This window comes from Lampetra fluviatilis, chromosome 48, assembly GCF_964198595.1.
Source record: "Lampetra fluviatilis chromosome 48, kcLamFluv1.1, whole genome shotgun sequence".
Taxonomy (NCBI): Eukaryota; Metazoa; Chordata; class Hyperoartia; order Petromyzontiformes; family Petromyzontidae; genus Lampetra; species Lampetra fluviatilis.
In genome coordinates, this window is record NC_136322.1 from 3,636,124 (window position 1) to 3,697,071 (window position 60,948).

Sequence of the window (60,948 nt, forward strand, 5' to 3'; positions counted from 1 at the left end):
ATATAAATGGCTATCAAAAAAAATTACTGGTTAAAAAAAGAGTGCCCATTAAAAAAAAGTGGCCGACCAAAAAAGGAATTGGGCCATAAAAAAGACCAGTCAAAACAAATTGGACATTAAAAAAGATAAGTGGCAATAAAAAAAAATACCGGTTAAAAAAGAATGGCCATTAAAAAAAGATTGACCACATCAAATTGGCCCCTAAGAAAAAAAAGACCAGTCAAAAAAAGATTGGTCAGTAAAAAATAGTTGGCTATCAAAAAAAATACCGGTTAAAAAAAAGGGGCCATTAAAAAAGATACGTGGCCATCAAAAAAAGTGACCGGTTCAAAAAGAGAGTGGCCATTAAAGAAAAAACTTGACTGGTAAAAAAAAAGTGGCCATAAAAAAAGTGAAAAAAATTGGCTGCTAAAAAAGATAATGGCCATCAAAAAAAATTACTGGTTTAAAAAGAGTGGCCATTAAAAATGAAGTGGCCGACCAAAAAAGAATTGGCCTATAAAAAGACCAGTCCAAAAAAATTGGCCAGTAAAAAAGATGTGGCCATTAAAAAAAGTGACCGGTTAAAAAAGAATGGCCATTAAAAAAAGAGTGACCACAAAAAATTGGCCCCTAAAAAAAGAAAGACCAGTCAAAAAAAATTGGTGCGTTAAAGAATGTGGCCATGAAAAAAAATTACTGGTTAAAAAAATGTGGCAATTATAAAATAAAAAAACAGTCCAAAAAAATTGGTCCGTAAAAAAATAATTGGCCATCACACAAAGTGAGGCGGAGGCAGCGTAGGCGGAGGAATCGGAGCAGAGGAGGCAGAGGAGGAGGTAAGTGGCCCGTAAAAAAAGAGAGACCAGTAAAAAATTAATTTGGGCAATAAAAATATAAGTGGACATCAAAAAGAGTGACTGGTTAAAAAAAGTGGCCATCAAAAAAAGTGACTGGTTAAAAAAGGGTGACCATTAAAGAAAAAATTGACTGCTAAAAAAAAGTTGTCTTAAAAAAAAAGTGAAAAAAATTGGCCGGTAAAAAAAGAAAGACCAGTCAAAAAAATGTGGTGAGTTAAAGAATGTGGCCATCAAAAAAAATTACCAATTAAAAAATGAGTGGCAATTAAAAAAGAAAAAAAGTAAAAAAAAATTGGTCAGTAAAAAAATAATTGGCCATCACAAAAAGTGAGGTGGTGGAGGATGCGGAGGAGGAGGCGGACGAGGAGACGGACGAGGAGACAGACGAGGAGACGGACGAGGAGGCGGACGAGGAGGCGGACGAGGAGGCGGACGAGGAGGCGGACGAGGAGGCGGACGAGGAGGCGGACGAGGAGGCGGACGAGGAGGCGGACGAGGAGGCGGACGAGGAGGCGGACGAGGAGGCGGACGAGGAGGCGGACGAGGAGGCGGATGAGGAGGCGGACGAGGAGGCGGATGAGGAGGCGGACGAGGAGGTAGGTGGCCCATAAAAAAAAAGAGACCAGTAAAAGAAAAATTGACTGGTAAAAAAAAAGTGGTCATAAAGAGAAGTTAAAAAATTGGCCGGTAAAAAAGATGAATGGCCATGAAAAAAAGTGACCGGTTAAAAAAGAATGGCCATTAAAAAAATATGGACCACAAAAAATTGGCCCGTAAAAAAAGAAAGACCAGGCCAAATAAATTGGTCAGTAAAAAAGATAAGTGGCCATGAAAAAACGTGACTGGTTAAAAAAGAGTGGCCATTAAAAAAAAGTGGCTGACCAAAAAAGAATTGGCCCATAAAAAAAGACCTGTCAAAAAAAATGGCCAGTAAAAAAGATGTGGCCATCAAAAAGAAGTGACCGGTTAAAAAAGAATGGCCATTAATAAAAGTTATCACAAGAAATTGGCCCGTAAAAAAAGAAAGACCAGTCAAAAAAAATTGGTCAATAAAAATATAATTGACCATCACACAAAGTGAGGCGGAGACGGCGGAGGCGGCGGCGGAGGAGGAGGTAGGTTGCCGGTAAAAAAAAAGAGACCAGTAAAAAAAATATTTACTTGTAAAAAAAAAAGTGGTCATAAAAAAATGTTTAAAAATTGGCCGGTAAAAAAGATAAATGGCCATCAAAAAAAATGACCGGTTAAAAAAGAGTGGCCATTAAAAAAAAGTGGCTGACCAAAAAAGGAATTGGGCCATAAAAAAGACCAGTCTAAAAAAATTGGTCAGTAAAAAAGATAAGATAAGAAAAAGTGACCGGTTAAAAAAGAATGGCCATTAAAAAAAGATTGACCACAAAAAATTGGCCCGTAAAAAAAGACCAGTCAAAAAAATTGGCCAGTAAAAGAATGTGGCCATCAAAAAAAATAACCGGTAAAAAAAAGTGGCCATTAAAGACGTGGCCATTAAAAAAAGTGACTGGTTAAAAAAGAGTGGCCATTAAAGAAAAATTGACTGGTAAAAAAATAAGTGGTCATAAAAAAAGTGAAACAAATTGGCCGGTAAAAAAGATAAATGGCCATCAAAAAAAGAATACCGGTTAAAAAAGAGTGGACATTAAAAAAGAAGTTGACCAAAAAAGAATTAGCTCATAAAAAAGACCTGTCAAAAAAAATTGGCCAGTAAAAAAGATGTGGCCATCAAAAAAAGTGACCGGTTAAAAAAGAATGGCCATTAAAGAAAAAATTGACTGGTAACAAAAGTGGTCATAAAAAAAGTGAAAAAAATTGGCCGCTAAAAAAGATAATGGCCATCAAAAAAAATTACTGGTTTAAAAAGAGTGGCCATTAAAAATGAAGTGGCCGACCAAAAAAGAATTGGCCTATAAAAAGACCAGTCCAAAAAAATTGGCCAGTAAAAAAGATGTGGCCATTAAAAAAAGTGACCGGTTAAAAAAGAATGGCCATTAAAAAAAGAGTGACCACAAAAAATTGGCCCCTAAAAAAAGAAAGACCAGTCAAAAAAAATTGGTGCGTTAAAGAATGTGGCCATGAAAAAAAATTACTGGTTAAAAAAATGTGGCAATTATAAAATAAAAAAACAATCCAAAAAAATTGGTCCGTAAAAAAATAATTGGCCATCACACAAAGTGAGGCGGAGGCAGCGTAGGCGGAGGAATCGGAGCAGAGGAGGCAGAGGAGGAGGAGGTAAGTGGCCCGTAAAAAAAGAGAGACCAGTAAAAAATTAATTTGGGCAATAAAAATATAAGTGGACATCAAAAAGAGTGACTGGTTAAAAAAAGTGGCCATCAAAAAAAGTGACTGGTTAAAAAAGGGTGACCATTAAAGAAAAAATTGACTGCTAAAAAAAAGTTGTCTTAAAAAAAAAGTGAAAAAAATTGGCCGGTAAAAAAAGAAAGACCAGTCAAAAAAATGTGGTGAGTTAAAGAATGTGGCCATCAAAAAAAATTACCAATTAAAAAATGAGTGGCAATTAAAAAAGAAAAAAAGTAAAAAAAAATTGGTCAGTAAAAAAATAATTGGCCATCACAAAAAGTGAGGTGGTGGAGGATGCGGAGGAGGAGGCGGACGAGGAGACGGACGAGGAGACAGACGAGGAGACGGACGAGGAGGCGGACGAGGAGGCGGACGAGGAGGCGGACGAGGAGGCGGACGAGGAGGCGGACGAGGAGGCGGACGAGGAGGCGGACGAGGAGGCGGACGAGGAGGCGGACGAGGAGGCGGACGAGGAGGCGGATGAGGAGGCGGACGAGGAGGCGGATGAGGAGGCGGACGAGGAGGTAGGTGGCCCATAAAAAAAAAGAGACCAGTAAAAGAAAAATTGACTGGTAAAAAAATAAGTGGTCATAAAAAAAGTGAAACAAATTGGCCGGTAAAAAAGATAAATGGCCATCAAAAAAAGAATACCGGTTAAAAAAGAGTGGACATTAAAAAAGAAGTTGACCAAAAAAGAATTAGCTCATAAAAAAGACCTGTCAAAAAAAATTGGCCATTAAAAAAGATGTGGCCATCAAAAAAAGTGACCGGTTAAAAAAGAATGGCCATTAAAGAAAAAATTGACTGGTAACAAAAGTGGTCATAAAAAAAGTGAAAAAAATTGGCCGCTAAAAAAGATAATGGCCATCAAAAAAAATTACTGGTTTAAAAAGAGTGGCCATTAAAAATGAAGTGGCCGACCAAAAAAGAATTGGCCTATAAAAAGACCAGTCCAAAAAAATTGGCCAGTAAAAAAGATGTGGCCATTAAAAAAAGTGACCGGTTAAAAAAGAATGGCCATTAAAAAAAGAGTGACCACAAAAAATTGGCCCCTAAAAAAAGAAAGACCAGTCAAAAAAAATTGGTGCGTTAAAGAATGTGGCCATGAAAAAAAATTACTGGTTAAAAAAATGTGGCAATTATAAAATAAAAAAACAATCCAAAAAAATTGGTCCGTAAAAAAATAATTGGCCATCACACAAAGTGAGGCGGAGGCAGCGTAGGCGGAGGAATCGGAGCAGAGGAGGCAGAGGAGGAGGAGGTAAGTGGCCCGTAAAAAAAGAGAGACCAGTAAAAAATTAATTTGGGCAATAAAAATATAAGTGGACATCAAAAAGAGTGACTGGTTAAAAAAAGTGGCCATCAAAAAAAGTGACTGGTTAAAAAAGGGTGACCATTAAAGAAAAAATTGACTGCTAAAAAAAAAGTTGTCTTAAAAAAAAAGTGAAAAAAATTGGCCGGTAAAAAAAGAAAGACCAGTCAAAAAAATGTGGTGAGTTAAAGAATGTGGCCATCAAAAAAAATTACCAGTTAAAAAATGAGTGGCAATTAAAAAAGAAAAAAAGTCAAAAAAAATTGGTCAGTAAAAAAATAATTGGCCATCACAAAAAGTGAGGTGGTGGAGGATGCGGAGGAGGAGGCGGACGAGGAGACGGACGAGGAGACAGACGAGGAGACGGACGAGGAGGCGGACGAGGAGGCGGACGAGGAGGCGGACGAGGAGGCGGACGAGGAGGCGGACGAGGAGGCGGACGAGGAGGCGGACGAGGAGGCGGACGAGGAGGCGGACGAGGAGGCGGACGAGGAGGCGGACGAGGAGGCGGACGAGGAGGCGGACGAGGAGGCGGACGAGGAGGCGGACGAGGAGGCGGACGAGGAGGCGGATGAGGAGGCGGACGAGGAGGTAGGTGGCCCATAAAAAAAAAGAGACCAGTAAAAGAAAAATTGACTGGTAAAAAAAAAGTGGTCATAAAGAGAAGTTAAAAAATTGGCCGGTAAAAAAGATGAATGGCCATGAAAAAAAGTGACCGGTTAAAAAAGAATGGCCATTAAAAAAAGATGGACCACAAAAAATTGGCCCGTAAAAAAAGAAAGACCAGGCCAAATAAATTGGTCAGTAAAAAAGATAAGTGGCCATGAAAAAACGTGACTGGTTAAAAAAGAGTGGCCATTAAAAAAAAGTGGCTGACCAAAAAAGAATTGGCCCATAAAAAAAGACCTGTCAAAAAAAATGGCCAGTAAAAAAGATGTGGCCATCAAAAAGAAGTGACCGGTTAAAAAAGAATGGCCATTAATAAAAGTTATCACAAGAAATTGGCCCGTAAAAAAAGAAAGACCAGTCAAAAAAAATTGGTCAATAAAAATATAATTGACCATCACACAAAGTGAGGCGGAGACGGCGGAGGCGGCGGCGGAGGAGGAGGTAGGTTGCCGGTAAAAAAAAAGAGACCAGTAAAAAAAATATTTACTTGTAAAAAAAAAAGTGGTCATAAAAAAATGTTTAAAAATTGGCCGGTAAAAAAGATAAATGGCCATGAAAAAAAAATGACCGGTTAAAAAAGAGTGGCCATTAAAAAAAAGTGGCTGACCAAAAAAGGAATTGGGCCATAAAAAAGACCAGTCTAAAAAAATTGGTCAGTAAAAAAGATAAGATAAGAAAAAGTGACCGGTTAAAAAAGAATGGCCATTAAAAAAAGATTGACCACAAAAAATTGGCCCGTAAAAAAAGACCAGTCAAAAAAATTGGCCAGTAAAAGAATGTGGCCATCAAAAAAAATAACCGGTAAAAAAAAGTGGCCATTAAAGACGTGGCCATTAAAAAAAGTGACTGGTTAAAAAAGAGTGGCCATTAAAGAAAAATTGACTGGTAAAAAAATAAGTGGTCATAAAAAAAGTGAAACAAATTGGCCGGTAAAAAAGATAAATGGCCATCAAAAAAAGAATACCGGTTAAAAAAGAGTGGACATTAAAAAAGAAGTTGACCAAAAAAGAATTAGCTCATAAAAAAGACCTGTCAAAAAAAATTGGCCAGTAAAAAAGATGTGGCCATCAAAAAAAGTGACCGGTTAAAAAAGAATGGCCATTAAAGAAAAAATTGACTGGTAACAAAAGTGGTCATAAAAAAAGTGAAAAAAATTGCCCGGTAAAAAAGATAAATTGCCATCAAAAAGAAGTGACCGGTTAAAAAAGAATGACCATTAAAAAAAGAGTGACCACAAAAAATTGGCGCGTAAAAAAGAAAGACCAGTCAAAAAAAAATGGTGAGTTAAAGAATGTGGCCATGAAAAATAATGACTAGTCAAAAAATGTGGCAATTAAAAAAGAAAAAAACTGTCAAAAAAAATTGGTCAGTAAAAAAATAACTGGCCATCACAAAAAGTGAGGTGGTGGAGGATGCGGAGGAGGAGGTGGACGAGGAGACGGACGAGGAGGCGGACGAGGAGCCGGACGAGGAGGCGGGCGAGGAGGCGGATGAGGAGGCGGACGAGGAGGCGGACGAGGAGGCGGACGAGGAGGCGGACGAGGAGGCGGACGAGGAGGCGGACGAGGAGGTAGGTGGCCCGTCAAAAAAAGAGACCAGTAAAAAAAAATTGACTGGTAAAAAAAAAGTGGCCATAAAAAGAAGTTTAAAAATTGGCTGGTAAAAAATATGAATGGCCATCAAAAAAAATTACCGGTTAAAAAAGAGTGCCCATTAAAAAAAAAGTGGCCGAGCAAAAAAGGAATTGGGCCATAAAAAAGACCAGTCAAAACAAATTGGACATTAAAAAAGATAAGTGGCAATAAAGAAAAAATACCGGTTAAAAAAGAATGGCCATTAAAAAAAGATTGACCACATCAAATTGGCCCCTAAAAAAAAAAGACCAGTCAAAAAAATATTGGTCAGTAAAGAATAGTTGGCTATCAAAAAAAATACCGGTTAAAAAAAAGGGGCCATTAAAAAAGATACGTGGCCATCAAAAAAAGTGACCGGTTCAAAAAGAGTGGCCATTAAAGAAAAAACTTGACTGGTAAAAAAAAAGTGGCCATAAAAAAAGTGAAAAAAATTGGCTGCTAAAAAATATAATGGCCATCAAAAAAAATGACAGGTTAAAAAAGAGTGGCCATTAAAAATGAAATGGCCGACCAAAAAAGAATTGGCCTATAAAAAGACCAGTCGAAAAAAATTGGCCAGTAAAAAAGATGTGGCCATTAAAAAAAGAGTGACCACAAAAAATTGGCCCCTAAAAAAAGAAAGACCAGTCAAAAAAAATTGGTGAGTTAAAGCATGTGGCCATGAAAAAAAATTACTAGTTAAAAAAATGTGGCAATTATAAAAAAAAAACAGTCCAAAAACATTGGTCAGTAAAAAAATAATTGGCCATCATACAAAGTGAGGCGGAGGCAGCGTTGGCGGAGGAGTCGGAGCAGAGGAGGCAGAGGAGGAGGAGGTAGGTGGTCCGTAAAAAAAAGAGACCAGTAAAAGAAAAATTGACTGGTAAAAAAAAGTGGCCATAAAAAGAAGTTTAAAAATTGGCTGGTAAAAAATATAAATGGCTATCAAAAAAAATTACTGGTTAAAAAAAGAGTGCCCATTAAAAAAAAGTGGCCGACCAAAAAAGGAATTGGGCCATAAAAAAGACCAGTCAAAACAAATTGGACATTAAAAAAGATAAGTGGCAATAAAAAAAAATACCGGTTAAAAAAGAATGGCCATTAAAAAAAGATTGACCACATCAAATTGGCCCCTAAGAAAAAAAAGACCAGTCAAAAAAAGATTGGTCAGTAAAAAATAGTTGGCTATCAAAAAAAATACCGGTTAAAAAAAAGGGGCCATTAAAAAAGATACGTGGCCATCAAAAAAAGTGACCGGTTCAAAAAGAGAGTGGCCATTAAAGAAAAAACTTGACTGGTAAAAAAAAAGTGGCCATAAAAAAAGTGAAAAAAATTGGCTGCTAAAAAAGATAATGGCCATCAAAAAAAATTACTGGTTTAAAAAGAGTGGCCATTAAAAATGAAGTGGCCGACCAAAAAAGAATTGGCCTATAAAAAGACCAGTCCAAAAAAATTGGCCAGTAAAAAAGATGTGGCCATTAAAAAAAGTGACCGGTTAAAAAAGAATGGCCATTAAAAAAAGAGTGACCACAAAAAATTGGCCCCTAAAAAAAGAAAGACCAGTCAAAAAAAATTGGTGCGTTAAAGAATGTGGCCATGAAAAAAAATTACTGGTTAAAAAAATGTGGCAATTATAAAATAAAAAAACAGTCCAAAAAAATTGGTCCGTAAAAAAATAATTGGCCATCACACAAAGTGAGGCGGAGGCAGCGTAGGCGGAGGAATCGGAGCAGAGGAGGTAGAGGAGGAGGTAAGTGGCCCGTAAAAAAAGAGAGACCAGTAAAAAATTAATTTGGGCAATAAAAATATAAGTGGACATCAAAAAGAGTGACTGGTTAAAAAAAGTGGCCATCAAAAAAAGTGACTGGTTAAAAAAGGGTGACCATTAAAGAAAAAATTGACTGCTAAAAAAAAGTTGTCTTAAAAAAAAGTGAAAAAATTGGCCGGTAAAAAAAGAAAGACCAGTCAAAAAAATGTGGTGAGTTAAAGAATGTGGCCATCAAAAAAAATTACCAATTAAAAAATGAGTGGCAATTAAAAAAGAAAAAAAGTAAAAAAAAATTGGTCAGTAAAAAAATAATTGGCCATCACAAAAAGTGAGGTGGTGGAGGATGCGGAGGAGGAGGCGGACGAGGAGACGGACGAGGAGACGGACGAGGAGGCGGACGAGGAGGCGGACGAGGAGGCGGACGAGGAGGCGGACGAGGAGGCGGACGAGGAGGCGGACGAGGAGGCGGACGAGGAGGCGGACGAGGAGGCGGACGAGGAGGCGGACGAGGAGGCGGACGAGGAGGCGGACGAGGAGGCGGACGAGGAGGCGGACGAGGAGGCGGACGAGGAGGCGGACGAGGAGGCGGACGAGGAGGCGGACGAGGAGGCGGACGAGGAGGCGGACGAGGAGGCGGACGAGGAGGCGGACGAGGAGGTAGGTGGCCCATAAAAAAAAAGAGACCAGTAAAAGAAAAATTGACTGGTAAAAAAAAAGTGGTCATAAAGAGAAGTTAAAAAATTGGCCGGTAAAAAAGATGAATGGCCATGAAAAAAAGTGACCGGTTAAAAAAGAATGGCCATTAAAAAAAGATGGACCACAAAAAATTGGCCCGTAAAAAAAGAAAGACCAGGCCAAATAAATTGGTCAGTAAAAAAGATAAGTGGCCATGAAAAAACGTGACTGGTTAAAAAAGAGTGGCCATTAAAAAAAAGTGGCTGACCAAAAAAGAATTGGCCCATAAAAAAAGACCTGTCAAAAAAAATGGCCAGTAAAAAAGATGTGGCCATCAAAAAGAAGTGACCGGTTAAAAAAGAATGGCCATTAATAAAAGTTATCACAAGAAATTGGCCCGTAAAAAAAGAAAGACCAGTCAAAAAAAATTGGTCAATAAAAATATAATTGACCATCACACAAAGTGAGGCGGAGACGGCGGAGGCGGCGGCGGAGGAGGAGGTAGGTTGCCGGTAAAAAAAAAGAGACCAGTAAAAAAAATATTTACTTGTAAAAAAAAAAGTGGTCATAAAAATTTTTTTAAAAATTGGCCGGTAAAAAAGATAAATGGCCATCAAAAAAAATGACCGGTTAAAAAAGAGTGGCCATTAAAAAAAAGTGGCTGACCAAAAAAGGAATTGGGCCATAAAAAAGACCAGTCTAAAAAAATTGGTCAGTAAAAAAGATAAGATAAGAAAAGTGACCGGTTAAAAAAGAATGGCCATTAAAAAAAGATTGACCACAAAAAATTGGCCCGTAAAAAAAGACCAGTCAAAAAAATTGGCCAGTAAAAGAATGTGGCCATCAAAAAAAATAACCGGTAAAAAAAAGTGGCCATTAAAGACGTGGCCATTAAAAAAAGTGACTGGTTAAAAAAGAGTGGCCATTAAAGAAAAATTGACTGGTAAAAAAATAAGTGGTCATAAAAAAAGTGAAAAAAATTGGCCGGTAAAAAAGATAAATGGCCATCAAAAAAAGAATACCGGTTAAAAAAGAGTGGACATTAAAAAAGAAGTTGACCAAAAAAGAATTAGCTCATAAAAAAGACCTGTCAAAAAAAATTGGCCAGTAAAAAAGATGTGGCCATCAAAAAAAGTGACCGGTTAAAAAAGAATGGCCATTAAAGAAAAAATTGACTGGTAACAAAAGTGGTCATAAAAAAAGTGAAAAAAATTGCCCGGTAAAAAAGATAAATGGCCATCAAAAAGAAGTGACCGGTTAAAAAAGAATGGCCATTAAAAAAAGAGTGACCACAAAAAATTGGCGCGTAAAAAAGAAAGACCAGTCAAAAAAAAATGGTGAGTTAAAGAATGTGGCCATGAAAAAAAATGACTAGTCAAAAAATGTGGCAATTAAAAAAGAAAAAAACTGTCAAAAAAAATTGGTCAGTAAAATAATAACTGGCCATCACAAAAAGTGAGGTGGTGGAGGATGCGGAGGAGGAGGCGGACGAGGAGACAGACGAGGAGGCGGACGAGGAGGCGGACGAGGAGGCGGACGAGGAGGCGGACGAGGAGGCGGGCGAGGAGGCGGACGAGGAGGCGGACGAGGAGGCGGACGAGGAGGCGGACGAGGAGGCGGACGAGGAGGCGGACGAGGAGGCGGACGAGGAGGCGGACGAGGAGGCGGACGAGGAGGTAGGTGGCCCGTCAAAAAAAGAGACCAGTAAAAAAAAATTGACTGGTAAAAAAAAGTGGCCATAAAAAGAAGTTTAAAAATTGGCTGGTAAAAAATATAAATGGCCATCAAAAAAAATTACCGGTTAAAAAAGAGTGCCCATTAAAAAAAAAGTGGCCGACCAAAAAGGAATTGGGCCATAAAAAAGACCAGTCAAAACAAATTGGACATTAAAAAAGATAAGTGGCAATAAAGAAAAAATACCGGTTAAAAAAGAATGGCCATTAAAAAAAGATTGACCACATCAAATTGGCCCCTAAAAAAAAAAGACCAGTCAAAAAAATATTGGTCAGTAAAGAATAGTTGGCTATCAAAAAAAATACCGGTTAAAAAAAAGGGGCCATTAAAAAAGATACGTGGCCATCAAAAAAAGTGACCGGTTCAAAAAGAGTGGCCATTAAAGAAAAAACTTGACTGGTAAAAAAAAAGTGGCCATAAAAAAAGTGAAAAAAATTGGCTGCTAAAAAAGATAATGGCCATCAAAAAAAATGACTGGTTAAAAAAGAGTGGCCATTAAAAATGAAATGGCCGACCAAAAAAGAATTGGCCTATAAAAAGACCAGTCGAAAAAAATTGGCCAGTAAAAAAGATGTGGCCATTAAAAAAAGTGACAGGTTAAAAAGAATGGCCATTAAAAAAAGAGTGACCACAAAAAATTGGCCCCTAAAAATAGAAAGACCAGTCAAAAAAAATTGGTGAGTTAAAGCATGTGGCCATGAAAAAAAATTACTAGTTAAAAAAATGTGGCAATTATAAAAAAAAAAAACAGTCCAAAAACATTGGTCAGTAAAAAAATAATTGGCCATCATACAAAGTGAGGCGGAGGCAGCGTAGGCGGAGGAGTCGGAGCAGAGGAGGCAGAGGAGGAGGAGGTAGGTGGTCCGTAAAAAAAAAGAGACCAGTAAAAGAAAAATTGACTGGTAAAAAAAAGTGGCCATAAAAAGAAGTTTAAAAATTGGCTGGTAAAAAATATAAATGGCTATCAAAAAAAATTACTGGTTAAAAAAAGAGTGCCCATTAAAAAAAAGTGGCCGACCAAAAAAGGAATTGGGCCATAAAAAAGACCAGTCAAAACAAATTGGACATTAAAAAAGATAAGTGGCAATAAAAAAAAATACCGGTTAAAAAAGAATGGCCATTAAAAAAAGATTGACCACATCAAATTGGCCCCTAAGAAAAAAAAGACCAGTCAAAAAAAGATTGGTCAGTAAAAAATAGTTGGCTATCAAAAAAAATACCGGTTAAAAAAAAGGGGCCATTAAAAAAGATACGTGGCCATCAAAAAAAGTGACCGGTTCAAAAAGAGAGTGGCCATTAAAGAAAAAACTTGACTGGTAAAAAAAAAGTGGCCATAAAAAAAGTGAAAAAAATTGGCTGCTATAAAAGATAATGGCCATCAAAAAAAATTACTGGTTTAAAAAGAGTGGCCATTAAAAATGAAGTGGCCGACCAAAAAAGAATTGGCCTATAAAAAGACCAGTCCAAAAAAATTGGCCAGTAAAAAAGATGTGGCCATTAAAAAAAGTGACCGGTTAAAAAAGAATGGCCATTAAAAAAAGAGTGACCACAAAAAATTGGCCCCTAAAAAAAGAAAGACCAGTCAAAAAAAATTGGTGCGTTAAAGAATGTGGCCATGAAAAAAAATTACTGGTTAAAAAAATGTGGCAATTATAAAATAAAAAAACAGTCCAAAAAAATTGGTCCGTAAAAAAATAATTGGCCATCACACAAAGTGAGGCGGAGGCAGCGTAGGCGGAGGAATCGGAGCAGAGGAGGCAGAGGAGGAGGTAAGTGGCCCGTAAAAAAAGAGAGACCAGTAAAAAATTAATTTGGGCAATAAAAATATAAGTGGACATCAAAAAGAGTGACTGGTTAAAAAAAGTGGCCATCAAAAAAAGTGACTGGTTAAAAAAGGGTGACCATTAAAGAAAAAATTGACTGCTAAAAAAAAGTTGTCTTAAAAAAAAAGTGAAAAAAATTGGCCGGTAAAAAAAGAAAGACCAGTCAAAAAAATGTGGTGAGTTAAAGAATGTGGCCATCAAAAAAAATTACCAATTAAAAAATGAGTGGCAATTAAAAAAGAAAAAAAGTAAAAAAAAATTGGTCAGTAAAAAAATAATTGGCCATCACAAAAAGTGAGGTGGTGGAGGATGCGGAGGAGGAGGCGGACGAGGAGACGGACGAGGAGACGGACGAGGAGACGGACGAGGAGGCGGACGAGGAGGCGGACGAGGAGGCGGACGAGGAGGCGGACGAGGAGGCGGACGAGGAGGCGGACGAGGAGGCGGACGAGGAGGCGGACGAGGAGGCGGACGAGGAGGCGGACGAGGAGGCGGACGAGGAGGCGGACGAGGAGGCGGACGAGGAGGCGGACGAGGAGGCGGACGAGGAGGCGGACGAGGAGGCGGACGAGGAGGCGGACGAGGAGGCGGACGAGGAGGCGGACGAGGAGGCGGACTAAGAGGTAGGTGGCCCATAAAAAAAAAGAGACCAGTAAAAGAAAAATTGACTGGTAAAAAAAAAGTGGTCATAAAGAGAAGTTAAAAAATTGGCCGGTAAAAAAGATGAATGGCCATGAAAAAAAGTGACCGGTTAAAAAAGAATGGCCATTAAAAAAAGATGGACCACAAAAAATTGGCCCGTAAAAAAAGAAAGACCAGGCCAAATAAATTGGTCAGTAAAAAAGATAAGTGGCCATGAAAAAACGTGACTGGTTAAAAAAGAGTGGCCATTAAAAAAAAAGTGGCTGACCAAAAAAGAATTGGCCCATAAAAAAAGACCTGTCAAAAAAAATGGCCAGTAAAAAAGATGTGGCCATCAAAAAGAAGTGACCGGTTAAAAAAGAATGGCCATTAATAAAAGTTATCACAAGAAATTGGCCCGTAAAAAAAGAAAGACCAGTCAAAAAAAATTGGTCAATAAAAATATAATTGACCATCACACAAAGTGAGGCGGAGACGGCGGAGGCGGCGGCGGAGGAGGAGGTAGGTTGCCGGTAAAAAAAAAGAGACCAGTAAAAAAAATATTTACTTGTAAAAAAAAAAGTGGTCATAAAAAAATGTTTAAAAATTGGCCGGTAAAAAAGATAAATGGCCATCAAAAAAAATGACCGGTTAAAAAAGAGTGGCCATTAAAAAAAAGTGGCTGACCAAAAAAGGAATTGGGCCATAAAAAAGACCAGTCTAAAAAAATTGGTCAGTAAAAAAGATAAGATAAGAAAAAGTGACCGGTTAAAAAAGAATGGCCATTAAAAAAAGATTGACCACAAAAAATTGGCCCGTAAAAAAAGACCAGTCAAAAAAATTGGCCAGTAAAAGAATGTGGCCATCAAAAAAAATAACCGGTAAAAAAAAGTGGCCATTAAAGACGTGGCCATTAAAAAAAGTGACTGGTTAAAAAAGAGTGGCCATTAAAGAAAAATTGACTGGTAAAAAAATAAGTGGTCATAAAAAAAGTGAAAAAAATTGGCCGGTAAAAAAGATAAATGGCCATCAAAAAAAGAATACCGGTTAAAAAAGAGTGGACATTAAAAAAGAAGTTGACCAAAAAAGAATTAGCTCATAAAAAAGACCTGTCAAAAAAAATTGGCCAGTAAAAAAGATGTGGCCATCAAAAAAAGTGACCGGTTAAAAAAGAATGGCCATTAAAGAAAAAATTGACTGGTAACAAAAGTGGTCATAAAAAAAGTGAAAAAAATTGCCCGGTAAAAAAGATAAATGGCCATCAAAAAGAAGTGACCGGTTAAAAAAGAATGGCCATTAAAAAAAGAGTGACCACAAAAAATTGGCGCGTAAAAAAGAAAGACCAGTCAAAAAAAAATGGTGAGTTAAAGAATGTGGCCATGAAAAAAAATGACTAGTCAAAAAATGTGGCAATTAAAAAAGAAAAAAACTGTCAAAAAAAATTGGTCAGTAAAATAATAACTGGCCATCACAAAAAGTGAGGTGGTGGAGGATGCGGAGGAGGAGGCGGACGAGGAGACAGACGAGGAGGCGGACGAGGAGGCGGACGAGGAGGCGGACGAGGAGGCGGACGAGGAGGCGGGCGAGGAGGCGGACGAGGAGGCGGACGAGGAGGCGGACGAGGAGGCGGACGAGGAGGCGGACGAGGAGGCGGACGAGGAGGCGGACGAGGAGGCGGACGAGGAGGCGGACGAGGAGGTAGGTGGCCCGTCAAAAAAAGAGACCAGTAAAAAAAAATTGACTGGTAAAAAAAAAGTGGCCATAAAAAGAAGTTTAAAAATTGGCTGGTAAAAAATATAAATGGCCATCAAAAAAAATTACCGGTTAAAAAAGAGTGCCCATTAAAAAAAAAGTGGCCGAGCAAAAAAGGAATTGGGCCATAAAAAAGACCAGTCAAAACAAATTGGACATTAAAAAAGATAAGTGGCAATAAAGAAAAAATACCGGTTAAAAAAGAATGGCCATTAAAAAAAGATTGACCACATCAAATTGGCCCCTAAAAAAAAAAGACCAGTCAAAAAAATATTGGTCAGTAAAGAATAGTTGGCTATCAAAAAAAATACCGGTTAAAAAAAAGGGGCCATTAAAAAAGATACGTGGCCATCAAAAAAAGTGACCGGTTCAAAAAGAGTGGCCATTAAAGAAAAAACTTGACTGGTAAAAAAAAAGTGGCCATAAAAAAAGTGAAAAAAATTGGCTGCTAAAAAAGATAATGGCCATCAAAAAAAATGACTGGTTAAAAAAGAGTGGCCATTAAAAATGAAATGGCCGACCAAAAAAGAATTGGCCTATAAAAAGACCAGTCGAAAAAAATTGGCCAGTAAAAAAGATGTGGCCATTAAAAAAAGTGACAGGTTAAAAAGAATGGCCATTAAAAAAAGAGTGACCACAAAAAATTGGCCCCTAAAAATAGAAAGACCAGTCAAAAAAAATTGGTGAGTTAAAGCATGTGGCCATGAAAAAAAATTACTAGTTAAAAAAATGTGGCAATTATAAAAAAAAAACAGTCCAAAAACATTGGTCAGTAAAAAAATAATTGGCCATCATACAAAGTGAGGCGGAGGCAGCGTAGGCGGAGGAGTCGGAGCAGAGGAGGCAGAGGAGGAGGAGGTAGGTGGTCCGTAAAAAAAAGAGACCAGTAAAAGAAAAATTGACTGGTAAAAAAAAGTGGCCATAAAAAGAAGTTTAAAAATTGGCTGGTAAAAAATATAAATGGCTATCAAAAAAAATTACTGGTTAAAAAAAGAGTGCCCATTAAAAAAAAGTGGCCGACCAAAAAAGGAATTGGGCCATAAAAAAGACCAGTCAAAACAAATTGGACATTAAAAAAGATAAGTGGCAATAAAAAAAAATACCGGTTAAAAAAGAATGGCCATTAAAAAAAGATTGACCACATCAAATTGGCCCCTAAGAAAAAAAAGACCAGTCAAAAAAAGATTGGTCAGTAAAAAATAGTTGGCTATCAAAAAAAATACCGGTTAAAAAAAAGGGGCCATTAAAAAAGATACGTGGCCATCAAAAAAAGTGACCGGTTCAAAAAGAGAGTGGCCATTAAAGAAAAAACTTGACTGGTAAAAAAAAAGTGGCCATAAAAAAAGTGAAAAAAATTGGCTGCTATAAAAGATAATGGCCATCAAAAAAAATTACTGGTTTAAAAAGAGTGGCCATTAAAAATGAAGTGGCCGACCAAAAAAGAATTGGCCTATAAAAAGACCAGTCGAAAAAAATTGGCCAGTAAAAAAGATGTGGCCATTAAAAAAAGTGACCGGTTAAAAAAGAATGGCCATTAAAAAAAATTACTGGTTAAAAAAATGTGGCAATTATAAAATAAAAAAACAGTCCAAAAAAATTGGTCCGTAAAAAAATAATTGGCCATCACACAAAGTGAGGCGGAGGCAGCGTAGGCGGAGGAATCGGAGCAGAGGAGGCAGAGGAGGAGGAGGTAAGTGGCCCGTAAAAAAAGAGAGACCAGTAAAAAATTAATTTGGGCAATAAAAATATAAGTGGACATCAAAAAGAGTGACTGGTTAAAAAAAGTGGCCATCAAAAAAAGTGACTGGTTAAAAAAGGGTGACCATTAAAGAAAAAATTGACTGCTAAAAAAAAGTTGTCTTAAAAAAAAAGTGAAAAAAATTGGCCGGTAAAAAAAGAAAGACCAGTCAAAAAAATGTGGTGAGTTAAAGAATGTGGCCATCAAAAAAAATTACCAATTAAAAAATGAGTGGCAATTAAAAAAGAAAAAAAGTAAAAAAAAATTGGTCAGTAAAAAAATAATTGGCCATCACAAAAAGTGAGGTGGTGGAGGATGCGGAGGAGGAGGCGGACGAGGAGACGGACGAGGAGACAGACGAGGAGACGGACGAGGAGGCGGACGAGGAGGCGGACGAGGAGGCGGACGAGGAGGCGGACGAGGAGGCGGACGAGGAGGCGGACGAGGAGGCGGACGAGGAGGCGGACGAGGAGGCGGACGAGGAGGCGGATGAGGAGGCGGACGAGGAGGCGGATGAGGAGGCGGACGAGGAGGTAGGTGGCCCATAAAAAAAAAGAGACCAGTAAAAGAAAAATTGACTGGTAAAAAAATAAGTGGTCATAAAAAAAGTGAAACAAATTGGCCGGTAAAAAAGATAAATGGCCATCAAAAAAAGAATACCGGTTAAAAAAGAGTGGACATTAAAAAAGAAGTTGACCAAAAAAGAATTAGCTCATAAAAAAGACCTGTCAAAAAAAATTGGCCATTAAAAAAGATGTGGCCATCAAAAAAAGTGACCGGTTAAAAAAGAATGGCCATTAAAGAAAAAATTGACTGGTAACAAAAGTGGTCATAAAAAAAGTGAAAAAAATTGGCCGCTAAAAAAGATAATGGCCATCAAAAAAAATTACTGGTTTAAAAAGAGTGGCCATTAAAAATGAAGTGGCCGACCAAAAAAGAATTGGCCTATAAAAAGACCAGTCCAAAAAAATTGGCCAGTAAAAAAGATGTGGCCATTAAAAAAAGTGACCGGTTAAAAAAGAATGGCCATTAAAAAAAGAGTGACCACAAAAAATTGGCCCCTAAAAAAAGAAAGACCAGTCAAAAAAAATTGGTGCGTTAAAGAATGTGGCCATGAAAAAAAATTACTGGTTAAAAAAATGTGGCAATTATAAAATAAAAAAACAATCCAAAAAAATTGGTCCGTAAAAAAATAATTGGCCATCACACAAAGTGAGGCGGAGGCAGCGTAGGCGGAGGAATCGGAGCAGAGGAGGCAGAGGAGGAGGAGGTAAGTGGCCCGTAAAAAAAGAGAGACCAGTAAAAAATTAATTTGGGCAATAAAAATATAAGTGGACATCAAAAAGAGTGACTGGTTAAAAAAAGTGGCCATCAAAAAAAGTGACTGGTTAAAAAAGGGTGACCATTAAAGAAAAAATTGACTGCTAAAAAAAAAGTTGTCTTAAAAAAAAAGTGAAAAAAATTGGCCGGTAAAAAAAGAAAGACCAGTCAAAAAAATGTGGTGAGTTAAAGAATGTGGCCATCAAAAAAAATTACCAGTTAAAAAATGAGTGGCAATTAAAAAAGAAAAAAAGTCAAAAAAAATTGGTCAGTAAAAAAATAATTGGCCATCACAAAAAGTGAGGTGGTGGAGGATGCGGAGGAGGAGGCGGACGAGGAGACGGACGAGGAGACAGACGAGGAGACGGACGAGGAGGCGGACGAGGAGGCGGACGAGGAGGCGGACGAGGAGGCGGACGAGGAGGCGGACGAGGAGGCGGACGAGGAGGCGGACGAGGAGGCGGACGAGGAGGCGGACGAGGAGGCGGACGAGGAGGCGGACGAGGAGGCGGACGAGGAGGCGGACGAGGAGGCGGACGAGGAGGCGGACGAGGAGGCGGATGAGGAGGCGGACGAGGAGGTAGGTGGCCCATAAAAAAAAAGAGACCAGTAAAAGAAAAATTGACTGGTAAAAAAAAAGTGGTCATAAAGAGAAGTTAAAAAATTGGCCGGTAAAAAAGATGAATGGCCATGAAAAAAAGTGACCGGTTAAAAAAGAATGGCCATTAAAAAAAGATGGACCACAAAAAATTGGCCCGTAAAAAAAGAAAGACCAGGCCAAATAAATTGGTCAGTAAAAAAGATAAGTGGCCATGAAAAAACGTGACTGGTTAAAAAAGAGTGGCCATTAAAAAAAAGTGGCTGACCAAAAAAGAATTGGCCCATAAAAAAAGACCTGTCAAAAAAAATGGCCAGTAAAAAAGATGTGGCCATCAAAAAGAAGTGACCGGTTAAAAAAGAATGGCCATTAATAAAAGTTATCACAAGAAATTGGCCCGTAAAAAAAGAAAGACCAGTCAAAAAAAATTGGTCAATAAAAATATAATTGACCATCACACAAAGTGAGGCGGAGACGGCGGAGGCGGCGGCGGAGGAGGAGGTAGGTTGCCGGTAAAAAAAAAGAGACCAGTAAAAAAAATATTTACTTGTAAAAAAAAAAGTGGTCATAAAAAAATGTTTAAAAATTGGCCGGTAAAAAAGATAAATGGCCATGAAAAAAAAATGACCGGTTAAAAAAGAGTGGCCATTAAAAAAAAGTGGCTGACCAAAAAAGGAATTGGGCCATAAAAAAGACCAGTCTAAAAAAATTGGTCAGTAAAAAAGATAAGATAAGAAAAAGTGACCGGTTAAAAAAGAATGGCCATTAAAAAAAGATTGACCACAAAAAATTGGCCCGTAAAAAAAGACCAGTCAAAAAAATTGGCCAGTAAAAGAATGTGGCCATCAAAAAAAATAACCGGTAAAAAAAAGTGGCCATTAAAGACGTGGCCATTAAAAAAAGTGACCGGTTAAAAAAGAATGGCCATTAAAAAAAATTACTGGTTAAAAAAATGTGGCAATTATAAAATAAAAAAACAGTCCAAAAAAATTGGTCCGTAAAAAAATAATTGGCCATCACACAAAGTGAGGCGGAGGCAGCGTAGGCGGAGGAATCGGAGCAGAGGAGGTAGAGGAGGAGGTAAGTGGCCCGTAAAAAAAGAGAGACCAGTAAAAAATTAATTTGGGCAATAAAAATATAAGTGGACATCAAAAAGAGTGACTGGTTAAAAAAAGTGGCCATCAAAAAAAGTGACTGGTTAAAAAAGGGTGACCATTAAAGAAAAAATTGACTGCTAAAAAAAAGTTGTCTTAAAAAAAAAGTGAAAAAATTGGCCGGTAAAAAAAGAAAGACCAGTCAAAAAAATGTGGTGAGTTAAAGAATGTGGCCATCAAAAAAAATTACCAATTAAAAAATGAGTGGCAATTAAAAAAGAAAAAAAGTAAAAAAAAATTGGTCAGTAAAAAAATAATTGGCCATCACAAAAAGTGAGGTGGTGGAGGATGCGGAGGAGGAGGCGGACGAGGAGACGGACGAGGAGACGGACGAGGAGGCGGACGAGGAGGCGGACGAGGAGGCGGACGAGGAGGCGGACGAGGAGGCGGACGAGGAGGCGGACGAGGAGGCGGACGAGGAGGCGGACGAGGAGGCGGACGAGGAGGCGGACGAGGAGGCGGACGAGGAGGCGGACGAGGAGGCGGACGAGGAGGCGGACGAGGAGGCGGACGAGGAGGCGGACGAGGAGGCGGACGAGGAGGCGGACGAGGAGGCGGACGAGGAGGCGGACGAGGAGGCGGACGAGGAGGCGGACGAGGAGGCGGACGAGGAGGTAGGTGGCCCATAAAAAAAAAGAGACCAGTAAAAGAAAAATTGACTGGTAAAAAAAAAGTGGTCATAAAGAGAAGTTAAAAAATTGGCCGGTAAAAAAGATGAATGGCCATGAAAAAAAGTGACCGGTTAAAAAAGAATGGCCATTAAAAAAAGATGGACCACAAAAAATTGGCCCGTAAAAAAAGAAAGACCAGGCCAAATAAATTGGTCAGTAAAAAAGATAAGTGGCCATGAAAAAACGTGACTGGTTAAAAAAGAGTGGCCATTAAAAAAAAGTGGCTGACCAAAAAAGAATTGGCCCATAAAAAAAGACCTGTCAAAAAAAATGGCCAGTAAAAAAGATGTGGCCATCAAAAAGAAGTGACCGGTTAAAAAAGAATGGCCATTAATAAAAGTTATCACAAGAAATTGGCCCGTAAAAAAAGAAAGACCAGTCAAAAAAAATTGGTCAATAAAAATATAATTGACCATCACACAAAGTGAGGCGGAGACGGCGGAGGCGGCGGCGGAGGAGGAGGTAGGTTGCCGGTAAAAAAAAAGAGACCAGTAAAAAAAATATTTACTTGTAAAAAAAAAAGTGGTCATAAAAATTTTTTTAAAAATTGGCCGGTAAAAAAGATAAATGGCCATCAAAAAAAATGACCGGTTAAAAAAGAGTGGCCATTAAAAAAAAGTGGCTGACCAAAAAAGGAATTGGGCCATAAAAAAGACCAGTCTAAAAAAATTGGTCAGTAAAAAAGATAAGATAAGAAAAGTGACCGGTTAAAAAAGAATGGCCATTAAAAAAAGATTGACCACAAAAAATTGGCCCGTAAAAAAAGACCAGTCAAAAAAATTGGCCAGTAAAAGAATGTGGCCATCAAAAAAAATAACCGGTAAAAAAAAGTGGCCATTAAAGACGTGGCCATTAAAAAAAGTGACTGGTTAAAAAAGAGTGGCCATTAAAGAAAAATTGACTGGTAAAAAAATAAGTGGTCATAAAAAAAGTGAAAAAAATTGGCCGGTAAAAAAGATAAATGGCCATCAAAAAAAGAATACCGGTTAAAAAAGAGTGGACATTAAAAAAGAAGTTGACCAAAAAAGAATTAGCTCATAAAAAAGACCTGTCAAAAAAAATTGGCCAGTAAAAAAGATGTGGCCATCAAAAAAAGTGACCGGTTAAAAAAGAATGGCCATTAAAGAAAAAATTGACTGGTAACAAAAGTGGTCATAAAAAAAGTGAAAAAAATTGCCCGGTAAAAAAGATAAATGGCCATCAAAAAGAAGTGACCGGTTAAAAAAGAATGGCCATTAAAAAAAGAGTGACCACAAAAAATTGGCGCGTAAAAAAGAAAGACCAGTCAAAAAAAAATGGTGAGTTAAAGAATGTGGCCATGAAAAAAAATGACTAGTCAAAAAATGTGGCAATTAAAAAAGAAAAAAACTGTCAAAAAAAATTGGTCAGTAAAATAATAACTGGCCATCACAAAAAGTGAGGTGGTGGAGGATGCGGAGGAGGAGGCGGACGAGGAGACAGACGAGGAGGCGGACGAGGAGGCGGACGAGGAGGCGGACGAGGAGGCGGACGAGGAGGCGGGCGAGGAGGCGGACGAGGAGGCGGACGAGGAGGCGGACGAGGAGGCGGACGAGGAGGCGGACGAGGAGGCGGACGAGGAGGCGGACGAGGAGGCGGACGAGGAGGCGGACGAGGAGGTAGGTGGCCCGTCAAAAAAAGAGACCAGTAAAAAAAAATTGACTGGTAAAAAAAAGTGGCCATAAAAAGAAGTTTAAAAATTGGCTGGTAAAAAATATAAATGGCCATCAAAAAAAATTACCGGTTAAAAAAGAGTGCCCATTAAAAAAAAAGTGGCCGACCAAAAAGGAATTGGGCCATAAAAAAGACCAGTCAAAACAAATTGGACATTAAAAAAGATAAGTGGCAATAAAGAAAAAATACCGGTTAAAAAAGAATGGCCATTAAAAAAAGATTGACCACATCAAATTGGCCCCTAAAAAAAAAAGACCAGTCAAAAAAATATTGGTCAGTAAAGAATAGTTGGCTATCAAAAAAAATACCGGTTAAAAAAAAGGGGCCATTAAAAAAGATACGTGGCCATCAAAAAAAGTGACCGGTTCAAAAAGAGTGGCCATTAAAGAAAAAACTTGACTGGTAAAAAAAAAGTGGCCATAAAAAAAGTGAAAAAAATTGGCTGCTAAAAAAGATAATGGCCATCAAAAAAAATGACTGGTTAAAAAAGAGTGGCCATTAAAAATGAAATGGCCGACCAAAAAAGAATTGGCCTATAAAAAGACCAGTCGAAAAAAATTGGCCAGTAAAAAAGATGTGGCCATTAAAAAAAGTGACAGGTTAAAAAGAATGGCCATTAAAAAAAGAGTGACCACAAAAAATTGGCCCCTAAAAATAGAAAGACCAGTCAAAAAAAATTGGTGAGTTAAAGCATGTGGCCATGAAAAAAAATTACTAGTTAAAAAAATGTGGCAATTATAAAAAAAAAAAACAGTCCAAAAACATTGGTCAGTAAAAAAATAATTGGCCATCATACAAAGTGAGGCGGAGGCAGCGTAGGCGGAGGAGTCGGAGCAGAGGAGGCAGAGGAGGAGGAGGTAGGTGGTCCGTAAAAAAAAAGAGACCAGTAAAAGAAAAATTGACTGGTAAAAAAAAGTGGCCATAAAAAGAAGTTTAAAAATTGGCTGGTAAAAAATATAAATGGCTATCAAAAAAAATTACTGGTTAAAAAAAGAGTGCCCATTAAAAAAAAGTGGCCGACCAAAAAAGGAATTGGGCCATAAAAAAGACCAGTCAAAACAAATTGGACATTAAAAAAGATAAGTGGCAATAAAAAAAAATACCGGTTAAAAAAGAATGGCCATTAAAAAAAGATTGACCACATCAAATTGGCCCCTAAGAAAAAAAAGACCAGTCAAAAAAAGATTGGTCAGTAAAAAATAGTTGGCTATCAAAAAAAATACCGGTTAAAAAAAAGGGGCCATTAAAAAAGATACGTGGCCATCAAAAAAAGTGACCGGTTCAAAAAGAGAGTGGCCATTAAAGAAAAAACTTGACTGGTAAAAAAAAAGTGGCCATAAAAAAAGTGAAAAAAATTGGCTGCTATAAAAGATAATGGCCATCAAAAAAAATTACTGGTTTAAAAAGAGTGGCCATTAAAAATGAAGTGGCCGACCAAAAAAGAATTGGCCTATAAAAAGACCAGTCCAAAAAAATTGGCCAGTAAAAAAGATGTGGCCATTAAAAAAAGTGACCGGTTAAAAAAGAATGGCCATTAAAAAAAGAGTGACCACAAAAAATTGGCCCCTAAAAAAAGAAAGACCAGTCAAAAAAAATTGGTGCGTTAAAGAATGTGGCCATGAAAAAAAATTACTGGTTAAAAAAATGTGGCAATTATAAAATAAAAAAACAGTCCAAAAAAATTGGTCCGTAAAAAAATAATTGGCCATCACACAAAGTGAGGCGGAGGCAGCGTAGGCGGAGGAATCGGAGCAGAGGAGGCAGAGGAGGAGGTAAGTGGCCCGTAAAAAAAGAGAGACCAGTAAAAAATTAATTTGGGCAATAAAAATATAAGTGGACATCAAAAAGAGTGACTGGTTAAAAAAAGTGGCCATCAAAAAAAGTGACTGGTTAAAAAAGGGTGACCATTAAAGAAAAAATTGACTGCTAAAAAAAAGTTGTCTTAAAAAAAAAGTGAAAAAAATTGGCCGGTAAAAAAAGAAAGACCAGTCAAAAAAATGTGGTGAGTTAAAGAATGTGGCCATCAAAAAAAATTACCAATTAAAAAATGAGTGGCAATTAAAAAAGAAAAAAAGTAAAAAAAAATTGGTCAGTAAAAAAATAATTGGCCATCACAAAAAGTGAGGTGGTGGAGGATGCGGAGGAGGAGGCGGACGAGGAGACGGACGAGGAGACAGACGAGGAGACGGACGAGGAGGCGGACGAGGAGGCGGACGAGGAGGCGGACGAGGAGGCGGACGAGGAGGCGGACGAGGAGGCGGACGAGGAGGCGGACGAGGAGGCGGACGAGGAGGCGGACGAGGAGGCGGACGAGGAGGCGGACGAGGAGGCGGACGAGGAGGCGGACGAGGAGGCGGACGAGGAGGCGGACGAGGAGGCGGACGAGGAGGCGGACGAGGAGGCGGACGAGGAGGCGGACGAGGAGGCGGACGAGGAGGCGGACTAAGAGGTAGGTGGCCCATAAAAAAAAAGAGACCAGTAAAAGAAAAATTGACTGGTAAAAAAAAAGTGGTCATAAAGAGAAGTTAAAAAATTGGCCGGTAAAAAAGAATGGCCATGAAAAAAAGTGACCGGTTAAAAAAGAATGGCCATTAAAAAAAGATGGACCACAAAAAATTGGCCCGTAAAAAAAGAAAGACCAGGCCAAATAAATTGGTCAGTAAAAAAGATAAGTGGCCATGAAAAAACGTGACTGGTTAAAAAAGAGTGGCCATTAAAAAAAAAGTGGCTGACCAAAAAAGAATTGGCCCATAAAAAAAGACCTGTCAAAAAAAATGGCCAGTAAAAAAGATGTGGCCATCAAAAAGAAGTGACCGGTTAAAAAAGAATGGCCATTAATAAAAGTTATCACAAGAAATTGGCCCGTAAAAAAAGAAAGACCAGTCAAAAAAAATTGGTCAATAAAAATATAATTGACCATCACACAAAGTGAGGCGGAGACGGCGGAGGCGGCGGCGGAGGAGGAGGTAGGTTGCCGGTAAAAAAAAAGAGACCAGTAAAAAAAATATTTACTTGTAAAAAAAAAAGTGGTCATAAAAAAATGTTTAAAAATTGGCCGGTAAAAAAGATAAATGGCCATCAAAAAAAATGACCGGTTAAAAAAGAGTGGCCATTAAAAAAAAGTGGCTGACCAAAAAAGGAATTGGGCCATAAAAAAGACCAGTCTAAAAAAATTGGTCAGTAAAAAAGATAAGATAAGAAAAAGTGACCGGTTAAAAAAGAATGGCCATTAAAAAAAGATTGACCACAAAAAATTGGCCCGTAAAAAAAGACCAGTCAAAAAAATTGGCCAGTAAAAGAATGTGGCCATCAAAAAAAATAACCGGTAAAAAAAAGTGGCCATTAAAGACGTGGCCATTAAAAAAAGTGACTGGTTAAAAAAGAGTGGCCATTAAAGAAAAATTGACTGGTAAAAAAATAAGTGGTCATAAAAAAAGTGAAAAAAATTGGCCGGTAAAAAAGATAAATGGCCATCAAAAAAAGAATACCGGTTAAAAAAGAGTGGACATTAAAAAAGAAGTTGACCAAAAAAGAATTAGCTCATAAAAAAGACCTGTCAAAAAAAATTGGCCAGTAAAAAAGATGTGGCCATCAAAAAAAGTGACCGGTTAAAAAAGAATGGCCATTAAAGAAAAAATTGACTGGTAACAAAAGTGGTCATAAAAAAAGTGAAAAAAATTGCCCGGTAAAAAAGATAAATGGCCATCAAAAAGAAGTGACCGGTTAAAAAAGAATGGCCATTAAAAAAAGAGTGACCACAAAAAATTGGCGCGTAAAAAAGAAAGACCAGTCAAAAAAAAATGGTGAGTTAAAGAATGTGGCCATGAAAAAAAATGACTAGTCAAAAAATGTGGCAATTAAAAAAGAAAAAAACTGTCAAAAAAAATTGGTCAGTAAAATAATAACTGGCCATCACAAAAAGTGAGGTGGTGGAGGATGCGGAGGAGGAGGCGGACGAGGAGACAGACGAGGAGGCGGACGAGGAGGCGGACGAGGAGGCGGACGAGGAGGCGGACGAGGAGGCGGGCGAGGAGGCGGACGAGGAGGCGGACGAGGAGGCGGACGAGGAGGCGGACGAGGAGGCGGACGAGGAGGCGGACGAGGAGGCGGACGAGGAGGCGGACGAGGAGGCGGACGAGGAGGTAGGTGGCCCGTCAAAAAAAGAGACCAGTAAAAAAAAATTGACTGGTAAAAAAAAAGTGGCCATAAAAAGAAGTTTAAAAATTGGCTGGTAAAAAATATAAATGGCCATCAAAAAAAATTACCGGTTAAAAAAGAGTGCCCATTAAAAAAAAAGTGGCCGAGCAAAAAAGGAATTGGGCCATAAAAAAGACCAGTCAAAACAAATTGGACATTAAAAAAGATAAGTGGCAATAAAGAAAAAATACCGGTTAAAAAAGAATGGCCATTAAAAAAAGATTGACCACATCAAATTGGCCCCTAAAAAAAAAAGACCAGTCAAAAAAATATTGGTCAGTAAAGAATAGTTGGCTATCAAAAAAAATACCGGTTAAAAAAAAGGGGCCATTAAAAAAGATACGTGGCCATCAAAAAAAGTGACCGGTTCAAAAAGAGTGGCCATTAAAGAAAAAACTTGACTGGTAAAAAAAAAGTGGCCATAAAAAAAGTGAAAAAAATTGGCTGCTAAAAAAGATAATGGCCATCAAAAAAAATGACTGGTTAAAAAAGAGTGGCCATTAAAAATGAAATGGCCGACCAAAAAAGAATTGGCCTATAAAAAGACCAGTCGAAAAAAATTGGCCAGTAAAAAAGATGTGGCCATTAAAAAAAGTGACAGGTTAAAAAGAATGGCCATTAAAAAAAGAGTGACCACAAAAAATTGGCCCCTAAAAATAGAAAGACCAGTCAAAAAAAATTGGTGAGTTAAAGCATGTGGCCATGAAAAAAAATTACTAGTTAAAAAAATGTGGCAATTATAAAAAAAAAACAGTCCAAAAACATTGGTCAGTAAAAAAATAATTGGCCATCATACAAAGTGAGGCGGAGGCAGCGTAGGCGGAGGAGTCGGAGCAGAGGAGGCAGAGGAGGAGGAGGTAGGTGGTCCGTAAAAAAAAGAGACCAGTAAAAGAAAAATTGACTGGTAAAAAAAAGTGGCCATAAAAAGAAGTTTAAAAATTGGCTGGTAAAAAATATAAATGGCTATCAAAAAAAATTACTGGTTAAAAAAAGAGTGCCCATTAAAAAAAAGTGGCCGACCAAAAAAGGAATTGGGCCATAAAAAAGACCAGTCAAAACAAATTGGACATTAAAAAAGATAAGTGGCAATAAAAAAAAATACCGGTTAAAAAAGAATGGCCATTAAAAAAAGATTGACCACATCAAATTGGCCCCTAAGAAAAAAAAGACCAGTCAAAAAAAGATTGGTCAGTAAAAAATAGTTGGCTATCAAAAAAAATACCGGTTAAAAAAAAGGGGCCATTAAAAAAGATACGTGGCCATCAAAAAAAGTGACCGGTTCAAAAAGAGAGTGGCCATTAAAGAAAAAACTTGACTGGTAAAAAAAAAGTGGCCATAAAAAAAGTGAAAAAAATTGGCTGCTATAAAAGATAATGGCCATCAAAAAAAATTACTGGTTTAAAAAGAGTGGCCATTAAAAATGAAGTGGCCGACCAAAAAAGAATTGGCCTATAAAAAGACCAGTCGAAAAAAATTGGCCAGTAAAAAAGATGTGGCCATTAAAAAAAGTGACCGGTTAAAAAAGAATGGCCATTAAAAAAAATTACTGGTTAAAAAAATGTGGCAATTATAAAATAAAAAAACAGTCCAAAAAAATTGGTCCGTAAAAAAATAATTGGCCATCACACAAAGTGAGGCGGAGGCAGCGTAGGCGGAGGAATCGGAGCAGAGGAGGCAGAGGAGGAGGAGGTAAGTGGCCCGTAAAAAAAGAGAGACCAGTAAAAAATTAATTTGGGCAATAAAAATATAAGTGGACATCAAAAAGAGTGACTGGTTAAAAAAAGTGGCCATCAAAAAAAGTGACTGGTTAAAAAAGGGTGACCATTAAAGAAAAAATTGACTGCTAAAAAAAAGTTGTCTTAAAAAAAAAGTGAAAAAAATTGGCCGGTAAAAAAAGAAAGACCAGTCAAAAAAATGTGGTGAGTTAAAGAATGTGGCCATCAAAAAAAATTACCAGTTAAAAAATGAGTGGCAATTAAAAAAGAAAAAAAGTCAAAAAAAATTGGTCAGTAAAAAAATAATTGGCCATCACAAAAAGTGAGGTGGTGGAGGATGCGGAGGAGGAGGCGGACGAGGAGACGGACGAGGAGACAGACGAGGAGACGGACGAGGAGGCGGACGAGGAGGCGGACGAGGAGGCGGACGAGGAGGCGGACGAGGAGGCGGACGAGGAGGCGGACGAGGAGGCGGACGAGGAGGCGGACGAGGAGGCGGACGAGGAGGCGGACGAGGAGGCGGACGAGGAGGCGGACGAGGAGGCGGACGAGGAGGCGGACGAGGAGGCGGACGAGGAGGCGGACGAGCAGGCGGACGAGCAGGCGGATGAGGAGGCGGACGAGGAGGTAGGTGGCCCATAAAAAAAAAGAGACCAGTAAAAGAAAAATTCAGCTGTAATAATAATGGCGAGCGAGTGATCCATAAACAGGTTACAACGACAACACCCAAGGGCGCAGGGACCTCGGGCGATTGGCTGCGGGAGCTGGTGGCAGGGATAACGGGAGCCACGTCGCTGGTGGAAGGCCAGGTGAACGGGCAGCGCACCCGGATCCTGTTGGACACGGGCGCCATGGCCTCTCTCATGAGCGCCGCGCACTGCAGCATGCTCGGGGTGGACGTGGGCTGCCTGCAGGCGCCGGATCGCGCGCTGCACACGGCAAGCGGAGCCGGGATGGGGTTGCTGGGGAAGGTCTCCCTCGAGGTCCGTCTAGGAAACCAGGTGTGCACACAGGAATTCTACGTTTCGAGTGTGTTGTGCCACGAGTGCATTGCAGGAACGGACCTCCTGGAAAAGTTGGGACTTAACGTACAGCCCCGGCAACGATGCGCTACGGTGGAGGGCAGCGGGGAGCGGATTCCGTTCCTAGGACAGGAGCCGAATCGCCCACGCTTCACACCCGTGGCCGCTACGCTGGTGTCGGCCGTCACCATCGGGCCTCTCGCCGAGATGCTGGTGCCAGTGGCAACCCTCTCCACCGACCCAACCCACCGACCATCGGGCGAGGTAATGCTGACTCCTCACCCGGAGTTGGCATCGCGATACGGGGTGGTAGGGTCAGCCACACTGGTAAACGCAGATGGGGGCCGGCTGTTTATACGTGTGTTTAACCCACACAGTACCCCGGCAATGATACGACGACGCACCCCGGTAGCCACCGTACACCCCCTGCACGCTCGCCACTCGAACGACTCGGTGTTCGCACTCTGGGCGGAGGACCCTGGCCGCCCCGAGGACAGCCAGGATCTGGCCTGGCGGGTCGGCCCGACCCCCCGAGCCGAGATTGTTCCCCTGCAGGATGCGTTACATGTGCCTTGGGCAGCCTTACCTAAGGGGGAGGCCGATCAGCTGCGCGGGTTATTGCGGGAGTACGCCGACGTGTTCAGTGAGCACGATTCGGACGTGGGCCTGACCGACCTGGTCAAGCACCAAATTGACACAGGTGCAGCCCGACCCATCAAACTCCCCGCATACCGAGTGGGCGCGCCTGAACGGACCCAGATCAAAGAGGCAGTCACGGATATGCTACGCGATAACATAATCCAGCCCTCCGCGAGCCCTTGGTCTGCCCCGGTGGTACTGGTAACGAAAAAGGACGGATCGACTCGGTTCTGCGTTGATTACCGAAAATTGAACGCAGTCACCCTCGGCGACGCTTTTCCCATCCCACGCATCGACGACACCTTCGACAGTCTCGCAGGAGCGCGGTATTTTTCCACCCTCGATCTGGCGTCCGGTTACTGGCAGGTGGAGATGACGGAGGAGGATCGGCCAAAAACAGCATTCACCACCCCGATGGGCCTGTTTGAGTTTCGAGTGTTGCCGTTCGGACTCACTAACGCGCCCGCGACGTTCCAGCGGTTGATGGAGTTGGTGATGCGGGGCTTGCAGTGGGAACAGTGCCTGATTTACCTGGACGACGTAATAGTGTTCAGTAGGTCGCTGTCCGAACACTGGTCCAGGCTGCGGGAAGTATTCCAGCGACTGCGAGCAGCCCATCTCAAGCTCAAGCCACGTAAGTGTTACATTGCGCAACGCGAGGTGGGGTACCTCGGACACCGAGTCAGCGAGGCAGGGGTGAGCACCGATCCCGAGAAGGTGCGTGCCGTAGTGGATTGGCCGCGGCCGAGGAACCTGACGGAGATCAGGTCATTCTTGGGACTCGCCACTTATTACCGTCGATTTGTAAAGGGATTCAGTGAGATTGCACGCCCCCTCACCCAACTCACCTCCCCTAAGAACCCCTATCAGTGGTCGGAGGCCTGCCAGACGGCTTTCACCACACTCAAAGACCACCTCACCCACACCCCCACCTTGGCTTTCCCAGATTTCACCACCGATTTTATTTTGGACACTGACGCCTGCAGCAGTGGGCTGGGCGCGGTGCTGTCGCAAGTGCAGGGTGGGACGGAGCGGGTCATCGCATACGCCAGTCGGACCCTGAGCGGGGCCGAACTGAACTATTGTGTAACCCGTCAGGAACTGTATGCTGTAATTTTCGCGTGTAAACAGTTCCGACCGTACTTGTACGGCAGGAAATGTCGTGTGCGCACCGATCATTATGCACTGCAGTTCCTCCTTACATTCAAGGAACCGCGGGGGCAGATGGCTCGATGGCTGGCGCAGCTGCAGGAGTACAACCTGCAGATCGAGTACCGAGCGGGGCGAACACACGCGAACGCGGACGCCTTGTCAAGACGGCCCGCGGTGCGCGCTGAGACGAGGGAGGGAGACGCCTGCCCGTGCTTCACGGGGGGACGCTGCCGCCAGGCAGCAGAACCCAAGGAGCGCGCGGAAACTAAACTCCCCCCCCCGAGAGAGAGTGCAGTGTGCGCCGCAGGAACCCCTGCAGAAGGAGCCCGGGGACAGACGGATCATCCCACCCCAACCGGGCGGATCCAAGAGGATGTCGGCTGCGCCTTCCCGGGCTTGGACGACGAGCAGCTGCGACAAACCCAGCAGCGGGATCCGGATCTGGCGGCGGTGGAGGCGGCACTGCGAGAGAGGAAGGATGCACTACCAGGGCCCTGGAGCGGTTTGTATGCCCGGTTGTGTGTAGAAAACGGGGTGGTGAGGGAACTGGCCGACGCTGGGCAGCCGGGGTGCATCTGCGTTCCCGCCCATGTGCGGCCCCAACTACTACGACTGGTACACGACCACCCGCTCGGGGGCCATGATGGGGAACGGCGCACCCGGGAGACTCTGCGTCGCCAGTATCTCTGGCCTAAATTAGCGCAAGATGTGGCCGCCTGGGTGCAGGGCTGCCGGGCCTGTCAGCAGTGTGGGCAAAAGCCGGCGAGGTACCAGGTACCCCTGAGGCCGTTCCGAGTCAGTCGGACGAATCAGTTGGTCGGAATCGACCTGCAGGGGCCCTTTCCACGATCCCACCGGGGCAACCGATATATTCTTGTAGCGGTGGAGTACTTCACCCGCTACCCCGTGGCGGTGGCTATCCCGGATAAAACAGCCCTCGTAGTGGCCCGGGCCTTCGTGGAAAACTACGTACTTAAGTGCGGGATCCCCGAACGAGTCATTACCGACCAGGGTAGTGAATTCGAGGCCGAACTATTCCAGGCGCTGTGCCGAGAGTTCGGGATCCAGAAGGACCGAACCACGGCATATCACCCCCAGGCGAACGGGATGGTAGAGAGGATGAACCAGACTCTGGCCGGGAAGCTTAAACGCATGGCGGCCGCGAATCAACAGGACTGGGACGAACACCTCCCCTATGCCCTGTTCGCCTACACCACCGCCGTTCACACATCTACAGGACAGACCCCGTTCCTAATGATGTTTGGTCGCGAGTCTCGCCTGCCCGCAGATCTGCTGTTCGGTGTCCCTCCGCCGCAACGGGAGGAAGGGAGCCACCCCATGGAGCACTTGCTGGAGACCCTGCGAGAGGCCAGGGGCCGAGCCTACCCGCACGGAGAGGCCGCGCACCAGCGGCAAGAGCAGGGCGCCCGACCCCGTATGGAGCCCCCCTTCTACACTGCGGGCTCCGAGGTGTGGCTGTACACTCCCCGCGTCGGTGCCGGACAGGTGGGGAAGCTGACCACCTACTGGCGAGGACCCTGGATTGTGAGACGGCAGATCTCACCATGGACGGTGCTGATTCAGGGAGGAGAGAGGGGCCGGGAGATGGTGGTCAACATCCGCCGACTGAAGCCGTGGCGAGCAGCCCCCGAGGGGGGGAGCCCCGCCGTCCAAGTACCCCGAAACCCCGGGGTCCCCCCACCCCCCGTGCCCGGGGGCCTCGCGCAGTATATGGGCCCCACGGAGCCCCGGGCTCCGAGGGGCCCCGGGCGGGGCCGGGGGCGACGAGGACGGCGACCCTTAAACCCCACCGCCTCTGAGTTTGTCCCCCAGCCCGCAGGTGCCGGAGACCGAGGGGAGCCGTTGGAATGGAGGAGGAGACCACCGCCGGAGCCCCAGGAGACGGAGCCGCCACCCCCGAGGCCAGCCACAAGGGCCGGGCGAATCCCGCGGACCCCGCGGCGATACCTCGTGGGGGCAACCCAGGCGAGGTGCTCCAGTCAACCCGGGACGGGGACTGGCACCCCGGGGGGCTATGTGGTGCCACAGCGACGGGGCCGCTCGGCCGAGCCAGGGAGCCGCCCGGCTTCCACCGCCGCACTGCCCCCCATCACCTCCCCCACATAAACACGCACCCGCACCCACGTAGGGCCTCGTGGTCGGGTCACCTACCCTGAGTTTTCACCCGAGGGCCCCCTAGGGGGGTTACCCCACGGTTTCTCAGGGCCAGGGAATTGGACAGGACCCTTCCCAGGCCAAGTAACACTGCGGCGCCGTGGGCGGATTTGAGATCGCACGACCACGGCGAGCTCAGAGAGCCCCGCAGTTAGAAACGCATACAAACACAAACACGAGTCAGCAAGGCAGATAGCTGGGATCAGGACCCGGGACGACTGATTGGTCGAAAGTTCAAAGGCCGGCGGGATCGCAAAAGAGCGGGAAATCCTAGGCTCAGGATTGGTCGAGAGACCAAGGCGGTCGGGACGGGGGCGCCTAGCCTTTGATGTGAATAGTTTAAAAGAAAACGCAGGGGCAGTAGGGAACTCTCTTCTTCTGGAGTTTGGACACGGGGTCAGCGACGAAGGAGTCATTGGGCGAGCCGCTAGATTGTCTGCAGGACGATCTGAGCGCCGCAAGGTCACCAAGGACTACAGACGGTATCGTGTTGCGCGCCTTACAACACCTCAGAGCGGAGGGTAGGATCCGTAGGAGAGGGTTAGTTCGGGGTAAGGACGAGTAGGAAAGCGGTTTAGCAGAGAGCGCAGCATAGAATAGGGCTACACGGCACCAGAGTGTGGGTTAGAAGCGCCTTGCTGTCCCGCACACACACACGGGTGGCTCGGTTGGTTAGCAAGGGCTAATAAAATCTCGAGCGTAGTAACAAAACCGTGTTGTTGGGTGTTTTTGGAACGTGGTATTAGCGTGCACTGCATTCGCGAGTGTGTGGTCGTATGCATAAAGGCCGTGGTCTCTGTACGATTGTGCGGGTACGGGGGTGTGTGCGTTAACGCCCGGGGAGAGCACTTTTGTGTGTCGGCGTGTGCCCCGCTTGCGTGTGCTCGTTACTTGCGTAAAGTGCGGCGCGGTGGTGGACCCCTGACCCCCGACCCCACGGCTCGAGCGCGTAATCGGCTGCGCATTGTTGTACGGTTTGTCTCGCGCGCACGGCGGCGGCGGCTTGAGTCGTTGTGTCGGCGTGTGCCCCGCTTGCGTGTGCTCGTTACTTGCGTAAGTTCACGACGTGTGTAACACAGGTGCGCGATCCTAACGTGAGTGGTCAGTGTTGGGTGAGTGCCGTGCAGAGCTGTGTGTGGGTGTGCGCGTACGTGGTTAACTATGCCTGCTACGCGGACCCGCGGTGGAGGGGAATCCTCGGGTGACGGCTCCCACACCATGGGTGAGGAGCTTAGCGGCGGTTCGCTTAGCAGCGGGGGGGCGATTGATGATGTTAGTCCGGCCGTTAGTATTATCGAGGGAGGGATCTCGGGGGCTAGCGACCCCCACAAACATAACTCCCTTTCACACACGCGGGGGTACGACACGAATGGAGAGTTTCAGGCCTGGTTCTAGGCTTTAGGCCTAGCTGTAGGCTTTAGGGCGCTGTGAGTTTTTTTTTAATTTCAAAGTTTTAATTAAAAGCTATCTCAGGGAATTATTAGGGCGCTGTTAGTTGTTTTATTTAATTTCAAAGTTTTAATTAAAAGCTATCTCAGGGAATTATTAGGGAATGTTACACGTGTTTAGCCAGGAAAGCCTCATTAATTTAAATGTTTTAATTAAAAGCTGAGGGAATTATAAGGGAATGTTACACTTGTTTAGCCAGGATAGCGTCACTGAGTCAAGGTTTTCGTAGGGTCATGCCAAATGTTTGCAGTAGGGGGCGATGTTGACGGACGGACACATTAATCTATTGGTGGTCTGGTCCACTTCGTTCCTACCAGTATAACAAAACTCCTGTGTACGACTGTCCGAGCTCTTTGCAAGTAAGTGGGTGGCTCTGAAAAGAGCCGTTGTTGTGGTGGTAGAGGCGGCGGCGCGTTCACTTCTTTGCCTGAGAGGTCTTCTTGGGCAGCAGCACGGCCTGGATGTTGGGCAGCACACCGCCCTGGGCGATAGTCACGCCGCCCATGAGCTTGTTGAGCTCCTCGTCGTTTCGCACGGCGAGCTGCAGGTGTCGGGGGATGATCCTCGTCTTCTTGTTGTCGCGGGCGGCATTGCCAGCCAGCTCGAGGATCTCGGCAGAAAGGTACTCGAGCACGGCGGCCAGGTAGACGGGTGCTCCAGCGCCGACCCGCTGGGCGTAATTGCCCTTGCGGAGCAGCCTGTGAACGCGACCCATGGGGAACTGCAGGCCGGCGCGGGAAGAGCGGGACTTTGCCTTGGCGCGAGACTTGCCACCGGTCTTGCCGCGTCCAGACATTGTTAAGCGACCTAGGATGCAAAAAGCACTGGAGACAAAGTACGAACGATTTGTGACGTTAACACGCACCACCGGAGCGGCTTTTATAGCGGAGACGAGGATCGTAGAGCGCGCCGCTGCTGATTGGCTCCTCTCGGTCGAGTCCCGCCCTCTCCTTGAGCCACCAATGAAAAGCCGGGACGCGAGGATTCGATGTTGACTTTAATTATTTGTATCCATATAAATTTTAATGCGGGCACGCATCTTATGAATGAAACAATGCGATACACGTACTTAATAGGTTCAAGTTTTAAGCATGATAGAGTTAATTAATGGGCACGTGCTGGCAAGTCAAACTTATAAGCGGATTCCGCAAATATCAATGTATTATTGATTATAATAATCATTTTGAGGGACCGCATTGGTTATAAGAAATCATTGTGATAGCCTTGAGCTCGTGATTGATCGCCCACGTGCCTATACGGTGTATATATATTTTCCTTTAACCGCCTGTTCGGGCAATGCCTAAAAATATATGTGCGTGAATAATTCAGTCTCTTAGTTTGCAAAATGTGAACTTCTTATCAGCTCGGGCTTGAAACAACATAAACCAATATCTTTGGGTTTAATAGTTAATATATTTCACCAAAATAACCCTTTTGTTAAACATTATGTAAGCATGGTTTCACAACGCTTATATACGACACCAACGTGTGATGTTGAAAAATATGAGCGGCGGGGTATAGAAAATGAACTTCATTGTCGCTTACGCCTGACGACTCGTGAGAGCCGTGACCAGCAAACGAAGGTTTCCGGCACCCGAACTTTGAAGAACACACATGGAAGCGTTTTCATGAGTAAGTGGTGGCTCTGAAAAGAGCCTTTGTGTTGTGCTTTGAGGGCCGAGCTGGGCGTTCAAGCGCGCTCGCCACGAATGCGGCGGGCGAGCTGAATGTCCTTGGGCATGATGGTGACGCGCTTGGCGTGGATGGCGCACAGGTTGGTGTCCTCGAAGAGCGCGACAAGGTACGCTTCGCTGGCCTCCTGCAGAGCCATGACAGCGGAGCTCTGGAAGCGCAGGTCGGTCTTGAAGTCCTGCGCGATCTCCCTGACGAGGCGCTGGAAGGGCAGTTTGCGGATGAGCAGCTCGGTGGACTTCTGGTAGCGGCGGATCTCGCGCAGAGCGACGGTGCCGGGCCTGTAGCGGTGAGGCTTCTTGACGCCGCCCGTGGCCGGAGCGCTCTTTCGGGCCGCCTTGGTGGCGAGTTGCTTGCGGGGGGCCTTGCCGCCCGTGGACTTGCGAGCCGTCTGCTTGGTGCGAGCCATGGCTTGGTGAGGGCAAAGATTCTCACAGGCGGGGAGAAGGCGGCTTATGTAGCCCAGAGCGCGCGCTCACTGGTCAGCGGAGTCGTGACGTGCGAAGAAGGGGAGCGTGCTGATTGGTTGGCAGCGTGCAATGATCTCGAGTCGTCAACTCTTCTTAATCAACAAAATGTTCACAGTTTGGATCATTTCAGAATGCCGCATCACGATGCAGTAGTACCCTTTGAGCGCCGTCGATGTCTTTAACGGATGTTATTTTCTCAAGCAAACACCTTTCCGAAAACAACTTTACAGTGCTCTGCATGATCTAAATAAAGTGTTAAGAAACTGCACTTCATTGGAAACAGTAATACGTAAAAATGTCGGAAAGAGGTGATCACAGGAATAGATATATATTCTCTTGGCATTGAGATGATGATCAATTATACTGCACGAGTCATCCATGCTAGGCGCTTACTTTTACATATATGTACACGTGCAAAATGTTAGTTCCTGCCCGAAAATACAACCACGAATTAAATATATTGCATTGCAAGGTTTTGGCGCCAAACATCCAATGTAATATCTGAATGGGCTGCAGATGAAATCAATGGACAAACAAGTCCAAGAAATGCCTGCTGGTAAATATGATGTGCCATGAATATTGTTATCGCTTTTATTCACGTGGAAACATGTTAAAATGCGTTCGATCTCTCCACTTCACTCAATGAGCGAACAATGTCCCCGCGTGAACCGGGGCTTTGTTGGAAGTTTCGTTTTGTACTCCTGCTAGGACTGGTACAAGCAGGTTCGGAGAGGTGGGTGGCTCTGAAAAGAGCCTTTGTAATTAATGGTGGAGTCGAGGCTTCACTTGGAGCTTGTGTACTTGGTGACGGCCTTGGTGCCCTCCGACACGGCGTGCTTGGCCAGCTCGCCGGGGAGCAGCAGTCGCACTGCGGTCTGGATCTCCCGAGAAGTGATGGTGGAGCGCTTGTTGTAGTGCGCCAGGCGGGACGCCTCGGAAGCGATGCGCTCGAAGATGTCGTTGACGAACGAGTTCATGATGCTCATTGCCTTGGACGAGATGCCGGTATCGGGGTGCACCTGCTTCATCACCTTGTAGATGTAAATGGCGTAGCTCTCCTTCCTGCGGTGGCGTCGCTTCTTGCCATCCTTGCGCGTAGCCTTGGTCACAGCCTTCTTGGAGCCCTTCTTGGGAGCAGGAACCTTGGCCGGCCCAGCGCTCTTTGATGCGGGAGGATCGGGCATGTCGACGCGTTGTAGGCAGCTTCAGGTCAGAACAGACGGGAAGCGAATGTGGATGTCGGTCGCGCGTTGAGCTCCTTTTATAGGAGGCGAGATGCAAATCAGAGGATCGTAGTGCGCGGCGCTGCTGAGTGGCTCTTTTAGTACCATCCCTCTCCATCAGCCTCCAATGAGAAACGCGGACGCGATGCTCACTTTAATATCGTTTTTACTGCAAAAAGGACTTGTGAATATAACACAATGTAATGTCCAAACATGTATATTAGTGAATTGCAGCCATGGCCATTGCCTTTGTTTTAATAAGGATGACTGGAAAACCCAATACAGTATATTGTGTTTTGAGCGTGGGTTTTTTTGTTTCTTACGAGGGATTGTTTCACCACTCGTCTAATACGGCGCACGGGCGTTTTAAGAACGCAATTTGGAAAAATACAAGCGCTCGGTGGAGAAAAATAACTTCGCTGTTGTGCTGTACAGGTGGAGATTAGCATTCCGGCACGCTACGTCAATTAGGACGAGTGTGCTGTAAGATTGTGGCGCCAAATGCTCCACGTAATATCGGAATCGGCTGCAGCTGGAAATAATTAACGCAAAAATACCAGAAATGGGTACTGTATTAACGCGTTCAAGAATTACGCCTTGTTAAATGTGACGTGTCGTGAATATCATGATTTCTTTCATTCATGTGGAAGCAGATGAAGATTCGCCAACTCAACAAGCAAACGTCCACCACGCTCACGAGGAATTGGCGCGCAACAACCCAGGACATGTGCTCCATTTAGAAAGTGTTTGGCAACACTGGCGCAAGCAGTTTCGAAGAGGTGGGTGGCTCTGAAAAGAGCCTTTGGGTTGGCTTAGTGTGCGAGAGATGGGCGCTCAGCCTCCGAAGCCGTAGAGAGTGCGGCCCTGGCGCTTGAGGGCGTAGACCACGTCCATGGCGGTGACGGTCTTGCGCTTGGCGTGCTCCGTGTAGGTGACGGCGTCGCGGATGACGTTCTCAAGGAAGACCTTCAGGACGCCGCGGGTCTCCTCGTAGATGAGGCCCGAGATGCGCTTCACACCGCCGCGGCGAGCGAGGCGGCGGATGGCGGGCTTGGTGATGCCCTGGATGTTGTCGCGCAGCACCTTGCGATGGCGTTTTGCGCCTCCCTTGCCGAGCCCCTTACCGCCTTTACCGCGTCCAGACATTCCGACTACTTCTGACAAAGCTCGCGAGAGACTGCGCGCTCAGCTTGCAGCAGCAGCCGCCTTTATACCCGAAGCGTGGTGACGTCACCGACCACCCCTGCCCTCCGCGATGGCTCCGCCTTAAACCTTAGACCTTTAACCTCTGTGACGAAGAAAACCCTCCACTGTCGTCAATAACACTTCCTTGACATGTATAATATGCGACGTTTTGGGCAATGACCCTTCTTCGAAGCACTCTGTAATGATATTGGCACACCCGCAGCGAACGCGAGAGGAACGCGATCTGTTGCAAGATTGCACGTGGAGTGAATAATCGGTGTAAGGTCTTGTTTTCAAGTGAACAAGATGAACTAACTTTATAATCGTGTGAAGCTAAACGGCTTCCAACACAATAGTTGAGTGAACGTCACCAACTAGTTCTCCCAAAGTAAGAAAGACATTGCAAACAATGCGATATTTACGTATAGAAATTAATTTTAATAGAGAAGTTTAGATGGTGCACCGCAATGTTTACAAAACAAAGTGAAAAGGCGAGAACGAGCGAATGAAGGCAAATTGAGTAAAGCTGTCTGGAATCAATACCTTTTTAGACTAAATTCCATATTTGGCACCAGTAACATGATGACGGAATGAAGAGGTGCAACACATAATTCGGACGTCGCTGAGATTACTCTGCACTCCGTTCGAGTGAGGGAGCTGCCACCCGCCTCGCCTGTGTTTGTGATCCCTGCTTTCGGGCTCGATTACTCCCATCACATCAATGCTTAAAACACATCGAGTGGGTAAAATGTTATAGTTAATTTGGCGAATGTACGTAACTTATCCAATCTACACAAATCCTCACGATTGAACTGCACCAAGCGTCGAGCTCCTTGATCAGGGCCGAGGCAAGGCGAGCAACCATCGCCACGCCGTAAATGGGTTTGACTTACAGAATATGGCACGCATTCAACAGCAACGTAATACACTGTCATGTGTTACCGATGAACTAATGGAAGCGCAGCAGCATCTGGTTCACTTTTTTAACTAAGTGGGTGGCTCTGAAAAGAGCCGTTGAGGTGGAGTGAATCGAGCGTCGTCCGATCGGATTCACTTCTTTGGCGCAGTCTTCTTGGGCTTGGCCGCGGCCTTCTTGGGCTTGGCCACCTTGGGTTTGGCGGCCTTGGCCTTGACGGTCTTGGGCTTAGCGACCTTGGGCTTCGCAGCCTTGGGCTTGGCTGGGCTCTTCGCCGCCTTCTTGGGCTTAACAGCCAACTTCACCTTTTTGGGGCTCTTGGCCGCCTTGGCAGCCGCGGGCTTCTTTGCTTTCTTGGGAGACTTCTTGGGCGCGGTCTTCTTGGCTGCCGCGGGCTTCTTCACCTTCTTGGCTGCCGCGGGCTTTTTAGCTGCGGGCTTTGCCGTTGACGACTTGGGCTTCGCCTTTGCGGCAGCCTTTTCCTTGTTGAGTTTGAAAGAGCCAGACGCGCCGCTGCCCTTCACTTGCGCCACGGCGTCTTTGGCCACGAGCTTCTTGATGGCCAACTTCACGCGGGCATTGTTCTTCTCCACGTCGTATCCTCCGGCAGCAAGCGACTTTTTGAGCGCAGGAAGAGACACGCCGTTCCTCTCCTTGCTGCTGGCCAGAGCCTTGAGGATGAGCTCGGACACGCTGGGGCCGACCTTCTTGGCCTTTGGAGCGGCGCGCTTCTTCTTGGGGCTTTTAGGCGCTGAAGTAGCCGCAGCTGGTGGTTGAGCAGGAGCAGTTTCCGCCATCTCAAGACGTCGCTTTTATCGCCTCGCCTCTTTGAAATCGAAATCAGCGCTCTCACGAATTCGAAACGAGTGTTCTCCAGGCCCGAGGTTATTATAGAAGCGGCGTACTGAATGCGGACGTCGCTGAGATCATCCAGAACTCAGCTCTGGTGAGGGAGTTGCCACCATACTCACTGTGTTTATCACGCCTGCCTTTGGGCTCGATTACTCCCGTAACGTTCATACTTACATGCATCTAGTTGATACATTATCACGAAGATCACTTCTTTAATGTACGTTACTTATGCAATATACGACAATGCTCACGATATAAATTATAATTCAAAACAAGTGAACAACCAACATTTGAGAGACATTGTTCGGTCAGGGCATGCTATGACGATTGTCGGTTTTCAAAAGTGTTACTGATGAACACTATTTAAAACGCACTCGAATTTTTTGCAAGACAAGATGCTTCAACAGACTACTCATATTTAATTCCAACGAAATATTTTCTATTTAAGTTTTGCCTCGCGCGCTCTCGATTTCTCCTCTCGCGCTATGGTGAGGACTGCGCGCCATGTCAACAGTCCCTTGTCACCGAACTTTTAACTGGACGTTTTAATCGAACTTTGAAATGAATAAATATATGGATTTTCAGATGGACAACAAACTGAAGAAATTTACTCAAAATTAACCGACATTAAATAGAAAGTTTAACATTTTACGTGGCAAGAGGTGAGTAGCTCACGCACTGCAGAAGGGTCGCGCGCCTTGAACAAGATCGAGGCACGGTGCACAATCATCACCACTCAAATTCAACTCAAGTGACTCTGCAGTCGAATGTTTAAAGAAAATATATAATCTTACGTTTAATGCACCGACAGAGTTGATATTCTAGGAGCGCAGGATGGTTCATCCGATGGGTTGTTTTTACTGCAATAAGTAACACGTATTTACTGCACTAAGTAACACGAATGAGTAATCATTGGAAAGATGTTATTAACCATGTAAAAAATATTTAACTACACATATTTGTACCATCTTATTTGACAAGTAATATTATACTTTACCGAGTGTTGACATCCCCAGCGTTTACCAGTACTTTTTTGCTTACTATCAGCTAACACCGGCCACAACCCTGAGCTGATGTGCTCATTTGATCCCTTTTCTGACCGCTCAAAAAGAGCGAGTTTTATTCTTTAATAAACACGATTCTTTCTTCCAATAGGCATCCCAATTTATTCTAAACCATGTTCCATGATTGATGCAATGTTGGAATGCTGCTCAAATACCGTTCCTAAATTAGACATAAAGGGTATCTGGAATGAGCAGAGCATTCGTTTAATTGCGAGCATTTTGGGACGAGGGCAACTCGACGACGGTGTCCTTATTAAACAGGACCCTGCGGGGTGGGCTGGTAGGAACGAATAACCAAATAATATAAACATAATGTATTATTACACTTGTTAAGCCAGGAAAGCCCCACTGAGTCAAAAGGTTTTTGTAGGGTCCTGCCAAGTGTTTGCAGTAGGGGGCGATGTTGCTACACCTAATCGGACGATACGAAGGGAGAGATTGAGGCCTAGTTCTAGGCTTTAGGCCTAGCTGTATGCTTTAGGGCGCTGTGAGTTAATTTTTAATTTAAATGATTTAATGATTCATGTAAAAGCTTTAAATTTAAATGTTTCTATTTAAAAACATGAGGGAATGTAACATTGTTAAACATGTGGTGCCACAGCGACGGGGCCGCTCGGCCGAGCCAGGGAGCCGCCCGGCTTCCACCGCCGCACTGCCCCCCATCACCTCCCCCACATAAACACGCACCCGCACCCACGTAGGGCCTCGTGGTCGGGTCACCTACCCTGAGTTTTCACCCGAGGGCCCCCTAGGGGGGTTACCCCACGGTTTCTCAGGGCCAGGGAATTGGACAGGACCCTTCCCAGGCCAAGTAACACTGCGGCGCCGTGGGCGGATTTGAGATCGCACGACCACGGCGAGCTCAGAGAGCCCCGCAGTTAGAAACGCATACAAACACAAACACGAGTCAGCAAGGCAGATAGCTGGGATCAGGACCCGGGACGACTGATTGGTCGAAAGTTCAAAGGCCGGCGGGATCGCAAAAGAGCGGGAAATCCTAGGCTCAGGATTGGTCGAGAGACCAAGGCGGTCGGGACGGGGGCGCCTAGCCTTTGATGTGAATAGTTTAAAAGAAAACGCAGGGGCAGTAGGGAACTCTCTTCTTCTGGAGTTTGGACACGGGGTCAGCGACGAAGGAGTCATTGGGCGAGCCGCTAGATTGTCTGCAGGACGATCTGAGCGCCGCAAGGTCACCAAGGACTACAGACGGTATCGTGTTGCGCGCCTTACAACACCTCAGAGCGGAGGGTAGGATCCGTAGGAGAGGGTTAGTTCGGGGTAAGGACGAGTAGGAAAGCGGTTTAGCAGAGAGCGCAGCATAGAATAGGGCTACACGGCACCAGAGTGTGGGTTAGAAGCGCCTTGCTGTCCCGCACACACACACGGGTGGCTCGGTTGGTTAGCAAGGGCTAATAAAATCTCGAGCGTAGTAACAAAACCGTGTTGTTGGGTGTTTTTGGAACGTGGTATTAGCGTGCACTGCATTCGCGAGTGTGTGGTCGTATGCATAAAGGCCGTGGTCTCTGTACGATTGTGCGGGTACGGGGGTGTGTGCGTTAACGCCCGGGGAGAGCACTTTTGTGTGTCGGCGTGTGCCCCGCTTGCGTGTGCTCGTTACTTGCGTAAAGTGCGGCGCGGTGGTGGACCCCTGACCCCCGACCCCACGGCTCGAGCGCGTAATCGGCTGCGCATTGTTGTACGGTTTGTCTCGCGCGCACGGCGGCGGCGGCTTGAGTCGTTGTGTCGGCGTGTGCCCCGCTTGCGTGTGCTCGTTACTTGCGTAAGTTCACGACGTGTGTAACACAGGTGCGCGATCCTAACGTGAGTGGTCAGTGTTGGGTGAGTGCCGTGCAGAGCTGTGTGTGGGTGTGCGCGTACGTGGTTAACTATGCCTGCTACGCGGACCCGCGGTGGAGGGGAATCCTCGGGTGACGGCTCCCACACCATGGGTGAGGAGCTTAGCGGCGGTTCGCTTAGCAGCGGGGGGGCGATTGATGATGTTAGTCCGGCCGTTAGTATTATCGAGGGAGGGATCTCGGGGGCTAGCGACCCCCACAAATTGGTGTCAGAAGCGGTACGGACCCCCGCGTTACCTCACGCTAAAATAAGACTAATATTTACCGGCAGGGGGGCCCCTTCGTGGAAGGCATTCGCCCGCAATCTCTTAGGGGCTAAGGAAATTAATGGATGGACGGACGTGCAGGCAGTACGTCAACTTAATATGAATCTTGATGGGCGGGCAGCCGATTTTGTAGAAGCGTTACCCGCGAGCGCACAGACACAGCTAGAGGAGCTGATGCGCCGACTCGATCAGCGTTTTGGCACGCGTGACGAGGAGGAAGCAAAATCGGCCTTAGAGGCGCGCCGTCGCCAACCTGGCGAAGATCTCCGTGATTACGCCGAGGATGTGCGCGAGTTAACAAAGATCGCACGCCCGGGGTACGCAACGGAGGTTATTGAGGAACTGGCTGCCGAGAAAATCCAGCGGTACCTGTCTCGCACGGCGTGGTGGCAGCCAGACCTGAGCTGCCCACGTCTTCCCTTTAACACCCTTGTCGAGCGCGCACGTAAGTGTGAAAGAATTCACAGCGAACGCGCGCAGCTCCGGGGGCTGGGACGAGAGCGCGCCATTGCGAGCCTGCTCTCGGAAGACGAGGAGGAGGAACAGGAGCTCGCGAGGACGGTAAGGGGCCGGGAAAGAGAGCCTCCAGTGTCCCGCGAGACAACCCCGGGATGGGTTGCCGGTATACAAACGGGTATAAAGGATGTCTCCGGCCAGGTAACCCAGATAGACAACAAGGTAAACCAAGTAGGTGAGGAAACGAATAAAAATATGGCCAAACTGCAATCCTCCGTTGAGACCATCCGATCCGAAATGGGGGACCTACGCGCCACGGTGGGAGGGTTATCTGGGAGGGTAGCCCGACTAGAGGCGGAGGGTGGACAGCGGCGTAATGGGGGGGGAGGGAGTGGGCAGGGGGCCCACTACGGAGCCGCCCCCCCTCCCCGGGCATGTTATATGTGTGATCGCCGAGGGCATCTAGTGAGAGACTGTCCTGAAATCACCCGAGCTAGGCAGGCGCGGGGGTTAAACTCCAACGCCTCCTAGTGAGCGGACCAACTAGGGGTGCAATCGACGCGGTCCCGATACAAATAGACGGTAATGAGAATAATGGCGAGCGAGTGATCCATAAACAGGTTACAACAACAACACCCAAGGGCGCGGGGACCTCGGGCGATTGGCTGCGGGAGCTGGTGGCAGGGATAACGGGAGCCACGTCGCTGGTGGAAGGCCAGGTGAACGGGCAGCGCACCCGGATCCTGCTGGACACGGGCGCCGTGGCCTCTCTCATGAGCGCCGCGCACTGCAGCATGCTCGGGGTGGACGTGGGCTGCCTGCAGGCCCCGGATCGCGCGCTGCACACGGCAAGCGGAGCCGGGATGGGGTTGCTGGGGAAGGTCTCCCTCGAGGTCCGTCTAGGAAACCAGGTGTGCACACAGGAATTCTACGTTTCGAGTGTGTTGTGCCACGAGTGCATTGCAGGAACGGACCTCCTGGAAAAGTTGGGACTTAACGTACAGCCCCGGCAACGATGCGCTACGGTGGAGGGCAGCGGGGAGCGGATTCCGTTCCTAGGACAGGAGCCGAATCGCCCACGCTTCACACCCGTGGCCGCTACGCTGGTGTCGGCCGTCACCATCGGGCCTCTCGCCGAGATGCTGGTGCCAGTGGCAACCCTCTCCACCGACCCAACCCACCGACCATCGGGCGAGGTAATGCTGACTCCTCACCCAGAGTTGGCATCGCGATACGGGGTGGTAGGGTCAGCCACACTGGTAAACGCAGATGGGGGCCGGCTGTTTATACGTGTGTTTAACCCACACAGTACCCCGGCAATGATACGACGACGCACCCCGGTAGCCACCGTACACCCCCTGCACGCTCGCCACTCGAACGACTCGGTGTTCGCACTCTGGGCGGAGGACCCTGGCCGCCCCGAGGACAGCCAGGATCTGGCCTGGCGGGTCGGCCCGACCCCCCGAGCCGAGATTGTTCCCCTGCAGGATGCGTTACATGTGCCTTGGGCAGCCTTACCTAAGGGGGAGGCCGATCAGCTGCGCGGGTTATTGCGGGAGTACGCCGACGTGTTCAGTGAGCACGATTCGGACGTGGGCCGGACCGACCTGGTCAAACACCAAATTGACACAGGTGCAGCCCGACCCATCAAACTCCCCGCATACCGAGTGGGCGCGCCTGAACGGACCCAGATCAAAGAGGCAGTCACGGATATGCTACGCGATAACATAATCCAGCCCTCCGCGAGCCCTTGGTCTGCCCCGGTGGTACTGGTAACGAAAAAGGACGGATCGACTCGGTTCTGCGTTGATTACCGAAAATTGAACGCAGTCACCCTCGGCGACGCTTTTCCCATCCCACGCATCGACGACACCTTCGACAGTCTCGCAGGAGCGCGGTATTTTTCCACCCTCGATCTGGCGTCCGGTTACTGGCAGGTGGAGATGACGGAGGAGGATCGGCCAAAAACAGCATTCACCACCCCGATGGGCCTGTTTGAGTTTCGAGTGTTGCCGTTCGGACTCACTAACGCGCCCGCGACGTTCCAGCGGTTGATGGAGTTGGTGATGCGGGGCTTGCAGTGGGAACAGTGCCTGATTTACCTGGACGACGTAATAGTGTTCAGTAGGTCGCTGTCCGAACACTGGTCCAGGCTGCGGGAAGTATTCCAGCGACTGCGAGCAGCCCATCTCAAGCTCAAGCCACGTAAGTGTTACATTGCGCAACGCGAGGTGGGGTACCTCGGACACCGAGTCAGCGAGGCAGGGGTGAGCACCGATCCCGAGAAGGTGCGTGCCGTAGTGGATTGGCCGCGGCCGAGGAACCTGACGGAGATCAGGTCATTCTTGGGACTCGCCACTTATTACCGTCGATTTGTAAAGGGATTCAGTGAGATTGCACGCCCCCTCACCCAACTCACCTCCCCTAAGAACCCCTATCAGTGGTCGGAGGCCTGCCAGACGGCTTTCACCACACTCAAAGACCACCTCACCCACACCCCCACCTTGGCTTTCCCAGATTTCACCACCGATTTTATTTTGGACACTGACGCCTGCAGCAGTGGGCTGGGCGCGGTGCTGTCGCAAGTGCAGGGTGGGACGGAGCGGGTCATCGCATACGCCAGTCGGACCCTGAGCGGGGCCGAACTGAACTATTGTGTAACCCGTCAGGAACTGTATGCTGTAATTTTCGCGTGTAAACAGTTCCGACCGTACTTGTACGGCAGGAAATGTCGTGTGCGCACCGATCATTATGCACTGCAGTTCCTCCTTACATTCAAGGAACCGCGGGGGCAGATGGCTCGATGGCTGGCGCAGCTGCAGGAGTACAACCTGCAGATCGAGTACCGAGCGGGGCGAACACACGCGAACGCGGACGCCTTGTCAAGACGGCCCGCGGTGCGCGCTGAGACGAGGGAGGGAGACGCCTGCCCGTGCTTCACGGGGGGACGCTGCCGCCAGGCAGCAGAACCCAAGGAGCGCGCGGAAACTAAACTCCCCCCCCCGAGAGAGAGTGCAGTGTGCGCCGCAGGAACCCCTGCAGAAGGAGCCCGGGGACAGACGGATCATCCCACCCCAACCGGGCGGATCCAAGAGGATGTCGGCTGCGCCTTCCCGGGCTTGGACGACGAGCAGCTGCGACAAACCCAGCAGCGGGATCCGGATCTGGCGGCGGTGGAGGCGGCACTGCGAGAGAGGAAGGATGCACTACCAGGGCCCTGGAGCGGTTTGTATGCCCGGTTGTGTGTAGAAAACGGGGTGGTGAGGGAACTGGCCGACGCTGGGCAGCCGGGGTGCATCTGCGTTCCCGCCCATGTGCGGCCCCAACTACTACGACTGGTACACGACCACCCGCTCGGGGGCCATGATGGGGAACGGCGCACCCGGGAGACTCTGCGTCGCCAGTATCTCTGGCCTAAATTAGCGCAAGATGTGGCCGCCTGGGTGCAGGGCTGCCGGGCCTGTCAGCAGTGTGGGCAAAAGCCGGCGAGGTACCAGGTACCCCTGAGGCCGTTCCGAGTCAGTCGGACGAATCAGTTGGTCGGAATCGACCTGCAGGGGCCCTTTCCACGATCCCACCGGGGCAACCGATATATTCTTGTAGCGGTGGAGTACTTCACCCGCTACCCCGTGGCGGTGGCTATCCCGGATAAAACAGCCCTCGTAGTGGCCCGGGCCTTCGTGGAAAACTACGTACTTAAGTGCGGGATCCCCGAACGAGTCATTACCGACCAGGGTAGTGAATTCGAGGCCGAACTATTCCAGGCGCTGTGCCGAGAGTTCGGGATCCAGAAGGACCGAACCACGGCATATCACCCCCAGGCGAACGGGATGGTAGAGAGGATGAACCAGACTCTGGCCGGGAAGCTTAAACGCATGGCGGCCGCGAATCAACAGGACTGGGACGAACACCTCCCCTATGCCCTGTTCGCCTACACCACCGCCGTTCACACATCTACAGGACAGACCCCGTTCCTAATGATGTTTGGTCGCGAGTCTCGCCTGCCCGCAGATCTGCTGTTCGGTGTCCCTCCGCCGCAACGGGAGGAAGGGAGCCACCCCATGGAGCACTTGCTGGAGACCCTGCGAGAGGCCAGGGGCCGAGCCTACCCGCACGGAGAGGCCGCGCACCAGCGGCAAGAGCAGGGCGCCCGACCCCGTATGGAGCCCCCCTTCTACACTGCGGGCTCCGAGGTGTGGCTGTACACTCCCCGCGTCGGTGCCGGACAGGTGGGGAAGCTGACCACCTACTGGCGAGGACCCTGGATTGTGAGACGGCAGATCTCACCATGGACGGTGCTGATTCAGGGAGGAGAGAGGGGCCGGGAGATGGTGGTCAACATCCGCCGACTGAAGCCGTGGCGAGCAGCCCCCGAGGGGGGGAGCCCCGCCGTCCAAGTACCCCGAAACCCCGGGGTCCCCCCACCCCCCGTGCCCGGGGGCCTCGCGCAGTATATGGGCCCCACGGAGCCCCGGGCTCCGAGGGGCCCCGGGCGGGGCCGGGGGCGACGAGGACGGCGACCCTTAAACCCCACCGCCTCTGAGTTTGTCCCCCAGCCCGCAGGTGCCGGAGACCGAGGGGAGCCGTTGGAATGGAGGAGGAGACCACCGCCGGAGCCCCAGGAGACGGAGCCGCCACCCCCGAGGCCAGCCACAAGGGCCGGGCGAATCCCGCGGACCCCGCGGCGATACCTCGTGGGGGCAACCCAGGCGAGGTGCTCCAGTCAACCCGGGACGGGGACTGGCACCCCGGGGGGCTATGTGGTGCCACAGCGACGGGGCCGCTCGGCCGAGCCAGGGAGCCGCCCGGCTTCCACCGCCGCACTGCCCCCCATCACCTCCCCCACATAAACACGCACCCGCACCCACGTAGGGCCTCGTGGTCGGGTCACCTACCCTGAGTTTTCACCCGAGGGCCCCCTAGGGGGGTTACCCCACGGTTTCTCAGGGCCAGGGAATTGGACAGGACCCTTCCCAGGCCAAGTAACACTGCGGCGCCGTGGGCGGATTTGAGATCGCACGACCACGGCGAGCTCAGAGAGCCCCGCAGTTAGAAACGCATACAAACACAAACACGAGTCAGCAAGGCAGATAGCTGGGATCAGGACCCGGGACGACTGATTGGTCGAAAGTTCAAAGGCCGGCGGGATCGCAAAAGAGCGGGAAATCCTAGGCTCAGGATTGGTCGAGAGACCAAGGCGGTCGGGACGGGGGCGCCTAGCCTTTGATGTGAATAGTTTAAAAGAAAACGCAGGGGCAGTAGGGAACTCTCTTCTTCTGGAGTTTGGACACGGGGTCAGCGACGAAGGAGTCATTGGGCGAGCCGCTAGATTGTCTGCAGGACGATCTGAGCGCCGCAAGGTCACCAAGGACTACAGACGGTATCGTGTTGCGCGCCTTACAACACCTCAGAGCGGAGGGTAGGATCCGTAGGAGAGGGTTAGTTCGGGGTAAGGACGAGTAGGAAAGCGGTTTAGCAGAGAGCGCAGCATAGAATAGGGCTACACGGCACCAGAGTGTGGGTTAGAAGCGCCTTGCTGTCCCGCACACACACACGGGTGGCTCGGTTGGTTAGCAAGGGCTAATAAAATCTCGAGCGTAGTAACAAAACCGTGTTGTTGGGTGTTTTTGGAACGTGGTATTAGCGTGCACTGCATTCGCGAGTGTGTGGTCGTATGCATAAAGGCCGTGGTCTCTGTACGATTGTGCGGGTACGGGGGTGTGTGCGTTAACGCCCGGGGAGAGCACTTTTGTGTGTCGGCGTGTGCCCCGCTTGCGTGTGCTCGTTACTTGCGTAAAGTGCGGCGCGGTGGTGGACCCCTGACCCCCGACCCCACGGCTCGAGCGCGTAATCGGCTGCGCATTGTTGTACGGTTTGTCTCGCGCGCACGGCGGCGGCGGCTTGAGTCGTTGTGTCGGCGTGTGCCCCGCTTGCGTGTGCTCGTTACTTGCGTAAGTTCACGACGTGTGTAACACAGGTGCGCGATCCTAACGTGAGTGGTCAGTGTTGGGTGAGTGCCGTGCAGAGCTGTGTGTGGGTGTGCGCGTACGTGGTTAACTATGCCTGCTACGCGGACCCGCGGTGGAGGGGAATCCTCGGGTGACGGCTCCCACACCATGGGTGAGGAGCTTAGCGGCGGTTCGCTTAGCAGCGGGGGGGCGATTGATGATGTTAGTCCGGCCGTTAGTATTATCGAGGGAGGGATCTCGGGGGCTAGCGACCCCCACAAACATAACTCCCTTTCACACACGCGGGGGTACGACACGAATGGAGAGTTTCAGGCCTGGTTCTAGGCTTTAGGCCTAGCTGTAGGCTTTAGGGCGCTGTGAGTTTTTTTTTAATTTCAAAGTTTTAATTAAAAGCTATCTCAGGGAATTATTAGGGCGCTGTTAGTTGTTTTATTTAATTTCAAAGTTTTAATTAAAAGCTATCTCAGGGAATTATTAGGGAATGTTACACGTGTTTAGCCAGGAAAGCCTCATTAATTTAAATGTTTTAATTAAAAGCTGAGGGAATTATAAGGGAATGTTACACTTGTTTAGCCAGGATAGCGTCACTGAGTCAAGGTTTTCGTAGGGTCATGCCAAATGTTTGCAGTAGGGGGCGATGTTGACGGACGGACACATTAATCTATTGGTGGTCTGGTCCACTTCGTTCCTACCAGTATAACAAAACTCCTGTGTACGACTGTCCGAGCTCTTTGCAAGTAAGTGGGTGGCTCTGAAAAGAGCCGTTGTTGTGGTGGTAGAGGCGGCGGCGCGTTCACTTCTTTGCCTGAGAGGTCTTCTTGGGCAGCAGCACGGCCTGGATGTTGGGCAGCACACCGCCCTGGGCGATAGTCACGCCGCCCATGAGCTTGTTGAGCTCCTCGTCGTTTCGCACGGCGAGCTGCAGGTGTCGGGGGATGATCCTCGTCTTCTTGTTGTCGCGGGCGGCATTGCCAGCCAGCTCGAGGATCTCGGCAGAAAGGTACTCGAGCACGGCGGCCAGGTAGACGGGTGCTCCAGCGCCGACCCGCTGGGCGTAATTGCCCTTGCGGAGCAGCCTGTGAACGCGACCCACGGGGAACTGCAGGCCGGCGCGGGAAGAGCGGGACTTTGCCTTGGCGCGAGACTTGCCACCGGTCTTGCCGCGTCCAGACATTGTTAAGCGACCTAGGATGCAAAAAGCACTGGAGACAAAGTACGAACGATTTGTGACGTTAACACGCACCACCGGAGCGGCTTTTATAGCGGAGACGAGGATCGTAGAGCGCGCCGCTGCTGATTGGCTCCTCTCGGTCGAGTCCCGCCCTCTCCTTGAGCCACCAATGAAAAGCCGGGACGCGAGGATTCGATGTTGACTTTAATTATTTGTATCCATATAAATTTTAATGCGGGCACGCATCTTATGAATGAAACAATGCGATACACGTACTTAATAGGTTCAAGTTTTAAGCATGATAGAGTTAATTAATGGGCACGTGCTGGCAAGTCAAACTTATAAGCGGATTCCGCAAATATCAATGTATTATTGATTATAATAATCATTTTGAGGGACCGCATTGGTTATAAGAAATCATTGTGATAGCCTTGAGCTCGTGATTGATCGCCCACGTGCCTATACGGTGTATATATATTTTCCTTTAACCGCCTGTTCGGGCAATGCCTAAAAATATATGTGCGTGAATAATTCAGTCTCTTAGTTTGCAAAATGTGAACTTCTTATCAGCTCGGGCTTGAAACAACATAAACCAATATCTTTGGGTTTAATAGTTAATATATTTCACCAAAATAACCCTTTTGTTAAACATTATGTAAGCATGGTTTCACAACGCTTATATACGACACCAACGTGTGATGTTGAAAAATATGAGCGGCGGGGTATAGAAAATGAACTTCATTGTCGCTTACGCCTGACGACTCGTGAGAGCCGTGACCAGCAAACGAAGGTTTCCGGCACCCGAACTTTGAAGAACACACATGGAAGCGTTTTCATGAGTAAGTGGTGGCTCTGAAAAGAGCCTTTGTGTTGTGCTTTGAGGGCCGAGCTGGGCGTTCAAGCGCGCTCGCCACGAATGCGGCGGGCGAGCTGAATGTCCTTGGGCATGATGGTGACGCGCTTGGCGTGGATGGCGCACAGGTTGGTGTCCTCGAAGAGCGCGACAAGGTACGCTTCGCTGGCCTCCTGCAGAGCCATGACAGCGGAGCTCTGGAAGCGCAGGTCGGTCTTGAAGTCCTGCGCGATCTCCCTGACGAGGCGCTGGAAGGGCAGTTTGCGGATGAGCAGCTCGGTGGACTTCTGGTAGCGGCGGATCTCGCGCAGAGCGACGGTGCCGGGCCTGTAGCGGTGAGGCTTCTTGACGCCGCCCGTGGCCGGAGCGCTCTTTCGGGCCGCCTTGGTGGCGAGTTGCTTGCGGGGGGCCTTGCCGCCCGTGGACTTGCGAGCCGTCTGCTTGGTGCGAGCCATGGCTTGGTGAGGGCAAAGATTCTCACAGGCGGGGAGAAGGCGGCTTATGTAGCCCAGAGCGCGCGCTCACTGGTCAGCGGAGTCGTGACGTGCGAAGAAGGGGAGCGTGCTGATTGGTTGGCAGCGTGCAATGATCTCGAGTCGTCAACTCTTCTTAATCAACAAAATGTTCACAGTTTGGATCATTTCAGAATGCCGCATCACGATGCAGTAGTACCCTTTGAGCGCCGTCGATGTCTTTAACGGATGTTATTTTCTCAAGCAAACACCTTTCCGAAAACAACTTTACAGTGCTCTGCATGATCTAAATAAAGTGTTAAGAAACTGCACTTCATTGGAAACAGTAATACGTAAAAATGTCGGAAAGAGGTGATCACAGGAATAGATATATATTCTCTTGGCATTGAGATGATGATCAATTATACTGCACGAGTCATCCATGCTAGGCGCTTACTTTTACATATATGTACACGTGCAAAATGTTAGTTCCTGCCCGAAAATACAACCACGAATTAAATATATTGCATTGCAAGGTTTTGGCGCCAAACATCCAATGTAATATCTGAATGGGCTGCAGATGAAATCAATGGACAAACAAGTCCAAGAAATGCCTGCTGGTAAATATGATGTGCCATGAATATTGTTATCGCTTTTATTCACGTGGAAACATGTTAAAATGCGTTCGATCTCTCCACTTCACTCAATGAGCGAACAATGTCCCCGCGTGAACCGGGGCTTTGTTGGAAGTTTCGTTTTGTACTCCTGCTAGGACTGGTACAAGCAGGTTCGGAGAGGTGGGTGGCTCTGAAAAGAGCCTTTGTAATTAATGGTGGAGTCGAGGCTTCACTTGGAGCTTGTGTACTTGGTGACGGCCTTGGTGCCCTCCGACACGGCGTGCTTGGCCAGCTCGCCGGGGAGCAGCAGTCGCACTGCGGTCTGGATCTCCCGAGAAGTGATGGTGGAGCGCTTGTTGTAGTGCGCCAGGCGGGACGCCTCGGAAGCGATGCGCTCGAAGATGTCGTTGACGAACGAGTTCATGATGCTCATTGCCTTGGACGAGATGCCGGTATCGGGGTGCACCTGCTTCATCACCTTGTAGATGTAAATGGCGTAGCTCTCCTTCCTGCGGTGGCGTCGCTTCTTGCCATCCTTGCGCGTAGCCTTGGTCACAGCCTTCTTGGAGCCCTTCTTGGGAGCAGGAACCTTGGCCGGCCCAGCGCTCTTTGATGCGGGAGGATCGGGCATGTCGACGCGTTGTAGGCAACTTCAGGTCAGAACAGACGGGAAGCGAATGTGGATGTCGGTCGCGCGTTGAGCTCCTTTTATAGGAGGCGAGATGCAAATCAGAGGATCGTAGTGCGCGGCGCTGCTGAGTGGCTCTTTTAGTACCATCCCTCTCCATCAGCCTCCAATGAGAAACGCGGACGCGATGCTCACTTTAATATCGTTTTTACTGCAAAAAGGACTTGTGAATATAACACAATGTAATGTCCAAACATGTATATTAGTGAATTGCAGCCATGGCCATTGCCTTTGTTTTAATAAGGATGACTGGAAAACCCAATACAGTATATTGTGTTTTGAGCGTGGGTTTTTTTGTTTCTTACGAGGGATTGTTTCACCACTCGTCTAATACGGCGCACGGGCGTTTTAAGAACGCAATTTGGAAAAATACAAGCGCTCGATGGAGAAAAATAACTTCGCTGTTGTGCTGTACAGGTGGAGATTAGCATTCCGGCACGCTACGTCAATTAGGACGAGTGTGCTGTAAGATTGTGGCGCCAAATGCTCCACGTAATATCGGAATCGGCTGCAGCTGGAAATAATTAACGCAAAAATACCAGAAATGGGTACTGTATTAACGCGTTCAAGAATTACGCCTTGTTAAATGTGACGTGTCGTGAATATCATGATTTCTTTCATTCATGTGGAAGCAGATGAAGATTCGCCAACTCAACAAGCAAACGTCCACCACGCTCACGAGGAATTGGCGCGCAACAACCCAGGACATGTGCTCCATTTAGAAAGTGTTTGGCAACACTGGCGCAAGCAGTTTCGAAGAGGTGGGTGGCTCTGAAAAGAGCCTTTGGGTTGGCTTAGTGTGCGAGAGATGGGCGCTCAGCCTCCGAAGCCGTAGAGAGTGCGGCCCTGGCGCTTGAGGGCGTAGACCACGTCCATGGCGGTGACGGTCTTGCGCTTGGCGTGCTCCGTGTAGGTGACGGCGTCGCGGATGACGTTCTCAAGGAAGACCTTCAGGACGCCGCGGGTCTCCTCGTAGATGAGGCCCGAGATGCGCTTCACACCGCCGCGGCGAGCGAGGCGGCGGATGGCGGGCTTGGTGATGCCCTGGATGTTGTCGCGCAGCACCTTGCGATGGCGTTTTGCGCCTCCCTTGCCGAGCCCCTTACCGCCTTTACCGCGTCCAGACATTCCGACTACTTCTGACAAAGCTCGCGAGAGACTGCGCGCTCAGCTTGCAGCAGCAGCCGCCTTTATACCCGAAGCGTGGTGACGTCACCGACCACCCCTGCCCTCCGCGATGGCTCCGCCTTAAACCTTAGACCTTTAACCTCTGTGACGAAGAAAACCCTCCACTGTCGTCAATAACACTTCCTTGACATGTATAATATGCGACGTTTTGGGCAATGACCCTTCTTCGAAGCACTCTGTAATGATATTGGCACACCCGCAGCGAACGCGAGAGGAACGCGATCTGTTGCAAGATTGCACGTGGAGTGAATAATCGGTGTAAGGTCTTGTTTTCAAGTGAACAAGATGAACTAACTTTATAATCGTGTGAAGCTAAACGGCTTCCAACACAATAGTTGAGTGAACGTCACCAACTAGTTCTCCCAAAGTAAGAAAGACATTGCAAACAATGCGATATTTACGTATAGAAATTAATTTTAATAGAGAAGTTTAGATGGTGCACCGCAATGTTTACAAAACAAAGTGAAAAGGCGAGAACGAGCGAATGAAGGCAAATTGAGTAAAGTGTGGGGGTCGCTAGCCCCCGAGATCCCTCCCTCGATAATACTAACGGCCGGACTAACATCATCAATCGCCCCCCCGCTGCTAAGCGAACCGCCGCTAGGCTCCTTACCCAGGGTGTGGGAGCCGTCACCCGAGGATTCCCCTCCACCGCGGGTCCGCGTAGCAGGCATGGATAACCACGCACGCGCACACCCACACACAGCTCTGCACGGCACTCACCCAACCCTGACCACTCACGTTAGGATCGCGCACCTGTGTTACACACGTCGTGAACATGCGCGCACACACGCATACAGCTCCACACGCGATACCCACTCCTGCGCCGCTCTGCGCCGCGCTGGCCGCCCACGTTACGATCGCGCACCTTGGGCACGCCGATTACGCACGCCGAGAGCTTACGCAAGTAACGAGCGCACGCAAGCGGGGCACACGCCGACACGACGACTCGTCCCCTCCCCCACTCGCGCGTGCACGTCAACACAAATATCGTACAAGGACGATTCTCCTCTCACACGGCTGCGTAGTCACGCCAACACACCAAAAGTGCTCTCCCCGGGCGTTAACGCACACACCTCCGTACCCGCACAATCGTACAGAGACCACGGCCTTTATGCGTACAACGACCACACACTCGCGAATGCAGTGCACGCTAATACCACGTTCCAAAAACGCCCAACAACACGGTTTTGTTACTACGCTCGAGATTTTATTAGCCCTTGCTAACCAACCGAGCCACCCGTGTGTGTGTGCGGGACAGCAAGGCGCTTCTAACCCACACTCTGGTGCCGTGTAGCCCTATTCTATGCTGCGCTCTCTGCTAAACCGCTTTCCTACTCGTCCTTACCCCGAACTAACCCTCTCCTACGGATCCTACCCTCCGCTCTGAGGTGTTGTAAGGCGCGCAACACGATACCGTCTGTAGTCCTTGGTGACCTTGCGGCGCTCAGATCGTCCTGCAGACAATCTAGCGGCTCGCCCGATGACTCCTTCGTCGCTGACCCCGTGTCCAAACTCCAGAAGAAGAGAGTTCCCTACTGCCCCTGCGTTTTCTTTTAAACTATTCACATCAAAGGCTAGGCGCCCCCGTCCCGACCGCCTTGGTCTCTCGACCAATCCTGAGCCTAGGATTTCCCGCTCTTTTGCGATCCCGCCGGCCTTTGAACTTTCGACCAATCAGTCGTCCCGGGTCCTGATCCCAGCTATCTGCCTTGCTGACCCGTGTTTGTGTTTGTATGCGTTTCTAACTGCGGGGCTCTCTGAGCTCGCCGTGGTCGTGCGATCTCAAATCCGCCCACGGCGCCGCAGTGTTACTTGGCCTGGGAAGGGTCCTGTCCAATTCCCTGGCCCTGAGAAACCGTGGGGTAACCCCCCTAGGGGGCCCTCGGGTGAAAACTCAGGGTAGGTGACCCGACCACGAGGCCCTACGTGGGTGCGGGTGCGTGTTTATGTGGGGGGGGTGATGGGGGGCAGTGCGGCGGTGGAAGCCGGGCGGCTCCCTGGCTCGGCCGAGCGGCCCCGTCGCTGTGGCACCACATAGCCCCCCGGGGTGCCAGTCCCCGTCCCGGGTTGACTGGAGCACCTCGCCTGGGTTGCCCCCACGAGGTATCGCCGCGGGGTCCGCGGGATTCGCCCGGCCCTTGTGGCTGGCCTCGGGGGTGGCGGCTCCGTCTCCTGGGGCTCCGGCGGTGGTCTCCTCCTCCATTCCAACGGCTCCCCTCGGTCTCCGGCACCTGCGGGCTGGGGGACAAACTCAGAGGCGGTGGGGTTTAAGGGTCGCCGTCCTCGTCGCCCCCGGCCCCGCCCGGGGCCCCTCGGAGCCCGGGGCTCCGTGGGGCCCATATACTGCGCGAGGCCCCCGGGCACGGGGGGTGGGGGGACCCCGGGGTTTCGGGGTACTTGGACGGCGGGGCTTCCCCCCTCGGGGGCTGCTCGCCACGGCTTCAGTCGGCGGATGTTGACCACCATCTCCCGGCCCCTCTCTCCTCCCTGAATCAGCACCGTCCATGGTGAGATCTGCCGTCTCACAATCCAGGGTCCTCGCCAGTAGGTGGTCAGCTTCCCCACCTGTCCGGCACCGACGCGGGGAGTGTACAGCCACACCTCGGAGCCCGCAGTGTAGAAGGGGGGCTCCATACGGGGTCGGGCGCCCTGCTCTTGCCGCTGGTGCGCGGCCTCTCCGTGCGGGTAGGCTCGGCCCCTGGCCTCTCGCAGGGTCTCCAGCAAGTGCTCCATGGGGTGGCTCCCTTCCTCCCGTTGCGGCGGAGGGACACCGAACAGCAGATCTGCGGGCAGGCGAGACTCGCGACCAAACATCATTAGGAACGGGGTCTGTCCTGTAGATGTGTGAACGGCGGTGGTGTAGGCGAACAGGGCATAGGGGAGGTGTTCGTCCCAGTCCTGTTGATTCGCGGCCGCCATGCGTTTAAGCTTCCCGGCCAGAGTCTGGTTCATCCTCTCTACCATCCCGTTCGCCTGGGGGTGATATGCCGTGGTTCGGTCCTTCTGGATCCCGAACTCTCGGCACAGCGCCTGGAATAGTTCGGCCTCGAATTCACTACCCTGGTCGGTAATGACTCGTTCGGGGATCCCGCACTTAAGTACGTAGTTTTCCACGAAGGCCCGGGCCACTACGAGGGCTGTTTTATCCGGGATAGCCACCGCCACGGGGTAGCGGGTGAAGTACTCCACCGCTACAAGAATATATCGGTTGCCCCGGTGGGATCGTGGAAAGGGCCCCTGCAGGTCGATTCCGACCAACTGATTCGTCCGACTGACTCGGAACGGCCTCAGGGGTACCTGGTACCTCGCCGGCTTTTGCCCACACTGCTGACAGGCCCGGCAGCCCTGCACCCAGGCGGCCACATCTTGCGCTAATTTAGGCCAGAGATACTGGCGACGCAGAGTCTCCCGGGTGCGCCGTTCCCCATCATGGCCCCCGAGCGGGTGGTCGTGTACCAGTCGTAGTAGTTGGGGCCGCACATGGGCGGGAACGCAGATGCACCCCGGCTGCCCAGCGTCGGCCAGTTCCCTCACCACCCCGTTTTCTACACACAACCGGGCATACAAACCGCTCCAGGGCCCTGGTAGTGCATCCTTCCTCTCTCGCAGTGCCGCCTCCACCGCCGCCAGATCCGGATCCCGCTGCTGGGTTTGTCGCAGCTGCTCGTCGTCCAAGCCCGGGAAGGCGCAGCCGACATCCTCTTGGATCCGCCCGGTTGGGGTGGGATGATCCGTCTGTCCCCGGGCTCCTTCTGCAGGGGTTCCTGCGGCGCACACTGCACTCTCTCTCGGGGGGGGGAGTTTAGTTTCCGCGCGCTCCTTGGGTTCTGCTGCCTGGCGGCAGCGTCCCCCCGTGAAGCACGGGCAGGCGTCTCCCTCCCTCGTCTCAGCGCGCACCGCGGGCCGTCTTGACAAGGCGTCCGCGTTCGCGTGTGTTCGCCCCGCTCGGTACTCGATCTGCAGGTTGTACTCCTGCAGCTGCGCCAGCCATCGAGCCATCTGCCCCCGCGGTTCCTTGAATGTAAGGAGGAACTGCAGTGCATAATGATCGGTGCGCACACGACATTTCCTGCCGTACAAGTACGGTCGGAACTGTTTACACGCGAAAATTACAGCATACAGTTCCTGACGGGTTACACAATAGTTCAGTTCGGCCCCGCTCAGGGTCCGACTGGCGTACGCGATGACCCGCTCCGTCCCACCCTGCACTTGCGACAGCACCGCGCCCAGCCCACTGCTGCAGGCGTCAGTGTCCAAAATAAAATCGGTGGTGAAATCTGGGAAAGCCAAGGTGGGGGTGTGGGTGAGGTGGTCTTTGAGTGTGGTGAAAGCCGTCTGGCAGGCCTCCGACCACTGATAGGGGTTCTTAGGGGAGGTGAGTTGGGTGAGGGGGCGTGCAATCTCACTGAATCCCTTTACAAACCGACGGTAATAGGTGGCGAGTCCCAAGAATGACCTGATCTCCGTCAGGTTCCTCGGCCGCGGCCAATCCACTACGGTACGCACCTTCTCGGGATCGGTGCTCACCCCTGCCTCGCTGACTCGGTGTCCGAGGTACCCCACCTCGCGTTGCGCAATGTAACACTTACGTGGCTTGAGCTTGAGATGGGCTGCTCGCAGTCGCTGGAATACTTCCCGCAGCCTGGACCAGTGTTCGGACAGCGACCTACTGAACACTATTACGTCGTCCAGGTAAATCAGGCACTGTTCCCACTGCAAGCCCCGCATCACCAACTCCATCAACCGCTGGAACGTCGCGGGCGCGTTAGTGAGTCCGAACGGCAACACTCGAAACTCAAACAGGCCCATCGGGGTGGTGAATGCTGTTTTTGGCCGATCCTCCTCCGTCATCTCCACCTGCCAGTAACCGGACGCCAGATCGAGGGTGGAAAAATACCGCGCTCCTGCGAGACTGTCGAAGGTGTCGTCGATGCGTGGGATGGGAAAAGCGTCACCGAGGGTGACTGCGTTCAATTTTCGGTAATCAACGCAGAACCGAGTCGATCCGTCCTTTTTCGTTACCAGTACCACCGGGGCAGACCAAGGGCTCGCGGAGGGCTGGATTATGTTATCGCGTAGCATATCCGTGACTGCCTCTTTGATCTGGGTCCGTTCAGGCGCGCCCACTCGGTATGCGGGGAGTTTGATGGGTCGGGCTGCACCTGTGTCAATTTGGTGCTTGACCAGGTCGGTCCGGCCCACGTCCGAATCGTGCTCACTGAACACGTCGGCGTACTCCCGCAATAACCCGCGCAGCTGATCGGCCTCCCCCTTAGGTAAGGCTGCCCAAGGCACATGTAGCGCATCCTGCAGGGGAACAATCTCGGCTCGGGGGGTCGGGCCGACCCGCCAGGCCAGATCCTGGCTGTCCTCGGGGCGGCCA

General features: G+C 48.0%; 9 protein-coding genes across 9 annotated transcripts; all 9 read right to left on the minus strand.

The window, feature by feature from the left end:
• Nucleotides 1-35,059: 35,059 nt before the first annotated feature.
• Nucleotides 35,060-35,497, minus strand: LOC144948182 (histone H2A-like). The gene has a single exon (XM_078877613.1). The coding sequence runs from the start codon at nt 35,438-35,440 to the stop codon at nt 35,060-35,062; it is 381 nt and encodes a 126-aa protein (XP_078733739.1). The 5' UTR covers nt 35,441-35,497.
• Nucleotides 35,498-36,334: 837 nt separating this feature from the next.
• Nucleotides 36,335-36,745, minus strand: LOC144948045 (histone H3). The gene has a single exon (XM_078877473.1). The coding sequence runs from the start codon at nt 36,743-36,745 to the stop codon at nt 36,335-36,337; it is 411 nt and encodes a 136-aa protein (XP_078733599.1).
• Nucleotides 36,746-37,588: 843 nt separating this feature from the next.
• Nucleotides 37,589-37,990, minus strand: LOC144948046 (histone H2B type 3-B). The gene has a single exon (XM_078877474.1). The coding sequence runs from the start codon at nt 37,988-37,990 to the stop codon at nt 37,589-37,591; it is 402 nt and encodes a 133-aa protein (XP_078733600.1).
• Nucleotides 37,991-38,863: 873 nt separating this feature from the next.
• On the minus strand, nt 38,864-39,175 carry LOC144948048 (histone H4). The gene has a single exon (XM_078877475.1). The coding sequence runs from the start codon at nt 39,173-39,175 to the stop codon at nt 38,864-38,866; it is 312 nt and encodes a 103-aa protein (XP_078733601.1).
• Nucleotides 39,176-40,264: 1,089 nt separating this feature from the next.
• On the minus strand, nt 40,265-42,065 carry LOC144948184 (histone H1.4-like). The gene is made up of 2 exons (XM_078877614.1): nt 42,047-42,065; nt 40,265-40,896 (listed from the first exon to the last, which is right to left on the minus strand). Exons 1-2 carry the CDS (start codon nt 42,063-42,065, stop codon nt 40,265-40,267), a joined length of 651 nt encoding a protein of 216 aa, XP_078733740.1.
• Nucleotides 42,066-51,386: 9,321 nt separating this feature from the next.
• On the minus strand, nt 51,387-51,824 carry LOC144948185 (histone H2A). Its single transcript, XM_078877615.1, has one exon. The coding sequence runs from the start codon at nt 51,765-51,767 to the stop codon at nt 51,387-51,389; it is 381 nt and encodes a 126-aa protein (XP_078733741.1). The 5' UTR covers nt 51,768-51,824.
• An 837-nt stretch (nt 51,825-52,661) lies between these two features.
• Nucleotides 52,662-53,072, minus strand: LOC144948049 (histone H3). Its single transcript, XM_078877476.1, has one exon. The coding sequence runs from the start codon at nt 53,070-53,072 to the stop codon at nt 52,662-52,664; it is 411 nt and encodes a 136-aa protein (XP_078733602.1).
• Nucleotides 53,073-53,915: 843 nt separating this feature from the next.
• LOC144948050 (histone H2B type 3-B) lies at nt 53,916-54,317 on the minus strand. Its single transcript, XM_078877477.1, has one exon. It carries the CDS (start codon nt 54,315-54,317, stop codon nt 53,916-53,918), a length of 402 nt encoding a protein of 133 aa, XP_078733603.1.
• An 873-nt stretch (nt 54,318-55,190) lies between these two features.
• Nucleotides 55,191-55,502, minus strand: LOC144948051 (histone H4). The gene has a single exon (XM_078877479.1). The coding sequence runs from the start codon at nt 55,500-55,502 to the stop codon at nt 55,191-55,193; it is 312 nt and encodes a 103-aa protein (XP_078733605.1).
• Nucleotides 55,503-60,948: the final 5,446 nt, after the last annotated feature.

Coding starts and splice junctions, on each gene's coding strand:
- LOC144948182 (XM_078877613.1), bottom strand. CDS start 35,440: ATGTCTGGACGCGGCAAGACCGGTGGCAAGTCTCGCGCCAAGGCAAAG.
- LOC144948045 (XM_078877473.1), bottom strand. CDS start 36,745: ATGGCTCGCACCAAGCAGACGGCTCGCAAGTCCACGGGCGGCAAGGCC.
- LOC144948046 (XM_078877474.1), bottom strand. CDS start 37,990: ATGCCCGATCCTCCCGCATCAAAGAGCGCTGGGCCGGCCAAGGTTCCT.
- LOC144948048 (XM_078877475.1), bottom strand. CDS start 39,175: ATGTCTGGACGCGGTAAAGGCGGTAAGGGGCTCGGCAAGGGAGGCGCA.
- LOC144948185 (XM_078877615.1), bottom strand. CDS start 51,767: ATGTCTGGACGCGGCAAGACCGGTGGCAAGTCTCGCGCCAAGGCAAAG.
- LOC144948049 (XM_078877476.1), bottom strand. CDS start 53,072: ATGGCTCGCACCAAGCAGACGGCTCGCAAGTCCACGGGCGGCAAGGCC.
- LOC144948050 (XM_078877477.1), bottom strand. CDS start 54,317: ATGCCCGATCCTCCCGCATCAAAGAGCGCTGGGCCGGCCAAGGTTCCT.
- LOC144948051 (XM_078877479.1), bottom strand. CDS start 55,502: ATGTCTGGACGCGGTAAAGGCGGTAAGGGGCTCGGCAAGGGAGGCGCA.